This window comes from Capsicum annuum, chromosome 7 (genome assembly GCF_002878395.1).
Source record: "Capsicum annuum cultivar UCD-10X-F1 chromosome 7, UCD10Xv1.1, whole genome shotgun sequence".
In the NCBI taxonomy this organism is placed as follows: Eukaryota; Viridiplantae; Streptophyta; class Magnoliopsida; order Solanales; family Solanaceae; genus Capsicum; species Capsicum annuum.
In genome coordinates, this window is record NC_061117.1 from 126,890,574 (window position 1) to 126,962,662 (window position 72,089).

The window sequence follows — 72,089 nt, forward strand, 5'->3', positions numbered from 1 at the left end:
GAAATACGAACAATACGGAATATGAAATAAGAACATAGATACCCATAGGGTAGTAACATGCCCTCACAATCCTAAAACACCCACCATACCCAAACTCCCCTATCACCTAGCGATTACCTACACACTCACCCTAGCCGTCTACCCTAATCCGTTACCTCCACACCTTTCTGTCTAGGGTCATCTCCTCAGTAATCTAAAGCAGTTCCATGTCATGCCTAATCATCTCCCTCCAGTATTTCTTAGGCCTACCTCTACTCCTCTTGAATCCATCCAAAGCTAGCCTCTCACACCTCCAAATAGGGGCATCCGTGCCCCTCCTCATCACATGATCAAACCATCTCAACCTTTCTTCTCGCATCTTTTCCTCCACCGAAGCAACTCCCACCTTCTCCCGGATAATCTCATTCCTAAATTTATCCTCTCTAGTTAGTCCACACATCCAACACAACATTCTTATTTTTGCCACCTTCTATCTTTGAATATGGGAGTTCTTGACTGGCTAACACTCTGCTCCATACAGCATGGCCGGATGGACTGCCACCCTGTAGAATTTGCCTTTAAGCTTAAGTCGCACCTTATTATCACAGAACACTTCTGAGGCGAGCCTCCACTCCATCCAAACTATTCCAATATGTTTAGTGACATCCTCATCAATCTCGCCATTCCCTTGAATCACAAACCCCAAATACTTAAAACTATCCTTCTTACTAACATCTTGAGAATCCAACAACACCACCACACCGTCCTCCTGACTCGAGTCACTAAACTTGCATTTCAAATACTCCATCCTGGACCTACTCAACTTGAACCCCTTAGATTCAAGAGTTTGCCTCCAAACCTCCAATTTCTCATTCACCCCCCCCCCCCATGTCTCATCAATCAGCACTATATCATCCGTAAATAACATACACCATGGTACCTCACCTTGAATACTCCACATCAACACATTCATCACCAATGCTAAAAGGAACGGGATAAGAGTCATGGTACCTCACCTTGAATAATCCACGTCAACGTGTTCATCACCAATGCTAAAAGGAACGGGATAAGAGTCGATCCCTGATGCAAACCTATCTCGACCAAAAAATGCCCTAAGTCCCCTCCCGCCGTCCTTACTCGAGTCTTTTCTCCATCGTATATGTGCTTAATTTCTCTGATGTACGCCACCAGAACTCCTCTCACCTCTAAGCATCTCCAAAAAACCTCTCTAGGGACTTTGTCATACACCTTCTCCAGATCGATGAACACCATATGAAAATCCCTCTTTCTTTCCTTAAACTGCTCCACCAATCTTCTCATCAAGTGGATTGCCTCTGTCATCGAGCGTCCAGGCATAAAACCAAATTTATTCTCCAAAATAGACACTACCCTCCTCAACCTCTGCTCAACCACCCTCTCCAAAATCTTTATAGTATGGTTCAACAGCTTAATACCCCTATAGTTATTGCAACTCTGAACATCACCCTTGTTTTTATATAATGAAATCAACATACTCCATCTCTAAGCCTCAGGCATTCTCCCTATCTTGAAAATGGCATTGAGCAAATCAGTCAACCACCTTAAGCCTACCCCACTAGCATACTTCCAAAATTCTACCAGAATCTCGTCAGCCCTCATCGCCCTACCTTTTCGCATCTTATGAATAGCCTCTCTGACCTCCTCTACCATAAAACGTCTACAGTAACTGAAATCATAGCTCTCCTCTGAGCTCTCCAATACCCCTAACATAATGCCTCTGTCCCCCTCCTTATTTAAAAGTCTATGAAAATACTCCTGCCATCTCTTCTTAATAAGCCCATGTTCCACCAAAACTCTACTGTCCTCCCCCATAATGCACTTTACTTGATCAAGGTCACGCCCCTTCCTCTCCCTAGCCTTAGCAAGCTTATACAACCTATTTCCCCCTTCTCCTCCAACCCCGTGTACAAGCTCTCAAACATCACTGCCTTCTAAAGCCTCCTAAAAACTCGCTTTCAACTCCTCTCCCAAGCCCACCTGCGGTGCATACACACTACATACATGCAGTTTAAACCCCCAATGATCAACTTAATTGTCATCATCCAATCAATAACCCTCTTAACCTCCACCACTTTCTCTCTTAGCTCCTCATCCACTAAGATACCCACTCCATTACAATGCTTCTTACTTCCTGAGTACCACAACTTGAAACCAACCACATCCCTAGCCTTAGTACCTACCCACTTAGTCTCCTGAACACATGCAATATTAATCTTTCTCTTCTTAATAATCTTCATCAACTCTACGGACTTACCCTGAAGGGTCCCTATATTCCAAGACCCTACCCTCAACCTATCTTCTCTCGCATGTCGCCTACCTCTACTACCACATACCACCCCAGCCCTAACACCCGCCCTGGACCCTACACCTGCACCAGCCCTTCTCTTTTTATCCCCACTCAAAGTCGCCCCCAACTCTAACCCTCTCGAACATAACCCCATTCCACCATCCTCCCCTACAGCCACAACTTAAGGACCAAAACCAATCCCCAAAAAAAGCCCAAATTGATACACAAGAATACACAAAAACAAAGAACCAAAATTAAAGCAGGAAAAGAGGAAAGCAGTAAAGAAAAAGTAGTCACTAAAAAAAACACGATCTGGCCTAGCAGACTAGAACAACATAACACATATCCACTAATTAGTTAAAGAAGACCATCATAATTATACTCACAGGAAATAAAACACTATAAAAAATAGTAAAATAATAACTAGTAAAAGTACGCAGACAACAACAAACTAAAACAAACTACTAGCAGGGAAATTAGAGCACACTAATGGCCTAGCACCAAGGAGAACAAAACCAATAGTAAAAAGCAGTGCAAACTACGACAACAAAAAGTCCGAACAGATTAAATGCAAGTCCAGATATGGGAAAGTAATAGTAGAATTAGTACCAAAAATGAAATAGCAAAAGGGTTGAAGTCACCGGGGTATGCTTGTAGCCAAGTCCTCTTTACTTGCGTGGTATGTTGGATCACAGTAAATTGATGCTGAAACTAGTCACCGAGATAGTCTCATCGGGGCTTAACTGGATATGCCTCCGGAGTCTGATCTGATACTAGCAGAATCAGATCCAGACAAAACTAGTCGAACCTTTAGATGGACCCATCAGAATCGATCACTTATGACTGGAGCAGTGCCTACCTATGTTGCTAGATTCTAGTGGCCGATGACCTTGACTACCGATGAAACACTGGTTGGTTTGAGCTACAGAGAGTGACAAGGAAAGAGAGAGATAAAAGGGTAGAGAGAACTGGGGAGAGAGAAAGAGGGAAGGAGAGAGAGTATGCTTGCCTATTACTGGTGCTCCAACGCTATTATTGGCGTCAGCCGATCAAGGGTGTCGTTGGGTTAGTGAACGTTAAAAAAGTGAGTGTTAGAGAAAATATTAGCTTTTCGTGTTTCAAATCTCCAAAGAGAAATTAACCTAAGTTCCAATCAGCTTAAACCAATTAGCCAAAAAATGGTGTGGTCGTACCCTCCTGCACTTATTTTTTAGCTTTTAAGATGATGATATTTTACATATTTCCCACCCGTAAAACCCTTTAGACCCACGTCCTATAACATTAATTGGTCATTTATTCTTCACTTTGACAGATCAAAACACTCCTAAAACTCTCTAAACTCTCTAAGGAATATTTGGCTAGGGTTTTCATTAATTATTCATCTAGAGGCTTAAAGACCAAATTTTATTCTTGAATCTTTATAAATAAGGGATGCTACTCCTCCCTCATTGTTAGTTCAACTAAATTTATGTTTTAATTAATGGTTTTCGTGATTTAATTGTGGGTATTGTTTGATTTTGAACTGTATGTTGGGGTTTTGATTGTTCATGAATAAATATTCTATTCCCATGTTTTACTAATGGTTTTTATTTTAAAATTATAGAATTGAACATGTGTTTTCATGTGAATGGTCCATTGATTCTTGGTTTTGGTTTTGGAAACTATATGCCCTCAACATGTTTGATAAAATTCCTATAAGAATGGTTTTGTCATATAGTCTGACTTTTATTTAAAATATTGCATTGCATAATATTGTTATGGAACATAATTTGGTTTAAATGGTTGAAGATCATGTGGGGTACATGGGAATTCCCTAAGTGTTGTCTAATGACATTGCTTACAAGCTATAGTCGGTATGACGATACCACTTTATAATGCCTTGGTAATTTACTCTAGAATTGGTGGTTTGGTTATGTGCTAAAGGTTTTAAATGGGTAATAATGGCAGGTTGTGATATCTAACTATGAAGGTGTAAGTCTAATGGATGAACACCAGAAACTGATGTTTTTTGACATGAGGGTTTGTCATGGTGACCATATACTTGTGGGCTACATGGGAGTACCCTAAGTTTATACTTGTATATACATATTATAGAGGGAAAAGAGTACATGGGAATGTCCTACCACTGTGATATCTTTGGTTCATGCGGCTACTCGTACAGAGGCCCATTCAGGGGGAAACACTGAACCCACGTAGCCTGTGGGTGGATTATGATGGTAATGATACATGGCACTGGTAATGGTTTCAAATGCATACTAAACCTAGTTCCCTTTCCTAGCATGATATATATTTATATGTATGAATGGGTAACACCCCAAGAGTACACCCTGGGCGTCATAAGGTGCTTACAGTCCTGAAGGACCACAAGCTAACCCATGAGATGGTACCTGTTATGACCACTAAATATCATAATCATAAATACGGAAGAATAAATGATATGCCATAACGTTTTCAATATTTGAGATCAAACTAAATCATAAAAAATGGAAAAAACAACTGCCTTAATCTGATAAGATACTGATAAATAGAATAAATAACTGACATGTTAACTGATGTCTAAATACTGAATAACTGATTGTAGTGTCTGAAATCCTCTAAACTGACTAACTAAGAGTTGATGAGACAGGCCACAACTAACTCCACTAGCTACTAGACTGAAAATATGAAATGAAATAATCTGTCCTCGAAATATGAGGACTTACCACTACCACTGCTCAGGATCTAAGAAGACTATTAGTAATTTGGTAACTGGTCGTCCGAACCTATGATATAATATAATATAGTGCAAAAGAAAGAGTATGTGATCAGTACTTTGAATGTACTGGTATGCTAAATAGGGTAGGCTAATATGCATGGTTTTATGAACAGGAATAATAACCATCTGAATGTACATATAAGACTGAAGTACTAACTATAGCGCATAAAATTTATAGATAGATGGGAATAAGTAAAATTTGTAAATACTGAGTATGCATGAAAGAACGTAAATATTGAAAATGCATGATCAAGCATATAACATATTCTGAATAAAGTTTGTAAATATTGAAATCTGATACTGAATCAGTGATATATGTATGCCATGGTCAAACAACTGAAACTAAATAACTGAACTAAGATTGTGACTGAGATTGTGGGAGGTATCATTTAACCGACATGCCTCAATTTGAGCTAATTGAGGTCCAACCTATAACCCCAGTTAGAAGTATGTTAGTATAGTGCTACGGGTACTAATACTGGCTGTGTGGATCCACTAAACTGGTATACTATCTTGTCCCGAAGGACTAAGCGTGCCAAGCCTAATCTGATTGGTGACCCCTGCAAAATAGTCAAGCCTATAATGATGGTTGACTTCTCATATCCTACGCAGTCTACGTAGTTCTAGAGTTTAGAGATTGCTACTAGCGACTCTGCATATCTGACAGGGAAGCCAACATCTCTACACTCACTCGGTGCTAAATCTTACTCCCAATTGAATGACACTGAGTTATTGATTATTCTGAGCTTAAATGACTATTATTGTAATTCTTATGATGTAATCTGAAGTTATTCTGATGATACTGTGACAAAACTAAGTAAAACAGCTATGGTTTTTGGGTATTCAATACCCCCAAGACTCAAAGAAAATATAGTAATACAATATTAAGCTTTGAGGACTTAGCCTCAAAACCTTTATCAACTAGTCATTCTTGTAGGCATTTTATCAAACACTTCTAGTTCATAGTTTAATCAAATCATGGGGATGTTATGAAACTTGTAGTAATAGCATGAATTTAACATGAATAGCACTAAATCATGATTTAATTCAAAGAATTATAACATCAAAACGTGGGGAGTCAAATCACAACAATAATTTCATTTATTCATGGTGTAGATCATAGTTCATAGAGATTCATGGTTAAAAACCAAATTTAAAGTCAAAATAAATTAAAAAGATTATAAATTTATAATTAAAATCAGATACTTGAACTCCATGGGTGAAAGGAATCCATGAATGAACATTTAACATATGCGAGTTAATGAATTTGAGAGGATTGATGGAGAGTTCTTGAGATTTGGCCTTGAATTTGGGAGCTAGGGTGTTTGTTCTTGAGAAAAGGATCTTATATTTTAAAGAGAAATTGAATAGTGATGATTATTTAGGTCACTAATGGGTTAAATATTGTGTTTTAGGCTGATTAAGAACGTAGAAAAAGACCCAAATTGTAATGCCCCAAAAAAGGATCCTGAGACGTCACACGGTGCTTAAGGCTACAAGTAGCCCCAAGCTAACCCTTTGAGCCATATTCACATCATTCAACACTTATCAATAGAATTACTATGATTAGTCATCAAAATATCCTCCATGATATCATAATTCAAAAAAAAATAAAAGAGATGCAGAAAGGTAACAAAATACGACACATCACGACAACTCCAACCATCTAGTCTAGTCTGACAAGCCTCTAAAAGTCAAAAACATCAGAGAGCCATTGGGACATACCCTAACTGACTCATTCTCAGTATCAAAAGTACTTCATTCAATGAAACAGAAATTTAGATGTCACGTCCTCAGATCATGAGAACTCACCACAACAGAGGATGTAGAATAGTGTGCTCAGAAAATCACTGTCGAGCCTGGGACTGAGCACCTGAACCTACATTTCAAGAAAATGTAGCCCACATCCAGAGACGTGGGTTAGTACCATAGAAATGGATCGAGCATATGGGGGTGTATGCAGTTTAAAATATCAACATCATAAGCATTTATAGGAAGTATGCATGATATAATGAAAGACTCACATAGCTTGAATAAGATCATTGTAATCATCAGAGAGTGAAATATATGTAATAAAACATGTGAGTCATCATATAAATTCTCAATCACTTTCTAATTCATTAAATGATCAAACCTCATAATAAAATCCCTCATTGATAATATAAAATTATTAAACTTTACAAAAATGATAGCTTTCACAACTCAACTTTCAGATCATTTCACTTTTCATCTAAGACATAAGAATACACACACACACACAGGAGTCTTTTACAACTGACATAAAACATGTGAGCTACATAGATTTCAACGTCCAACCCACATTGGGGAGAGATATCCTATCCTTGCCATCAGAGTAGGACCTTAATAATTCATCACTAGTGATCACTCTATCAAACAGCCTTAGGCTCATATCCTACGGGGGCACATAGTTCTATAGAAGTACCAATTATAGCTATACCTACCACTTGATGCTAAAATAATACTCCCGAACTTAGCTCGGATATTTTCAAAGACAATGCACAACAAAATTCAACAATTCATAACGGGAGCCATCATGCTACCCCTTTTTCATATTCAATCATAGTGTGGATTTCTTTTCTTGTTCGAGTTCAAAAATAACTCTTTCAAGACCAAAAGTTCAAATCAATTCCATTCTTAAAGTGTGTATAACACATAACTCATAACATAATAATCTCAATTCGGGTTCAAGACCCATAATTCAATACTTGGGCAAAACACTTCAAGATTCATACTTTATTTAGCAAACATGATAAAATTCATATAAAATCTTGAAATTCAACTTTTAAACATGATATCCATATCAAACTCATGAAATTCATTCTCAAAACATCTAAAATATCATAACTTCTTAATCAAGGATATAGAATGTAAGTTTTCATCTCGAATTCACAATAAGACATGTAAAATCATATATATTTGAAAATAATACAATTTGGGCACAAGACGAAAGAAGGCTCTTGTTGAAAAACCCCCCACATACCTCTATAGTAATGAAATTGTAGAAACATTGGACCTTCAAACCTTGATTGGGAAACCCTAGTTGTTTTTCTCCTTTAGTGCTCTTGGATGATGAACTTAAACTGATACTAGGGTTATGATGTGTTTAGGAGCAGTTAAATTCATAGGGTTATGCTTAGGGACGTGTAAGGAATGTTAAAAGGTTTATTTATCCTTGAAATAACGCAAAACGGAGTGTTTAAGTCACTTGAAACCAACACATAGGCGCCGCATATGCTATCGCCTATGCTTTCAAGTGACCATAGGCGATTGGTTAGGCGACGCCCTCTACTTCGCAAAGACATAACTCTTAGCTTAAGTGTCGGATTTTGATGAGATTAGTATTGTTGGAAAGCTAATTTGATTCTCTATGATTTTGTGGGTAGAAATATGCAGAAATACCACAAATTTATCAAGTTATGATCATTCAAAGATGACCCTTGCGAATTCAAATGCTAAAACTTGATGGATTTCGACACTCTTAGCTTGTATTACCTTAAGTGACTCATATAACCACACTTAACACATCATAAGCTCTCTTTTATCTAGGGTACTCTTGCTAATTTAGGTTCCCAAATATGGCTTAGAAAATTGGGATTTCACTTGTACGAACAACGGTTTGCTTTCTAGCCTAGGAAAGTGCGGGGTATTACACAAATATTCTTAAAGGAATTTAAAAACTCAGAATTGAAAGCTGGAAATCTCAATTTTTAGCTCCGGCGCGACGTGGTGCTATCGCGTCAGGCTACTGGAAATTGACAACTAGGACCTGGAAACTTGGATCTATGCGATGAAATTATGGTGCCTAACTCGATGGGAACTTCACCCTTGGCATGACGCGTCGTGATCGTAGAGTCACACTGGATAGTGACAATTAAAAAATTGACTGGTGGTACGACACAGTGGAATCGCGTTGGAACACTTGAAAATGACAATTATGAATATGAGTCTTGGCACAATGCGCCATTACCATGGAGGCTTACTATTTTTTCACAATTGCTATTTGGTCATGCTCCGCGATGTGCTGACAGCCAAATTAGTACACTATTACTCTAAAATGGCTCTAACTCTTTGCTCGGGCATCAGATTTGGGCGAATTTCATATCATTGGAAAGATGGCTGAATTTCCTACATAATGACAGACTCTAAAATGAAAAATACTTAGTATTTCAAAAAAAATTTGTATTGAATCATGAAAGGACTTATAGCTAAGTTAAGCTTAAGAAATACGGGGTAATACAATATATCCCCTTGAGAATATTCATCCTCGAATGAGAAAGATTAAGCTGAGAAACACTGATAGACTGAGCGTAGACACTGAACATGACTACCTAAATGAACTCCTGACAAGCTGAGTTCTAGTACTGCCCATACAAATCTGATGCATGGAATACACGACTGAAGCTATTGATAAGCTGAATTTTCATACTAAACATGCATATCTAATGCATGAGTACATGATTGAACTGATTCATGAATGCTTGACTGAATACACAACGGTAATGGATACCAAGTTTATAATTATATATAAAAATGGAACTAATTAAAGATAAGGAAGACTGTTACCTTACGCTGAGTTTGAGTTTATGGAGAAGAGGTGGGGATACTTGGATCGCATATCTACTTCTGCTTCCAAAGTATCTCCCTCAACGAATTGATTCTACCAAAGAACTTTGACTAAGGGAACTTCTTTGTTCCTCAGTATACGAATCTAATGATCGAGGATCTGGACTAGAACCTCTTTGAAAGAGAGATCATTCTGAATGTTTACATCCTCAAAAGAAACTATGACTGCTGGGTCTCTAATGTATTTCTTTAACAAGGAGATATGGAATACTGGGTGTACCGAAGATAGATCTTAATGCAACTTAAGCTCATACGCTACCTTTCTAAAATGACTAAGAATTCTATAGGGACCGGCATATTGGGGACTGCATTTCCTTTTTTTGCTGAGCCTCTTCACTCCCTTCATGGGAGAGATCCTTAGGTAAACAAAATCACCGACCTGAAACTCTAGATCTTTTCTCCTTACATCGGCGTACAATTTCTGTCAGTTCTGGGCTGCCTTAAGACTTTCTCTGATAAACTGAACCTTTTCTAATGCATTAAACACCAAGTCAGGCCCTACTACTGCGGCCTCACCTACTTCAAACCAACCAATCAGAAATCTATATCTCCTATAACAAAGATCCTCAAATGGAGCCATCTGAATACTGGAATTATAGCTATTATTATATACAAATTCAATCAAATAAAAGTGGTCATCCTAACTACTTTTAAAATCAACTACGCATGCTCTCAGCATATCTTTAAGAGTCTGAATGGTCCTTTCTACCTGACCATCTATCTGTGAGAGGAAGGTTGTACTGAGGTATACTTGGGTACCAAGACCCTTTCGAAATGCTTTCTAGAGATGAGAGGTAAACTATCTCTATCAGAGATGATAGATAAACACCATACAACCTAACCAACTCTCTGAGATAGAGTTGGGCATAGTCATCAGCTTAATAAGAGGTATGGACTGGCGAGAAATGATCTGATTTGGTCATCCTGTCTATAATAACCCAAAGAGAATTATGCTGATGATGGGTATGAGGCAAACCTGTCACAAAATCCATGTTCACTTCCTCTCACTTCCAAGTGGGAGTACTGAACTCCTGCATGAACCCATTTGGCTTCTGGTACTCAATCTTAACCTACTGTCATGTAGATCACTTAGCCACGAACTCTACAAGAATTCAGTAGCCCCTGGATGAATCGAGTAACATGGTAAGTCTTAGTAGCCCCTGGATGAATCGAGTAACATGCACCATGCACTTCTTCAAGAATTCATTGCCTCAAATTATCTACACCAGGCATACATAGCCAATCTTAACAACACAGCACACCATCTTCCACTTGGGAGAAAATCTCAACTTTCTTATCTCTGAGTGATTCTTTCAACTTAACTAGACTAGGATCTCTATCCTACTTTTCCTTTACTTCAAATCTAGGGATGATTCTGAACTACTCTATACACATACACTACCTTCTATTGAATTGACTAAGCAGACACCTAGCCGGGAAAGCTGATGAACTTCCTGAGCTAACTTCTTCTTACCATCCTTAATATGAGCAACACTACCCATAGATAGTCTATTGAAAGTATCAACCACTACATTGGACTTGCCCGAATGATACCAAGTACTCATGTCATAATCTTTCAATAACTCTAACCACCTTCTCTGATGAAAATTTTTAATCTTTTTGAGAGAACACATACAAAAAACTCTTGTGATCTGTGGATATATCAACATGCACCCCATATAACTAATGCCTCCAATTCTTTTAGGCAAATACTATAGCTGCTAGCTTGAGATCATACGTTGGATAATTCTTCTTATAGGGCTTAAACTGTCTAGAGGCATAGGCTATAACCTTACCAATATGTATAAGGACACAACTCAAACCTACTGTGGATACATCATAGTACACAACAAACCCATCTGAATGATCTAGCAAAGTAAGAACTGGGACTGAGGTGAGTCTAGTCTTCAACTCCTAAAAACTTTTTTGGCAGGTATCTGACCACAAAAACATGACTTTCTTCTGAGTCAATCTGGACATGAGGGATGCAATAGACAAAAACCCTTTAACAAGCTAACGGTAATAGCCATCCAAACCCAAGAAACTCCTGACGTGAGAGGGAGAAATAGTTTTGGGCTAGTTCCTCACCGCTTTGGTCTTTTGAGGATCAAATCTACTGCCATCACTAAAAATAATATGGACAAGGAAAGTTACTGATCTTATCTAGAATTCACACTTACTAAATTTAGCAAACAACTGATGGGCTCTAAAAGTCTGCAATACTATCCTAAGATGGTCTACATGAATATTTTTTCTACGGGAGTAAACAAGAATGTCATCAATGAAGACTATAGCGAACATGTCCAAGTACTGCTTGAACGCTCAGTTCATCAAGTCTATAAAGGTTGCTGGGGCATTTGTAAGACTAAAATACATGACTATAAATTCAAAGTGACCATACCGAATTCGGAAAGCTATTTTCAGAATGTCACATTTTCTGACTTTGACCTGATGATAGTCGGATCTAAGGTTTATCTTAGAAAAGTAGATGGCACCATGAAATTGGTCAAACAAGTCATCCATTCTTGGAAGTGGGTATTTATTCTTGATGGTAAATTTGTTTAACTGATGGTAGTCAATACACATCCTGAGAGAACCATCTTTCTTAAACACGAATAAAACTGCTGTGCACCATGGGGAGATGCTGGATCTGATAAATCCTTTATCTAGGAGATATTTCAACTATTTTTTTTAGTTCTTTGAGTTCAGCTGGAGCCATTTTATAGGGTAGAATAGATATGGGCTGAGTGTCTAGGAGAAGCTCTATTTCGAAGTCGATTTCCCTTTCGGGGGAACTCTGAGAAGATCATCGAGAACACCTGTGGAAATTTCCTGACTACTAAAACTGACTCAAGGGTTGGAGTTTCTGGTTTAAAGTCTTTGACTCGAACAAAATGGTAAATATACCCCATGGATATTATTTTTCTCTCTCTAAGGTACAAAACAAGTTGACCCCTGAGAACTGTAGTACTACCCCTCCATTCAAGGAACGATTTATTTAGGAACTGAAAATAAACTATTCTGTTTCTACAATCAACTGAGGCATAACATAATTAAAGCCAATCCATGCGGAGAATGACATCAAAATGCATCATCTGTAACTCCACAAGATCAACTGAAGTAACTTTCTAAGATATTATGACCGGACAGTTCCTGTATACCTGCATAGCTATAATGGAAATACATACTAGGGTGGACACTGAAAAAGGGTCTGTGAGAGTTTCGGGACTGACTCCAAAGTTGACGGCAATACATGAAGTTACAAAATAAAGAGAATCTCCAGGGTCTAGTAAAGAATAAACATGTAAATGAAAACCTGCAACGTACCAGTAACTATGTCAGGAGAATTTTCCTAATCTTAGCGGGATTGAAGAGCGTATAATCTATTCAAATGCTGACCACTGGTATCACTAGAAGAAGTACCCTGCTGAGCTGGCGACCGACTATAATTAACGACTGATTGGACTGGCCCTATTTGCACAACTCCCTACCTTTCTGAGAAACTACCCGACACTCCCGAATCTGATGGCTAAGATTTCCATATCCAAAGCACACATCACTACCAGCTTTACACTCACCCTGGTAGTTTCTTCCATATTTCTGACATAAAGGATTCATACATGCACTGTTAACACTTTCTTGGGACTTTGAGCCTGGTGCCCTGTCCCTATTATCCTTTCTAAATTTGGGCACTGGTTTACTGGCTAAAGAGGGTGCTGGGGATGAAAACCTCTGATGAAACTGAGGAAGATTACCACCTTTTGACCTTGGCTGACTAAAATTAAAACTACCCATTCTAGCCCTCTTACTCCCCCTCTCTCTTCTTAACCTTTTGCTCATCTATCTTGAGTATGGACCATCAGTCTAGATAAGTCCATCTCCCTAATCAGCATTGCAGTCCTACACTCCTTAACCATACTGTCAGATATACCATACACAAACTTACTTATCTTGGACCTCCTGTCAGCTACTACATGAGGAGCATATCTAGCTAACTGAGTAAATTTGAGGGAATAATCCTTCTCACTCATGCTGCCCTACCTTAAGTTAATGAATTCTAACACCTTGGCCTCCCTCAACTCCAATGGGAAAAATCTATCAAAGAAATTTGTAGCAAACTCTTCCCATTCTACAGGCCCTGCATCAACACCCCTATTACCTTTCATTTTTTAAACCATGTATGGGCTACAACCTACAAATGATATGCATTACAATCAGCACTCTCTCTAGATATCACCCCCATAATGCCTGTTATCTTCTGCACCATATCTAAGAATTCTTGTGGATCCTCTTCAGACTTGGATCCCATAAAGGAAGGAGGATTCATCTAGGTGGTCTCAAATTTTAGATGCAATAGTATTGGCTACTGATTTGGCATGAAGAATGGCTGGTCATTTATTCTGAGCTGCTATGGAGTTTTCTAGAGTGGTGAACGCAACTCTGAATTCTGCATGAGAGACATGCTCATCCAGAAAATCCGCCTTGATGGGCGAAGGTGTTCGCTGATTTCCTACTCCTCTTCTATTATTCTTTTTGGGATGCAGGTTTTGTAAACAGAAAGAAAAAATATATTAGACAAAGATTTTAACATAAGCTCATGCTCATTCGTATGGAATGAATACTAAAAGAAGGGAAAATTTTTCCTTAACGACTTGCAGCCTCATGCCCATAAGTGTGGCCGCTATACACCCATGCACAAGACTTTACTTGACGTGGCTTTCAGACTTCTTATGACACTTTAAAACCTTAGGCTCTGATACCAAGTTTGTAATGCCCCGAGAGTACACCTAGGCATCACACGGTGCTTACAGTACCGAAGGACCATAATCTAACCCATGAGCTGGTACTTGTTGTGATCACTGAATATCATAATCATAAATATGGAAGAAAAACTGATATGCCACAAGATTTTTAATATCTGAGATCAAACTAAATTGTAAAAACTGGAAAAAACAACTGTCTAAATCAGATAAGATACTGATAAACTGAATAACTAACTGATATGTCAACTAAAGTATGAATGCTGAATAACTGACTATAGTGTCTAAAAGCCTCTAAACTAACTAACTATGAGTTGATGGGACATGCCCCAACTAATTCCACTAGCTACTAGACTGAAAACATAAAATAAAATATTATGTCCTCAAAATATGAGGACTCACCACTGCCACTACTGAGGATATGATAAGACTATTAGCGATATGGGAACTAGACATCCAAACCTATGATATAATGCATCATAGCACAAAAGAAAGAGTATGTGATCAGTACTTTGAATGTATTAGTATGCTAAATGAGGTAGGCTAATATGCATGGTTTCATGAATAGTAATAATAACTATCTAAAGGTACATATAAGACATGAAGTACTAATTAGAGCACATGAAATCCATAGATATATGGGAATAAGTGAAATCTGTAAATACTGAGTATGCAGGAAAGATTGTAAATACTGAAAATACATGACCAAGCATTTAACATATTCTGAATATAGTCTGTAAATACAGAAATCTGATACTGAATCACTGATATTTATATGCTATGGTCAAACAACTAAAATTGAATAACTGAACTGAGACTGTGACTAAGACTATGGGAGGTATCATCTAACCGACATGCCCCAATCTGAGCTAATTGGGGTCTAACCTGTAACCCCAGTTGGAAGGGTATTAGTACCATGCCACGGGTACTAACACTGGCTGTGTAGATCTTTTAAATTAGTATAATGTGTTGTTCCAAAGGACTAAGGGTGCCAAGCCTAATCTGATAGGTGAACCCTTCAAGATAGTCAAGCCTATACTGACGGGTGACTTCTTATATCCTACGCTAGCTACATAGTTCTGGAGTTTAGGGATTACTACTAGTGACTCTTCCTATCTAATGGGGAAGCCATCATCCCTACACTCACTTAGTGCTAAATCCTACTCCCAACTAAATGACACTGAGTTATTGATTATTTCGAGCATAACTGACTGTTATTGTAATTCTCATGTGTAATTTAAAGTTATTATGATGATACTGAGACACTGATAACACTTAAACTACACCTCTTTAATTAGAATGTAAGAGATCATCTTCGATATGTATTTACCCAACTTTTGGGGTCGGGGTTGAATTCACAGGGAACAATATGAGTGGCGATAAAACTAATTTGAAACTATAGCTTCAAGTTAAAGTCAAACAAGTGATACAAAAATATAAAATAGGGTTTTTTGATGATCAAACAAATAATTGTTGGTCACTTTAGTTTCAGTGTTTGTAACCAAGAGTTTATGGAAAACCAGAAAGATGTTTACTAAGGATTTTGGTACTTGACAGATACTACTAGTGGTTCAAGATTCTCACGGTAGGTAGGACAATAAGTTATCTTTATCAAAGTTATGCTTAAATGTCTCTCGACCTACTTAAGCATTTAATTACCTAATCCTCTCGGTCTTAGGGAAGTTATATTCGCTGCCCAAATTTTACCTCAGGTTAACCAACCTTGTTACAACGCCGATTATTAAATAGAAGTTTAGTGTTTCCAAGTCCCTGTTGATAATTCACTTCCCACTTATTTGATTTCTTTCTTAAGAAAATCAAAGCAGGTGTTATCTAGAATTTGCAATTTCGAATCCTGAACACTCAGGACCTTATCAAGACCTAACCCTAGATCCCATAATTTAGGATAAAGGAATTTAGCCGCTCATGATGTAATAATCGAAGAAACTAGATGAATTCATGCTTTGAAAGATAAACTTACCATAAGATGAATAAAAACTAGAGATTCTCAGATTAAATCACAAAGGAAATCCCAAAATAATGATTAAATTCTCTTCAAAGTAATTGTTTTTTTAAGCCAAAAAGCTACAGAGAGAAATATCAAAGTATCTTGTCTCAAAACTCAAGGTTCGGTTCCTTAAGAAAATCCTAAACAAGGCTTTAAATAGTTCACCCTAATTTTGGAAACAAAATAATAAAAGTCAGAAAATCCTCGAATTAGGTGTCACCATTTGTCATAGCCTATCAGGAGGCTGACGACTTATCACAAATGTCATCAGCTTCCTTTATACTTTTGGTACTCGCTGCCTAACGCTGACGACAAAGGGTGATGCCCTATTAGCTCCTTGATGACCTATCACAAATATCGTCAAGGCTTTTCCTCAACTCTTATGTTCTGCCTTAGGCTGACGGTAATCTTGATGACTTATCAGCTCCTTGATGGCCTATCACAAAATGTCATCACAGTTTTCAAATTATGCCGATTCTCTATCTGTGACTGACGATAAAGCAAATAGCTTATCACAGGGCTGACGACTTATCACAAATGTCGTCAGCCACACTTTGCCTCTATTTACTTCAGGTTTTAGCCTGTTTTCTTCCATTCTTGTTAGTTCTCTAATATGTTAGCTTCTTATGCAAAATCAAACATAAAACAATCAAAAATGACAAAATTTTGCTTAAGACTTCACAATTATTCTTAGTTAAAAGCCTCAAATATGTTAGCATTAGCTCACACATCAACACCCTCAACTTAAAACAATTGTTTGTCCTCAAGCAACTTAGCAAAACTAAGAGAATACAAAGCACATTTGGCAGTCAATCATCCATATCATCTCAAAATACTTTCACCATCTCCAAGGTCAGTCAATTTAAGAACAACTATGTATATTATTGAAGAACACCAATGCAACACACAAAAATCAAGATACAACATTAATTCTGCTATAACAACCATGCATAGACCAGTATTACACTCTCCAAAAAAGTTAGCAACTAGTAACATATATGGTGTGCCCTCACAGCAAAGAAATCCCCCTCATCTCATATCAATAATCATATATGTAACCATAGGGACAATCAAAACACTCACTCTCAGAATGAAGTTCCAACCAATGTATGCCAAGTACCATAGGCTTGCCCTTATTTTCATTACCCAGATCTTCAGATAGGTCAGCTAGGATCACTATAGGTCTTCTCTTAGGCTTGTATTGTAGGCTAGGGGCTGGTATGATACTCGATGGTATTTAAAGTGACTAAGCCTTCTTGACATTATACTAGCTTTTTGGGATTTCACTCATTAGCCTTTTCCGCTCTTCTCTTTTCTTGATCACAATTATTTAGGATGGGTATAGTCTTTTCCATAATTTTTTATTCTTTTTTACAATTTTTCTTTTTCTTGCTCTGTTCCTTCACACCTAGCTTTTTATTCTTTTCTTTTATGCTACCTTTCTTCATACTTATTCTGTATTACGTACCCTTATGATAGCCACCTCAACTTAGGTTATTTGCCAAAGTCAAGGTGCACAGTATCCAAGGAGGACCAGGGCCAAAAAATATTCATGTTATCTAAATAGGAAGGTGACAGGTTTCATAAAAAAATAGGCTAATCAGGCTCAAAACAGGGATCAAGGGATATTATGCACATAGAGAAGGTCATTTAGGCTAAAGTGAGCTAATATCAAAACAGCCTATGATCCTTTCCTAACCCTTATCCTTTAACCTAGGTAAGACTAACTGGGCAAGTTCTGGCTTTAGCATATATAGAGAACCAAGTAACATTTCACACACACTTGGCACACAGGTATATCGCAATTTACTACACATTCAGTTCATGCAGCTATTTAGTAATGATCATTGTGTTACTATAACTAATGTCATACAAAGATGCACAGTGGTCACACTTAAATACAAATCACACTGTTAAAGAAGTAGACCACTTGAAGAGGTGTACCAAAATCACAAAACAATTTAACTGCCTCAAGTACAAGTATTTCTCCTAGTCAGCTACAAAATTTTACAAAAAATCCTAATACGTCTAAATATGCCGGCTCTAGTAGGAACAAGACTTTGGGGAAAAGAAGCACGGCAACAAAAACCCCAAGAGGACATCAACACCCACAAGTAGTCCCACCTTTAACTTAAAATCATGCAATGTCCCCAATGCATCAAACCAAAACAAGAGAGTTAAAAACATACATGTGGCACCATGGGTGCAAAGATCTAATGTCAATCACATAATATGAATACAAATAACAAAATACCTTGTGTTGTCTCCCAAGCAGCGCCTGATTTAATGTCGCAGCACAACTAGGTTATCTTGAATACTCAGAATTCATCAAGATACCTTGAAAGTGCTTCATCCTTTATCCCTTCACTTAAACGATTTAAATTGTCAGCCCATCTTTTGATCTTTACTTTTTTAAGGTTCGTTGGGCAAAGGTGAGGGCATGATAATGAATGTTCTATCACACCACTTTGAAAACTTGAACCACTTGCCTAATTTTGCATCAAACTTTCATATGGGCTCATTGGGAAGCAGTGAGGATCTTAAAAAGACACTAAATGGACATCGATCTTTAGGCTTCTGGGCTTTTATGATTGGGGTTGTGGTATACCCTTTTGGAAAGATAAACTCCAAAATATAAGAATTTTCCTCCTCATTTTCAAAATTCATCATTTTCTTGGGTGATTCAACTTTCAGCACATCCACCAGGCATAATGTTGAAAAATGGTTCGAATGAAGACTAAATCTTACTTCCAGAGTATAATCCCTATTAGTATCCTTACCCCAAAATGGACTAGAGTCTTCACAAGGTTTGTGCTTAATTTCTTCTTTTACCTCTAGCACCATTTCCCCAATCTTGGCATCATCCCTCATGGTTGGTTGGGTTGGTTGGGAAATCTCTAAGGGTTTATCAACATCAAGCTCATCATCAGAGTAGGATTCTTGCTCCTGATATTTACACTATCAATTAGTATAAATGATTCCACAGACAAGATATCATCTAAATATAATATAGAAGAGTGCTTTGGATGATTGACCTCGATATCCATCTCTCCTATCATTTCTCTTTCCTTGTTAAATGCCCTAATGTCTTGACGTATATCATATATGATATCATTCATTGTGTCTATACAATCCAACATTAGTTGAAGTATAGCTTTAATGCCACTCTTTCTGGTTCTTCGTCCTTCTTTTTCTTGACCATAAGATCTATCAAACTCATAAAAAGAACTAGAATTTAGGTTAGCACAATAGGGGGGCATTTGGGTAACAAATCTAATGTTCATATTGACCACCACATAAAGAACAATCATACTCCCAGTAGGATAGAGATGGTGCACACATATCTCTTCGGGGAGCATATCTACAATCTTGCCAAAAGTAAGGTCCATCACAATATAGATATAGATCATCAAGATAAGATTTTCAACCACTAAGATAATGTTCATACCATGATACCATAGTAATAAGTAAACTAAAATAAAAATCTACCTAACACAAGAAATAAATAAAACTAAAAACAAACATTTACAAGTTTGAATTCAAGCAAGTAGGCTAAAATTCCAAACCAACTCAATATGCTAAATTGTTCGCCGACAACGGTGCCATTTTTTGATAACGCTCAAACTAAACCTCTCTAATGAGAATATAAGCAATCGTTGTCAATATATTTACCCAACTTTTGGAGTCGGGGTTGAATCCATAGGGAACAATATGAGTGGCGATAAAACTAATTTGAAACTATAGCTACAAGTTAAATTCAAAAAAATGATACAAAAAGATAAAATAGGGTTTTTGATGATCAAACAAATAATTGTTGGTCACTTTAGTTTTAATGTTTATAACCAAGAGTTTATGAAAAACCAGAATTATGTTAACTAGGGATTTTCGTACTTCACATATGCTACTAGTGGTTCAAGATTCTCATGGTAAGTAGGACAACAAGTTATCTTTATCGAAGTTATGCGTAAATGTCTTTCAACCAACTTAAGCATTTAATTACCTAATCCTCTCGAACATAGGGAAGTTATATTCACTGCCCAGATTTTACCTCTGGTTAACCAACCTTGTTTCAACGCTGATTATTAAATAGAAGTTTAGTGTTTCCAAGTCCCTGTTGATAATTCACTTCCCACTATATTTAATTTATTTCTCAAGCAAATCAAAGTAGATGTTATCTAGCATTTTCAAGCAACAGATACTAATTAAAACATCAGAATTATCAAGAAGTCCTACCACCTTTTGACTCCTGAACACTCAATACCTTATCAAGACCTAACCCTAGATCGCATAATTTAGGTTATAGGAATTTTGCCTCTCAGGACGTAATAATCAAAGAAAATAGAGGAATTCATGCTTTGAAAGAGAAACTTTCCACAAGATGAATAGAAATGAGAGATTGTTCGATTAAATCACAAAGGAAATCCTAAAATAATGATTAAATTCTCTTCTAAGTAATTGCTTTTTCAAGCCAAGAAATTAGAGAGAGAAAATGTCAAAGTATCATGTCTCAAAATTCAAGGTTTGGTACCTTAAGAAAGCCCTAAACAAGGCTTTAAATAGTTTACCCTAATTATGGAAACAAAATAATAAAATTCAAAAATTCCTCGATTAGGTGAGGCCATTTGTGATAGCCTATCAGGAGGCTGACGACTTACTTCCTTTATGCTTTTGGTACTCACTACTTAACACTGACGACAAATGGTGATGCCCTATCAGCTCCTTGATTACCTATCACAAATGTCATCAAATATTTTCCTCAGCTCTCATGTTCTGCCTTATGCTGACGGCAATCTTGATGACTTATTATCTCCTTGATGACCTATCACAAAATGTTATCACAACTTCCAACTTAGGCCAATTCTCTATCTATGGCTAATGATGAAGCTGATAGCTTATCACAGGACTGATGACTTATCATAAATATCGTTAGCCACACTTTGCCTCTATTTACTTCAGATTTCAGCTCATTTGCTTCCATTCTTATTGGTTCTCTAACATATTAGCTTCTTTAGCAAAATCAAACATAAAACAATCAAAAACGACAAAAGTTGCTTAAGACTTCATAATTATTCTTAGTTAAAAGTTTCAAATATGTTAGCATTAGCTCACACATCAGACAAGACTAAGTAAAACAACTATGGTTTTTGGGTATTCAATACCCTCAGGACTCAAAGCAAAAATAGTAACACAATATTAAGCTTAGAGGACTTAGCCTGAAAACCTTTATCAACTACTCATTCTTGTAGGCATTTTATCAAACACTTGTAGTTCATAGTTTAATCAAATCATGGGAATATTATGGAACTTGTAGTAATAGCATGAATTTAACATGAATAGCACTAAATCGTTATATAATTTAAGGAATGGTAACATTAAAATGTGGGGAATTAAATCAGAATAACAATTTCATTTATTCATGGTGTAGGATCATAGTTCATGGAGATACATGGTTGAAAACCAAAGTTAAAATCAAAATAACTTAAAAAAATTATAAATTTGTAATTAAAATCAGATACTTGGAGTTCATGGGTGAAAGGAACCCATGAATAAATATTTAATATACCTGAGTTAATGAATTTGAGAGGATTGATATAGAGTTCCTGAGATTTGGTCTTGAATTTGAGAGCTAGGATTTTTGTTCTTGAGAAAAAGATCCTCAATTTTGAAAAGAAATTGAATAGTGATGATTATTTAAGTTGCTAATGGGTTAAATCTTATGTTTTAGGATGATTAGGTTCATGGTAAAAGACCCAAATACCCTTAAAGAAATTTAAAAACTAGGAACTGAAAGCTGGAAATCTCAATTTTTGGCTCCAGCACGATGCGGTGCTATCGCATCGGGCCACTAAAAATTGACAACTGGGTCCTGGAAGCTTGGAGCGATGCAGTAAAATTGTAGTGCCTCACTGGATGGGAATTTAACCCTTGGCATAACTCACCATGATCGTGGAGTCATACTAGATAGGACAATTGGGAAATTGACTGGTTTCGCGGTGTAGTCGAATTACATTGGAATACTGGAAAGGGACAATTGTGAATTTGATCCTTGGAGCGATGCACCATGATCATTAAGGCTTACTAGTTTTTGACAATTGCCATTTTGTCATGCTCTGCGACACGCTGATAGCCAAATTGGTACACTGTTACTCTAAAATGGCTCTAACTCTTCACTCGGGTATCGAATTTGGGAAAATTTTATATCATTAGAAAGATGGATGAATTTTATACATAATGGAAGGCTCTAAATTGAAAAATGCTTAGTATTTCAAAAAAAAATAATTAGATCACTCAAGGACTTGAGCTAAGTTATGGTTGAGAAATACAGGGTATTATAGAATATGATTGCATATAGTTATTAAATTTGGTTTTGAAAAATAGAATTATGTTTTCCTTACTCCTGAGTACATGCTAACGTTTTTCTACTAACCTCTCTTTAGGCGATGTATCCCAAGCGATGCAAGGATTAGCCATACTATTGTACCTTTTGCTTAGTGACTTAGTGATTTGATGGTATCTTGAGTTAGATAGAAGTAGTAAGCTTTCAATGTTTAGAAGGTCCATTTTATGTTATGGTTTCCCTTATTCTTTTACTACACTCTTGATATTTATGTTTGGCTATGGTCAGGGGCATGTCCCAACTAAATATTGTTTTAATTATTTAGAGGCTTTGTTTGGACAATTGTGGATTTGGGTATAAAATGGATATGGTTTTTGTTATTGTTGTGTTTGGGCTAATATGGGTTGATTTGACTTGGTTGGGTTGGTCTCAGTTATAGATCAATCTCAAAGTCATTAAATTTTGAAATATTCTATCTCATTATATGTTTGGAATTCATTTGATTTAGGATATATTTTGGTTGGTTGGTTTGGTATCGAGGGTTTTCTCTGGTCCTTATTGGAGTTGAGATTCCCATTACAACAAGGCCCTAGTTTGGGTCATGTCATATTGGTACAAAGCCTAGGTTTTGGTGTCATGGGGTATCCATAAAGCCATGTCGAGTAGTATCTCTTTTATGGGTACGTAGTGCACCACACTTATAAGGGAGAGGCTATGAGACATCTAGGAATGTTTAAATTTCTTGTTATCCTATTTTTGGGCTACAGAGTCTAGGGTTTTAAACTCTCCCCTAAATCTTCTTTTGTTTGCCTTTCAGATTATGCCTTCCCGATGATCTAAAGCTCGTGCAAACTCATCTGTCCCAATTAAGGATGACATAGAAGGATCTCATTCAACTCATGGGGTACATACCCAGTCAAGGGTCACTGCTTCTAATTTTTCCTGTGAAGTTCTACCAGTTTCCACTGACCCTTCTCTGAAAGGTGACACTCATGCTCAGTCACCTTAAGAAAATATTACTAGTTCCAAGTATTAATGTTTTATTCAATCGTTGACCCATATAATGGTATCTCTTTTATGCTAGTTTAGTTCTATTAGTGTGAGAAAGAATAAGGTAAGTTTGAGAAATAAGTAGAGCAAGAAGTCCCAATATTTTGCTCAGGGGAGGGGTTAGAGAAATAGTGGTTGAGATGGTGGACAGTGGTCTAATAAAGGGAATTTAGGGAGTTCCTATGTGGTTGTCAGTTTCCCCTTTCCTCAGTCTTTTGGTGAATATTATTTTGGGGCTAGTGGAGTTCGATCAGCCCCATCCCATCCTCCCTTCTGGTTTTATGGTATGTTGCACCACGGTTATTGCTATAAAGGGAGTAATTGGTGTTTTAGTTATGGTCAGTTAGGTCACATGCAGCAGGAGTTTCCCACAAGGATTTCCACTCGAGCAAATAGGATATCGGTTGTCACTTGTCTAACTTCTACCCCCTGGGGTGCGACTTTGAACCTCAACACTGGCCAGGATCATCCTAATGATCTCACTATCCTTAAAGAGTCTGAGAAATATCCTAATGTCATTACTAGCATTGCAACTCTTTTCTCGTGATATGTACTATTTACTTAATCTAGGGTCCACTCTCTCTTATGTGATCCCCTTTGAGCTTGTGCATTTTGGATTTGGTTCTGAGTGTATTTTGGACCCTTTTTCTATTTCTACCCTAGTAGGTGATTTTGTGACTACTAGAATAGTCTATAGGGGGTATGTGGTATCTATCGGTGGTAAAGAAACTATGGTGGATCTACTTGAATTAGATATGGTTGATTTTAATATCAGATTACAAATGGATTGGTTGTACTCGTTCTATGTATCTCTAAACTGTTAAACCCATAAGGTCATTTTTAAATTCCTTAGCAAGCCGGTTATTGAGTGGGAGGTGGTTCCCTATTTCCTAAGGGGGGTTCCTATTATATCTTAGAGCTCAGAGATTGATCTCCAAAGGGTGCCTCTATTATGTAGTCCAGGTTAAAGGGTATAACTCAGAGGGTCCTTCCTTACATTCTATTCCAGTGGTGAGTAGATTTCTTGAAGTCTTCCTTGATGACCTATCTAGTATCCCACCTAATAAGGAACTTGATTTTTGGATTGATCTCCCTTCGAACACTCATTCTGTCCCTTTCCTTCTTTATAGAATAACTCTAGCTGAGTTATAAGAACTTACAGAATATCCTAAGTATCCTTTAAAAAGGGTTTTTCCGCCCTAGTATTTCTCGATGGGGTGATTTTATTCTTTTATGCATAAAAGGGGGATGGTTCCTTCCAGGTATGTATAGGTTATGAATAGGTGAATAAGGAAATTAGGGTGACCTCCTTCTATTGTATGTTGTACTATATACCTACATTTTTCATGGGGTACTCGGTACGTAGTGCATGATGGTTGACAGACACTAAGTTTAAACTTTAGATGTTGATTTTGGTGAAGGAAGTATGTTAGTTTAAGGATTCTAGGTGAGAATTATGGGGGTAGATTGGTAGGCTTAGTGGGGTCTATGAAGGAGATAAGTTTGATGACTTAGGGGATATAGGAGTGGGAAAATTATGACATAAACATCGAAGGTCTAGGAAAAACTGATGTATTGGGGCTAAGTGATTAAATGGTTTAGAGCATGGGGTTTATGAGGCTATGCTGGATCTCAGGTAGAATCTGGATATATAAGGTTTTAGGTATAAAAGATCCAAGTGTCCCTAGTACATGACCATAGTAATACCCTTTAGGGCGGAGTATTGTTCTTGTAGGTATAATAAGATGGAGATCAAAGATCTAACCTTAAATTTTCTGCTAGCGATGTATTTCAAGAGAAAGTCGGGGTGAATTTACTCCTATTCTAGAGATTCCACCCTATTTCAATTAAGAGGTCACTTTTATAATATTGCACGCATTCTAATAGTGCTTATGCCTAAGGTCCATATTCTATGTACTGTGTATATCTATACACCAGCCCTTGAATCACAGGCAATAATGGTCCTTGGAAATCCGAGCTTCCAGGTGTTGAATCTCTATGCCATGATACTAATGATTCATCTATTCATGTGTTACGTTATTCCTGATTTCATGAAGCAATAGTTTTAAGAAGAAATCCTCGCTTTGTTCCCTGGACATTAATCTTGGCTTTATGTTACAGTACCTATGATATATGCAAGTATGTTTCTTCTGGTTCCTAGTCCTAAGGACTCGTATTATGGTGTATTTATGTTAGAGTAATCCTTCATCTATAACCTGGTTGACTTCTTTGGGGTACCTCATGCCTATTGTACCATATCTTGTTTTTGCAAGTCTCACCATGGGTAGTAAGATAGATAGAGTCATAATTAAGAAGAACCCCCCTCTACTTCTTAATTATTATACTCTAGATCCTTAGTGACCAATCTTATGTTAGGATAGTGTAACCTTGGGATCGTAGTGATGTTTTGGATGAGAGATTAAATTTCCTTTATTGTGAAATCTTAGGGTGACTACTAGAGCTAAGCTTATGAGTGTAGAAGGAAGAATGAGATGAATGTTGTTAAACAAAATAGTTACGGAGGGGTGGAATGGTGAAAACCCTTATGATAGTGATTAATGGAGTTAGTTTTGGTGAGAAAATCCATACATTAGGTATAGTAAAGATAGGCTGGAGCGTGGTGATTGGTAGGTACCCAACACTTGTGTTATCAAGCCAAAGCTCCATGATTATGACCTAATAATTCTAGATTTTAGTGATAGATGGGGTGGTATTATTGGAATGGTGTAAAGTCTAGGGTCCCATGGCTTCGACTAGCACCTTTAACTCCCAATTAGTCTTCAACATAGGATGGATATATAGTTATACTCAAGCCCTCTAGTTGTGTATTTTTGGGGGAGTTAGGAGGTTGAAAATGGAGGAGTGTTGTCTTCAAGTTAAAAATTTAGTAGAGGGTGTGGCAATATTAGGGGATATTAGATTAGATGCATGCGTTGTGCAGGAAGAGGCTACTTAGGAAGTGGAAAAGGAAATGAAGTCCAAGTATCCACATTTGCTCTCCATTTTAGAAATCAAGCTTCAAGTGTCTCTGTATTCTTAACATCTCTATTGTCTATATCGGTTTAAGAAAATAGGGATTCCTCAATGTCTTTGTTTTTATAACTTCGTTAAAGGGGATTTTGATGGGTAGTATTGTGTTGAAACCTTGCTTGTTCTTACCTTTACCCATTATTTGAGGATGAATAATCCTAGTTGGGGAGACTAAAACACCCTAGATTTTGACCCTTAGAAAATTTCTTGAGTTTGAGCTTTAGTATATCATATGACTTTAGGGTACTTATCGTGTGATGTGGGTATAATTTAGGGTCCTCAACAGGTACGATAATTAGTGTGGTTTGGTTGGTTTCTTTCCTAGGTATGAATGGACATTATATTAGTCGCATATTAGGTTACGAGAAGTATAGTGCCAAATTGTATGATATCCTATGTCTAACCTAGATGATTCTACCTAGGGCATGGTTTAAGGGTACCAATCATATGCTATGGATATAATTTGTCCCTTTTGGTCGTATGTTGGAAAGTATTGAAGTCCAACTTGCTGCCTCGGGTATGTGTGGTGGGTACCACTCGTGTGTTTTGGTATGGTTTGGGTGGTCTGGTCGTACCCACCTGTACTCATTTTTCACCTTTTAAGATGAGGTCGGTTTAGGCATTTCCAACCCCTAAAATCCTTAAGACCCACGTCCTATAACATTAATTGGTCCCTCATTCTTCACTTTGAAAGATCAAAAAACTCCTAAAACTCTCTCTAAACTCTCTCAAGAAGATTGGGCTAGGGTTTTCTTCAAGTGTTATCAAAAGGCTTAAAGACCAAATTCTCTTTGTGAATCTTCATAAATAAGGCATGTTACTCTTCCCTCATGGTTAGTTCAACTAAATTCATGTTTTAATAAACGTTTTTAAGGATTTAATTGTGGGTAATATTTGGTTATGAATTGTATATTGGGGCTTTTGGTTTTTAATGGATAAATATTGCTTTCCCATATTTTTCTTGTGGTTTTCATAGTAAAATTGTGGAATTTAACATGTGGTTTCATGGAAATGGTCAATTGATTCTAGGTTTTGGTTTTGGAAACTATAAGCCCTCAATATGTTTGTTAAATTGCCTATAAGAATGGTTTTGTCACATAGTCTGACTTTTATTGAAACTATTGCATAATATGGTTATGGAACCTAAGTAGGTTTAAATGGTTTTAAATAATGTGGTAAGGCTTTGGTTGCCATGCTTATGGTAAATTGAAAATAATATTGTGTACATAAGAATTCCCTAAGTGTGGGCTAATGATATTGCTTGCATGTTATAGTCGGTATGACGATACCAATTCATAATGACATAGAAATTAACTCTGGAATTAGTGGTTTGGTTGTGTGATAAAGGTTTTATATGGGAAATATTGGCGGGTTGTAATATCTAACCGTGAATATGTGAGTCCAATGGATGGGCACTGGAAACTCATGTTTGTTGATAGGAGGGTTGGTCATGGAGATCACTAACTTATGGGGTAAATGGTAATCCCCTAAATTTATAATTGTAGGTATGTATCATAGAGGGCGAAGGGTACACAGGAATCCCCTATCCCTGTGATATCTCTAGTTCATGTGGCTACACATATTGGGGACCATTCAGGGTGTAATAGTGGACCCATATAGCCCATAGGTAGATTATGATGGGAAAGCTATATGACCCAGGTAATGGTTTCAAATACATACTAAACCCGGTTGCCTTTTCCATCATAATATATATATATATATATATGTATGTGATTTCATATGGTTATTTACTTTGATTTTGAATAATGGCATTATTTTATCCTTACTCCTGAGTACATGCTAGCGTTCACGCGCTAATTCATCTTCGTCCATTGTATCCCCATGCGATGCAGGAACCAACCATACTATCAAACCTTCTGTACAATGACTTGGTGATTCGGGGACATCTTGAGCCAAACTGAAGTGGTGAGTAGGCCCATTTCATGTTATAGTTTACCTTAGGCTTTTACTATACTCTTGATATTTATTTTAAGCTATGGTCGGGGGCATGTCCCGACTAGATATTCTTGGTCATTGTTAAGAGACTTTGTATAGACAATAGTGGACTTGAGTATGGAATGGATATGGTTTTGGTTATTGATGGGTTTGGGTTGCTATTGGTTGATTTGATTTGGTTGGGTTGGTCTCGGTTATAGATCTATCCCAAAGTTATTACATTTTTAATTATTCTATCTTATTATATGTTCAGAATTCATTTGATATAGGGTATATGTTAGGTTGTTGGTTTGGATATCAGGGGTGGTCTTCTGTCCTTGTTGAACTTGAGATGCCCATTACGACAAGGCCATGGTTTGGGTCGTGTCAATTTCAACACCATTTTTATAAGTGAAATCTGGCGGCCTAAGTTATGGAGTGATTTTCTTTGTATTTGAATTCTTTTGGTGCTCATGAATTGGATCCACACATCTATGATGCAATCACAAAAAGATGCATGTCAAATATGTACATCTGCTCCATGATTTAAGACTCAGAAATTCAAAGCAAGTTCGAAAGCAGTACCTCCCAATCAAGGTAGTTAGTTGTAATCTCATAATTAGTGAGAACTAAAACTGTACATTATAAAGTATGTAACTCTTTAGCCTATATTGGGTGAAAATAATGGTCCCTGAGCGCAATAATGTAACTCTTTAGCCTATATTGGGTGAAAATAATGGTCCCTGAGCGCACTATAGATGAATCCAAATATGTATATACGTAGATACAGTGTCATAAGCTATAATAATTTTTATGTAGGTGGAAAAAAATTTAAGAAAACAAAAGCAGAAAGAACCTAAGAGAGTAACAAACTTAGGGTTTTAAAGCCAATCATCACAAGAAAAAAAGAAGCGTAAAATGTCATTTATACTCAAACAGTGAAATTTTAAGAGATTAAAGTGAAAAAATCTCATGCTTTAACCGTACAGAAATTATATATCTGCAAACTAACGTACTGAATCATGAATGAAGTATAATACCAATCTACTAAAGATTATCCCTCTTGAACCATGCCTGTCTTCCTCAACCTCCAATTGTAGATATCTTGATGCTTAGAGTTGCACAGACACACAGAGTTACAATCTATATGTATTCATAGTTATAGCACTATTGATCACATAAAAAAAAAAACATACATTATGTCAAGTTGTCCTTCTAAAGAAGGAAAAATAAGAAAAAAATGACAGTACTATTTTCATCAGCATTTTGGTCAATCTCTACTTTAAAGTAGTCTTTGACTTATTTTCTTGCACAAATCTGTTGATTTTCAATCCGATGTTCTACAAGAAAGTGAAGAAAACCAATTTATGTTGTACGATATTATAGATTATTTCAGAAGATGAAAGTGTGTTATTCAACCATTGTTGAGTTACTCATGTCTATGTTACATAAGAAGTATCAGGGAATTGTTTGTCTATATCATTTATGATATACTGTAAATTTGAATTCTTTTGGTTCTCTAGTTGTAATGTGGTCTCAGATGTTTACATAACTATTGTTTCTCTCTTGTTATATGAGTTTATTACATAAAGATTAGTTTGTATCTCTCGAATGTTTAGTTATTTTTCTTGTATCTGTCGAATGTTTAGTTAGTTTTCTTTTATCTCTCTTTACCTTGAGACTGTTACATAAGAATAATTTTGTAGCTCTTGTTATTTTTAGTTAGTTACAAGTGCATAATTATGTATTTGTTGGTATTTTTAGTCAAGTTAATATGCATAACTTTGTATCACTCGTTAATTTTACTTTATTAAATATACAAAATTATGTATATCTTGTTAATTTTAGTTTTGTTACGCATACTAAATGATGTATGGTACCTTTCAAGTCATTTTGGGCTGCAAGGGTTTTCTTAAGATTTTGACTTGAAATTTTAGTTACAACATAAATGGACAAGTCCTAGATCTAAACTTAACAATGTCCGGTTCTTGTGACACAACCTCAACTAGTATAACAAAGGACTGACTCTATATTTTTCAATTTGTAAAATGAGTAAACTAAAAGAATTACAAAGATTTATGAAGATTTAAATGATGAGACAAAATTGTAGTTCTAGTGAAGTTGCGTACTAATTTTTTGGACTTCAATGCATTTATATAATCTTCATCTTTTGCTACTGCCTTTCTCTAAAAGAAAAACCAAAGGGAGTTTCTTCAGTCAAGTATTTGTACTGATGTCTTGATTAAGGGTTTGCCACAACCCCAAATAGGGTCTGGACATGATGGGTAATCTCAAACCTACCATAGGCAGGAGACAACCCCCTTATCCTATCTCAAGAGCACACCAATGTAAACAGCGGAAGCCAACGAGACTATAAATTATAAATTAATCCAAAGAAGGATAAGATCCAAGAAAAGACATCCTTATTATCTCAAAACTGTCCTAAAAAACCTCTAAAACAAAAATACCAACTAAGTCGAGACATTCCCCCAACTTTGACAAAAGGAATACAAAAAGTACTAAGATAAGTGAGAAAGAACAATGAAAAGATCGTGCCTTTCGAAGGATGGAGGTTCACTACTTTACAAAAGATTAACAGACGTACCACACCACCTAACACTGCACAAAAGTAATAGAAAATCCCTCAGACCCTACATCATGAAATGATACAGCATCCAGGGATGGTCAGTGGGGCGAGCACTGGCATGCAAATCAAGGAAAATGGATAAAATAATGTCATTGATAAAAACCTATCAAAAACACTATACACAACATTTATATATACTTATATAGGATGTCGGGATAGGGACAAGGGTTATGAACTTTAGATTTTAAACAATTAGCCTGAACTATGTAGCTCGCTCCATCCTACATGCTCTATAGGCCTAGCTCCCCCTGCTGGAAGGGCCCTAGTGCATGTTAGCCACACGAACCGAGGAAAGTCTAAAAACACCACGGAGATAGCCATCCAACATAAAATGTGTATCTAGATACATAGTCATATAAATGCCCACATTGGTAAATGTGGTTTCCAATGTTGGTCCCCCTAGGACTACACCTTCACGGTGAGCTACTCAACTCTCTTTATGCCCAAATTAAAGCAGTTTGCATAAAAACGAAAACATTAACCAAGGAACCTTTGTTAAGTCATTTTCCATTATGGTATCTCTATACCAATATGATTGCAAGCTAATTCAATTTTTCCAAACCATTCTATATACCAATTAGACTCCTAAGTTCTATTTAAAATCCAAAACCATGGCCACCAAGGGCATTCCAAAACCATTATTATCTATTTATCCTCTAGTGTAACGCAATGTTTTCAGAGGACAAGTTAAACTATCTAAATAATCATATTTAAAACCAATATGGTAAAGTGGGTTGAGGTTAATACCATTATCAAGCTAAAATTTCATCAATTTGGGGAAACCCATGTCCCCCATTCCAATCAATATCATAATGAACCAATTCAGTCCTAAAAACCACTAATTAAAGCATGAATAATCAATTTAAATCATAAAAAAATAATTCGAGTAATAACAATCAAAACTCCTCAACCTAATTTCAAACCCATCAACTAAAACACATGAATGTTGATTAAATAAATGCCACAATGTAAAATTCAAAATAAGGAATGAGAAACATGCCTAAAATATAGAAGAAATTGAAGATAAATAGAATCTTGGAGCATGTATGATGAATTCTCTATAAAAACCTAGAGATTTCTTGGGTTAGGAGTTAAAGAAGAAAAGAATGAAGTTTGATCTTTTAAAACTAAAAAAAAGGGCAATTTAATGTTTATAAGTTGTTCAAGGGGTAAAAGGACCAAAATCCGCTCACCCAAGTGAAAAAAGACAAAAACTAAAGGAAACATGCTTAGCGCTGTGGCATGCCACTATCATAGAAGTTAGTCTCCATGCCACTCCCTTATCGCGGATATTAAGTGGTGTGGCACGCCATTATCATGGAGGCTTACTACCTTTGGGTCCAAAAATGGCCCCAAAATCCTTCTGAAAGTTCCAAGACTTTTTCAAAAAACACTTGTAACATCCCTAATAAAAATTCAAGTTAAAAATTGATATTACGCATGCACGAGGATCAAAAATAAATTTGTTGAAATATTATGGGGTCTTATATTATCCCCATTTTTTATCATTTGTCCCTGAATGAGGAGTCAGGGAATTTTTAGCATGATAATAGTAAGATTACATCAGAATCTAAGTACAATTTCAAAGTGCAATATGTGGAAGAAAAGTATGAAAATCGTACCTTAAGCACGATCTTCCAACGCGGGAAACAAGAATGGGTATTTTTTCTTCATATCTTTTTTATCTTTCCATGTAGCTTTTTCCACCTTTTCATGTCTCTGAAAAACCTTCATCGAAGCTAAATCTTTTGGCCTAAACCTAAGAATTCACCTATCCAATATCCAAACCAAAAATTCCTCATAACAAAAAGAATTTGTAATAGCAATATCCTTAACTAGCACTATCAAAGAATGATCATCCACATACTTTGTCAACATAAACAAATGGAAAATGGGATAAATCAAAGCCAAACTCGCTGGTAAATCTATCTCGTAAGTGACATTCCTAATTTTCCTTAAAATTTTATATGCACCAATGTAATAAGGACTGATCTTTCCCTTCTTTCAAAATCTCATGACTATTTTCATAGGAGAAACATTCAAAAATATCCAATCACTAACCTCAAACTCCAACTCTTTTTGCCTTACATCCATATAAGACCTTTGGCGACTTTGAGCATCCTTAAGCCTTTCTCTAATCACCTTTACCTTCTATGGCTTAGTGAACCATGTAAGGGCCAAATAACCTAGGCTCACCTACCTCAAACTACCCAATAGGAGACCAACATCTTCTTTCATTAAAATCCTTGGAAAGATCCCTTTGAATGCTAGAATGATAACTATTGTTATAAGTAAACTCAATAAAATTCAAATGGTCAAACAAACCACCTCTAAAATCAATCACACAATCCCTTAGCATGTTCTCCAAAATCCAAATAGTATGCTCTGCTTGTCCATCTATTTGAGGGTGGAAAGTAATATTATGGTTCACCTGAGTATCCAAACCTTTCTAAAATAAATGCCAGAAGTAAGAAGAGAACTGTGTACCTCGATCCAAAATGATGGACACCCTCATTTCATGGAACTTAACTATCTCCTGAATGGTTAATATAGCATAATCCTATCTTCAGTAGGTAGTCCTCACAGGCAAAAGTGAGCAAACTTTGTAATTCTATCCATAATAACCCAAACAGAATCATATTGATTGAGAGACCGAGCAAGACCCATAATGAAATCCATATTACTCATCTCTCACTTTCACATGGGCAATTCTATCAGTTAGGACATACCACCAGGCCTAAAATGTTCAACCTTGAGTAGCTGACAAATTTTACACTTAGCTATAAATTTTGTAGCATCTCTCTTCATATTATTCCATCAATAAATTTCCTTCAAGTCATGATACATTTTAGACAAATGCTAAACTATATATCTAGAATCATGATCCTTGTCCAAGATTCTTTCCCATAGCCCATCAACGTCAAGAATACACCACCTTCATTAATACCTCAAGATATCATCTCACCCAATATTGAAAGTTATAACCTTTTTGCTGACCAATATTAAACTTAATATACATATGTATGGGATCCAAATCCTACTTCTCTTTTACCTCAGTACCAACATATGATTTAAACATTTACTAAGCAATCACTTTTTCCTTCTTAGAGTATAAAAGATGAACTCCCATGATAGCCATCCTATGAATATCCTTTACCAACCTTCTTTTCTCCTTATAAATATGAGATAAGCTCCCCATAGACAATTTGTTAAAGGTATCAGCAATGGTATTAACATTAACTGGATGATAGTACAAAATCATGTCATAATCCTTAAGTAGCTCGAGCCACCGTCTCTACCTAAGGTTTAATTTCTTTAACATAACTACATATTATAAGGTCTTTTAATCTGAATAAATATCCACATACACCCCATACAGATAATGGCGCCAGATCTTCAAGGCAAATACCATAGCTTCCAACTCTAGATCATGAGTTGTGTAATTCCTCTCGTGAACCTTAAACTGCCTGGAAGGATAGCTATGACCATACCATGCTACATCAAGACACAACCCATTCCCATAAGTGACATATCACAGTATATAACAAATCCATTAGTGCCCTCAGGTAGAGTCAAAATAGGCACAAAATTTAACTTATCCTTCAACTTCTCAAAACTATCCTCACAAGCATCGGACTACAAAACTTATGCTTTTTCTGTGTCAATCTTGTCAACAGAGCATCAATGGATGAGAAACTCTCTACAAACCTCCTATAATACCTAGCCAAGCCCATGAAGCTCCTAATGTCGATTAGATTCATGGGTCTAGGCTATTTCTTAATTTCCTCAACTTTCTGTCGATCTAACTTGATCCCCTCACTAGAAACAACATGTCCAAGAAAGGTCACAACACTTAGACAAACTCCACACTTAGAAAATTTTGCATACAATTTCTGGTTCGTAAGAGTTTGCAACATAATTTTAAGGTGATTGGCATGATTCTCCTTACTTTATTGTACACCAAGATTCCATCAATGAATATTATAATGAAAAAATCTAGAAACTGCCTAAACAACCAATTCATAGGATCCATAAAAGCAGTTAGAGCATTGATCAACCCTAATAACATAACCAAAAACTCATAATGGCAATACAAATTTTGGAAAGTATTCTTGTGAACATAAACCTCCCTAATTTTTAATTAGTGATAGCTCGAATAGAGATCAATCTTAGCTCGAATAGAGGTCAATCTTAGATAAATACTTAGCACCCTAAAGTTGATAGAATATGTCATCAATCCTAGGGTGAGGATACTTATTTTTCACTATAACCTTGTTCAGCTAACAATAATCTATACACATATGATGAGACCCATCTTTCTTTTACACGAAAAGAACAGGAGCACCACACAGAGAAATGCTAGGAAAGATGAAATCCTTATTAAGAAGATCATTTAATTTCTCCTTTGATTCAGCCAAATCCATCCTGTAATAAGGAATGGAAATAGGATGGATATATGAAAGAAGATCAATCCCAAGATCTATTTCACAATTGGGCGAAATTCTAGGATGATCATCGGAAAAAACATCAAAAAAATCATTAACCAAGGGGACTAATTGCAAAAAGGGAACCTCGGAGTTAAATCCTTGACCCAAACTATAAGATACAAACACCCTTTAGATATCATGTTCTGAGCTCTCAGATAGGACATAAACTTCCTTTGGGTGCTAAGGAACTCTCGCCCCATTCAATCAAAGGTTCATTAGGAAAATAGCACCTACAATCTAGAGAATCAAGGCATGAATTTGGCCAATCCATCCCAAAGATTACATCAAAATCCACCATATCATGTTTTATCAAATCTACCAATGTCTCTTAATGAAAGATAAACACCACACAACCCCAATAGATTTTTCTAGAAAAAATAGAATCACCCACCAGAATAGATAATGAAAAGGGGTTGGAAATATTTTTAAGACCAAAACCAAAGTGTACAGCCATATAAGGGTCACATAAGATAAGGTAGAATCGGATCAAGCAAACAATAAACATCATGAGTGAAGAGTTGTAACATACTAGTGATAATATCTTGTGATGCCTTAGATTCCTGGTGAGTATCAAGTGCATAGAGATAATTTTGGCCACTACCAGTACCTGAAGTTGCACCCTTAGGTGTAAGATCCTAAGAAGTGGCGACCAAAACTGTAATACCCCGAGAACTCTAACTAATAGTGCCAATATGACTCAAGATCATGGGAAATAAATTATAGTAATTTGGTTTTTTTAATCAATGATGATGTGTATTAAGGCCTCTAATATGGCCTAGTGATTAGGTGAATTAAAACATCCCTTACCGATTGAATTCTTAAGAAAGATTTTGGCATAGTCAACTTCAAACGAGCATATATCTTGTTACACTAATAAATTTTGAGCACATGAACAACCAAAATATATATAATTCAATTATCTTTCCAACGGTACTAATTTCACCCAAATACGGTTTCGAAGCGAAAAGTTATGCCTATTTTACTTCAGCGTGTCATCCTGAAAACTGTGTGACGACTTGTCACAAGTCTGACGGCTTGTCACAAAATGTCATCACCTTTAAGAATAAAGTCATAAATTCCACCCTTTTGTGATGACATTTCATGACGACTTATCACAAATGTCATCAGCTATTTTTTTCAGCAATTAAAGGACATTTTTGCAAGGGTATTTTGGTCTTTTCTCATCTTTTGGAGGCCCCTTTATATATGAGAATCCCCATTCAAACTCTAATTTCTTGATTTTCTCTTCCAATTCTCTTAATAAAATATATCTAGGGTTTCATTCAAGAACATTAATCTTCCAAAAATTATCCATAAATCTTCAAGATTTCTTCAAGAACTAAGTTTCTCATAGTGTGGGCTTCGAGAATCATTTATTACAAGTGCGGATAGAGTCTCAAGCACTAGAATTAATCCAATTTCATAGATTAAGGTATATGGGATTTTGAACAAGAGCAATTCTTTCGTTCTTGTGCCCAAAGCTTTGATTTCTATTATGGATTTATATGATTTTGCAAGTAGGATTGTACTCAAATTAATTCATCATGAGACTATGAGAATATAAATTGTTCAATCTTTGTTATACATGATTATTTTACTATTCCCAAGTTATGACTTGATATTTAATATTGTGAATTTCATATTTCTACCATGAGTTGATATTTCAAGTGCTTTCAAGATATGTGTCAATCTTTAAGCTTCCTTATGACAAATTAGATTATTGAGTATATTGATTCATGAGATTGAGTTGTTACAATGAGTCTTGATATTTCCTCAAAGTTATTGATATTGTCATGATTTAATGAATTGATACATTTTGATATTGAGAAAGATTGATTTGATTAGAGTTGAGTTAGGAATCCACAAATTTATTATAATTTGATAAATAAGAAAGAGATTTTATTTGATCTTCATGATAGACCCTTGTGATATTTGTGGTGGATTTCCTAACGCGTTCTGAGCTTGTGTCTGGAAGTAGTATTTAGCACCGAGCAGAAAATGTGGTATTTCTCCCAAAACTACGTGCCACTGTAGGATTGGTATTGATATTTGTGGGCCAGAGGCCGAGTATGATATTATGATATTTGTGGGTTCTTATGCATAGCCCTAAGCACCATGTGACATCTCGGGATGGAAATTTTGGTGCATTACAAAAACTCTATATCACAATCTAAACCATTGGCTGAGATGGGTATCTCAAGCCCACCATGGACCAGATACCACCCCTTAACCTAACCTCAAGAGATCAATAATAATAGTAAAAGTGGAGGCCAAATCAAATAGTAATAAGAAAATGAAAAGATAACTCAAAAGAAGACTAAGAGTCAAAACCAACAATCCAACTCACACATGTCCATGAAAGCCTCAAAAGTCAGAATAACATCTAAGTTGGGACATTCCCCCGATTATGAACAAAAATAACCTAAAGCACTATATTGTTACTGGTATGGTACAACTCGTTTTCATGATGTTTATTGTTTGCTTGATCTGGATTTTACCCTTTTTTATATGACCCCTTATCTGGCTGTGCATTTTAGTTTGGGCCTTGAAAATATTTTTGACCCATTTTTTGTGTCAACTTCAGTGAGTGAGTCTATTATAGCTAGAAAAAAATATAGGGGTTGTGTGGTTTCTATCTTTCATAGAGAGACATTAATGGATTTGATAAAGTTAGATATGGTAGATTTTGATATTATCTTGGGGATGGATTGACTTTATTTGTGCTATGCTTCTCTAGATTGTAGGACCCAAAAGTTCAGTTTCTAACTTCCTAATGAACATGTGATTAAGTGGGAAGGGAGTTCCTTATTGCCTAAAGAGAGGTTCATTTCCTATTGTAAAGCACGAAAATTGACTTCAAAGGGATGTCTATATTATTTAGTTCAGGTTAAGGATTCTAATTTTGAATGTCCTTTATAATTTGTCCCTATGGTTAATGAATTTCCTAAAGTGTTTCCTAGTGACCTTCTTGGGATTCCTCATGATAGGGAAATAGAATTTGGGATTGATCTTCTGCTAGATACTCATCCTATTTCCATTCCTCTTTTTAGAATGGTTTCAGCTTAATTGAAGGAGCTAAAGGAGTAATAAAAGTATCTTCTTGATAAGGTCGTTATTCATCCCAGTGTCTCTTCATTAAGTACCTTTTTACTTTTTGTGCAAAAAAGAGATGGGTCTCTAGTGATGAATAATACCCTTTTCCTAGGATTGATGACCTTTTTTATCAGCTTCAGGTTGCTAGATGTTTCCCTAAGATTGATCATCATTCAGGCTACCATTAGTTTAAAATTAGGGATGTTGATATGCTTAAGACTGCTTTTCAAACCCAGTATTGTCACTATGAGTTTTTGGTTTTTCATTTGGGTTGACCAATGCTCCAAATGTGTTTATGGATCTTATGAATCAAGTTTTTAGGAAATTTCTAGATTTATTTGTTATAGTTTTCATTGATGATATCTTGGTGTACTTTAAGAGTGAGGAGGATCAAGTAAATCACCTTCAAATTATGTTACAGACTCTTAAGGACCAAAAATTGTATCCAAAGTTTTCTAAGTGTGAATTTTGGCTAAGTTTTGTGACCTTTCTTGGGAATGTTATTTCTAGCGAGAGGATCAAGGTGGACCCATAGAAAATTAAGCCAGTTAAGAAATGGCCTAGGCCTATGACTCCAACCAACATTAGAAGCTTCTTGGGATTGGTTGGGTATTATAGGAGATTCATGGAGAGTTTTTCATCTATTTATACTCCATTGATAAAGTTAACTCAAAAAAGGTTATGTTTTTCTGGCCCGATCTTGTGAGGTTAGTCTTGAGAAGTTGAAGGATAAGTTGACTTCTATGCTAGTTTTAACCCTACCTAAGGGTACTGATGGTTTTGTTGTGTTTTGTGATGCGTCCTAGATTGGAATGGGTTGCATTTTGATATATCATAGTAAGGTCATAGACTATGCTTCCAAGAAGCTTAAGGTTCATAAAATATCTAAACCGACATATGATTTAGAGTTGGCGGTTGTGGTCTTTGCATTGAAAATTTGGCACCATTATCTATGTAGGTTGCATGAGGATATCTATTAAGACTATAAGATCTTACAGTTTATGTTTACTCAGAAGGAATTGAATCTCAGGCATAGGCGGTAACTCAAATTACTTAGGGATTATGACATGAGTTTGCACTACTATCTAGGTAAAGCTAATATTATTGTTGATGCTCTTAATAGGTTTTCTATGGGGAGCTTATCCTATGTTGATGAGGAGAAAGGAGTATCGGTGAAGTACATGCATGGGTTGGTTTACTTAGGAGTTCACCTTTTAAACTTTTAGGATGGGGGGCTGATTATTCTCGAAGTGGCTAAATAATCTCTTATTGTGGAGGTGAAGGAGAAAGTCTTTGGATCGCATACTGATGCATATTAAGGATGATGAGGGTCAGCAAAAGGTTATGGATTTTTATATTAGGGGAGATGGCATCTTAAGGTATCAAGATTGGTTATGTGTTCCTGATGTTGATTGGCTATGAGAAAGAATCTTGGTTGAGGCTCATAAATCTAGATATGCAGTTCATCTGAGTACGACAAAGATATATCATGACTTGAAGAAAATCTATTGGCGGAATAATAAGAAGTGAGATATGGCAAATTATTTTACGAAGTGTATAGGTTTTTAGCACTTTAAGTTTGAACACTTGAGGCCTGGTGGCATGTCTCAAGAGATAAATTTGTCCATTTGGAAGAAGGAGATGATAAATATGGATTTAATTACTCGTCTTTCTTAATCTCGGAGTCAATATAATACCATTTGTGTCATTATGGATAGAATGACTAAGTCTGTTCACTTCTTGCCTATGAAGATGAATTACTCAAGAGAGGATTATGCTAAGTTTTTCATTTAGGAGATAGTCAAATTTCATTAGAGTGCCTATGTCGATTATTTCAGACCGAGGTACATGGTTCTCTTCTCATTTTTGGAATTTTTTTCTAAAAGGTTTGGGTACTCCGATGAACATTAGCACCATTTTCCATCCTCAAATGGATGGACAAGCAAAACAAACTATTCAGACTTTGAAGGATATGCTAAGGGCTTATGTGGTTTATTTTACAGGTAGTTGGGTTGATTATTTCCCTCTTATTGAGGTCGCTTACAATATTAGTTACCACTCTAGCCTTTAGATGGCTCCTTTTGAGGCTCTTTATGATAGGAGGTGTAGGTCTCCTATTGGATGGTTTAAGGTTGGTGGGACTAGGTTGTATAGTCTTGAATTGATTCACCAAGCCATGAAGAAGGTGAAGGTTATTACGAAAAGACTTAGGACTTCTCAAAGTTGCCAAAAAACTTATGTGGATATGAGGCAAAGAAAATTGGAGTTTGAAGTAAGTGATTGGGTTTCTTGAAGGTGTTTCTTATGAAAGAAGTCACGAGGTTTTGAAATAAGGGAAAACTCAGTCCCTATTATATTGGTCCATATCAGATTTTGAGGAGAATTGGGAATGTTTATTATGAATTGGATTTTCCTGTAAGTTTGGGCTCTATTAATCCTATTTTTCACGTGTCTATGCTAAAAAAGTATGTGGGTGACCCCTTTTTGATAGTAATTGTTGAAGATATTGGTGTTACATACTATTTGTCTTATGAGAAAGTCCCAATTGAAATATTAGATAAATAAGTTCGTAGATTAAGGACAAAGGACGCAGCTTTGGTGAAGGTTCTTTGGAGAAATCAAAAGGTAGAGGTAGCTACATGGGAAACCGAGGAAGATGTGAAGGATAAATACCTATTATTGTTCCCTGGGTTGGATGAAAGAGCTTAAGGTATAAGTTTTGTTTTCCTCTTGTAACTTTCTAAGTTTGTCATTTGATTCTGGTGTATTCTTGCTATTCTCGTGCTAAAGGTGTCCTAACTCATCATTCAAGGATGAATGATCCTATGGGGGGGATAATGTGAGACCTCTTAAAATTTAGGTCATTTTATTTTTGTCTCTCCCACGTGCGTAATGTCTACTTTTGACTTGAATTTTCTTAGGGATGTTAAAAAGGTAATTTAGCAAAGTTTCAAATTTTTTGGAAAGGGTTTGGGGGTAATTTTGGGACCCCGAGGAGGTGAGGGTCTGCAATAAGTCCTAGTCATGGAGGTTAGCCTCCACGATATTTTGCTTGGAACGGAGGCTAACCTCAGTCATATTGGCATGCCAAGGTGATATTTTCATTTCATCCAATTTTTTGTTCTTTCACTTAGGCCGAGTGGTATATGGTCTTTTTACCCCTTGTACGACCTTGTAGCATAAAATAACCCCATCTCTTTCAGTTATCAAAGATCAAATCATTTTCTTTCTCTCTTTAACTCAAAACTTAAGAACATTCAAGGGTTTTACAAACAATTCATCATTCGGTCTCCAAACTTCAAATTATGTTAAATTCCTTATGTATTTCTGGAATGTTTCTCTTCCCTAAACTTGAATTTTACATTGTACCATTAATTGAATAGATTTTCATGTGATTTAAATTGTGGGTATTGAAATTGGGCTGAGGGGTTTTGGTTGTTACTGATTGAATTACTTGTCCCATGTTTTAAATTGATTATCCATGCTATAAATTGATATTTGTGGGAATGAATTGGTGCATTGTTTAAATGGTTGGAATTGGGGACATGGGTTTACCCAAATTAGATGAATTTTGACTTGGAATTGGCAATAACTTTAACCCATTTTATAATCTTGATTTTAAATATTGATAATTGCATTGTTTGAATTATTTTAAAACCATTGCTTTGCATTAAAGGATAAATGGATATGAATATGGTCTTGGATGGCCTTGGTTTTAAATTTTGATGGAACATGGAAGTTCACTACGGTTGTGTGAATTGGTTAGTCATAAATATATTATCTTGCAAGCATCTTCGTATAATGATACCAAGTTGTAAATGCCTTAATGAATGACTCCTAGGTGACTGGTTGGCTTTATGTATAAATTGTTTTAATTTGGGCTTAAAGGGAGTTGTGTAGATCACCGTGAAGGTATAAGTCCTCAAGAGCATAATAATAACCATAAATCAAAAGCTAAATCACACAGTAATAAGAAGATGAAAAGATAAATCTAAATAAAACTAAGAGTCTAAAGCAATAATCCAACCCACACTTGTCCATGAAATCCTCTAGAACCAGAATAATATCTAAGTCGGTACATGCCCCCAACTATGACCAATAAGAATCCAAAGTACTATAAGAATAAAGAGATAATAATGAGATGACAAAGCCTTCCAAAGCTTGGAGTCTCATAATATCACAACAACTCAACAGACATGCTCAACCACCTAACACTGCACAGGAGGAACAAAAAATTCTTCAAACAATACATCATGAAATGATGTAGCATCCTAGGATGATTAGTTGGATATGCACTGATATGTAACTCAGGGAAAGTGATAACATAATATTATGTCCAAAATTAGTCAAAACCACATGCACATTTTCATATATCCATATATAGGATGTTGGAAGAGGGTAAAGGGTCATGGACATAAAAGTTTAAAGATTTAATCTAAACTCTATAGCTCGATCCATCCTAAAAAAAACCTGTGGTCTATATGGGTCTAGTTTGCCCTGCTGAAAGGGACAGTGTATGTTAGTCGCACTAACTTAGGAAAACCCATGGGAAAACTAAAGCCACCAGGCAATATCCATCCCTAAAAATATATATATCAAGTGTGCACCAAGCACACAGTCATATAGACCCCCAATGCCAGCAAACATTGTTTCAAGTGTTCACCCCCCTTGGACTTACACCTTTATGATAAGATACACAACTCTCTTTAAGTCCAAATTAAAATAATTTGCACATAAAGCCAACCAGTAACCTAGGAGTCATTTATTAAGGTATTTACCACTCGGTATCGCCATACCTATTTATTAAGGTTTAAAATATTTATACCAAACCAACTCACACAACCATATTGGATTCCCAGTTCCATTAAAATCCAAAACTAAGGCCACCAAAGTCATTCAAAACCATATTCAAATCCATTTATACTTTAATAGAATGGAATGGCTTCAAAACAAGTTATATTGTCCAATTATCCATATTTAAAATCAAGATTATAAAGTGGATTGAAGTTGATACCAATTCCAAGCCAAAATTCATCCAATATGGGAAAATCTATGTCCCTCATTCCAACCATTTAAATAATGCACAAATTCAATCCTAAAATCATCAATTTAAAGCATCAATGATCAATTAAAACATGGAATAAGTAATTCAATTAGTAACAACCAAAACCCCTCAAAACAATTTCTAAACCCACAATTTAAATCATATGAAAATCCATCCAATTAATGGAACAATGTAAAATTCAAGTTTAGGGAAGAGAAAACATGCCTGAAATACAGAAGGACTGAATACAATTTGATATTTGAGACTTGGATGATGAATTCTATGTAAAACCCTTGAATGTTCTTGGTTTTTTGGTTTAAGAGAGAAATAAAATCATTTGATCTTTGAAACTGGAGGGACTAGGGTTGTTTTATGTTATAAGGTTGTACAAGTTAAGAAAATCAAAAGCCCCTCACCCAAAGTGAAAAATCAAAAAATAATTAAAATTAACACATCACTTTAGCACGCCAATATTATGGAGGTTAACCTCTATGCCACGCCAATATTAAGGAGGTTAACCTCTATGACACAGCCTTATCATGAACCCTTACTACCTCAGGGTCCCAAACTGACCTCGAACCCCTTTTGAAAAATTTGAAACTTTCCCAAATTATCTTTTTAACATCCCTAAACATAATTTAAATCAAAAATTGACATTGCGCACATGGGAGGGTAAAAAATGAAATGATCAAAATTTTAAGGGGTCTCGCACTTTAATACCTCTAATGGCACTTTAGATATTGGACAATTTCTCCTTAGATGAACATGTCGAGCATAATTAAAACACAAAAAGGGGAAATATTCCCAAAGGCCTTGTAGACTCCCTCTTATAAGTGTGGTAGACTACACACCCATAAAAGGGAATCTACTCGACATGGATTTTTGGACACCCAGTGACCCTGAACCATTCTTTGATACCAACCTTGTCATGACCTGAACTTGGTCCTGGACGTGATGGGCAATCTTAATACAACCCCTTTATCCTACCTTGAGAGGACATCAATATAAAAAGTAGAAGACAATAAGTCAATAAAAGATAAATGAATCCAAATAAAGATAAGAACCTAGATAAGACATCCATGTCATCCCAAAGCTATCCACAATAGCCTCTAAAATAGAAATATCAACTAATTTTGTATATGCCCCAACAATGACAACAAGAATCCAAAAAGTACTAAGACAAATAAGAAAGAACAATGAAATGACTGGACCGTCCATAAGATGTAGGCTCACCACTTCACAGCAGATCAACAGACATACCACACCACTTAACGCTGCACAAGAGTAATAAAAAAAACCTTAAACCCTATATCATGAAATTATGCAATGTCCAAGGATGGCCAGTAAGGAATATACTGGCATGTAAATCAGGAGATAGGGATAAAATAATGCCATTTCCAAAATCAAGTCAAAAACCACATGCACAGTATTTATATATACATATATAGGATTACATGATAGGATCAAGGGTCATTAACATAAGAGTTTAAACCATTTTCCTAAATTGTGTAGCTCGCTACATTTAAAATGAACCCACGGGATATAAGGGTCTAGCTCTCATTATTTGAAAGTCCCTAGTATGTGTTATCTGCACGAACCGAGGAAAGGATAAAGACACCAAGGTGATATCTATATAAAATATAATATGTATCCACACACATATTAATATAGACCCATACATCAAAAATGTGGTTTCAAGTGTTGGTTCCCCCGAGATTACACCTTCACGGTAAGCTACATAACTCTCTTTATGACCAAATTAAAATAGTTTGTGCATAAACCAAACCATAAACCAAGGACTCTTTATTAAGGTATTTTCCAACATGGTATCGTCATACCAATATGCTTGCAAGAAAATTCAATTATACCAAACTAGTTCATATAACCATTAGACTCAAGTTTTTCTTAAAATCCAAAACCATGGATACCAAGGGCATCCTAGAACTATTGTTATTCATTTATCCTTTAATGTAATGCAATGTTTTCATAATACAAGTTAAACTATATAAATATTCATATTTAAAACCAAAATTGTAAAGTAGGTTGAGTTTAATACCATTATTAAGAAAAAATTTCATCAATTTGGGGAAATTCATGTCACCCATTCCAATCAATATCGTAATTCACCAATTCAATCCCAAAACCCATAAATTAAAGTATGAATAATCCATTTAAGATATGGGAAAAGCAATTTATGTAATAATAATAAAAAATCCTCAACCTAATTCCAAACCCATCAATTAAAACATATGAATATTCATTAAATAAATACCACAATGTAAAATTCAAGTTAAGAAATGAGAAACATGCCTGAAATATAGAAGAAATTGAACAGAAATCAAAGTTTGGATTTGGAATGATGAATTCTCTGTAAAACCCAAGAGTTTTCTTGTGTTTGTAGTTAAAGAAGGAAAAAATAAAGTTTGATCTTTTAAAACTGAAGGAAAAGGGTTAATTTTATATTTATAAGTTGTTTAAGGTGGTAAAAGGACCAAAAGCCCCTCACTCAAAAAAAACTAAAATTTAATAACAAATGTATAGTGTCATAGCACACCTCTATCGTGGAGGTTAGCCTTAGTGCCACCCCCTTATCATGGAAATTAAATGGCGTGGTACGCTACTATCATGGTGGCTTACTGCCTCGAGGTCTAAAAATGGCCCCAAACCCTTTTTAAAAGTCTGAAATTTTCCGAAATTCCATTTTAACATTCCAAATCACTATTCAAGTCAAAAATTAATATTACGCATGTGGGTGGGCCAAAAAGAAATTTTTTAAAACTTCACAGGGTCTTACAAGGTTCACATTATTAGCACATCAATATCAGATATGTCCGTGTGTGATGATATTTCTTTTATGGATTGATTATTCATATCCATACACATCCATATCAAATATGTCACTGTAGAGAATATAATCTCCTTCCTTGCTTGATCTTCATGAGATCCTGCCTAGTATTGATTTGCTCCTTTTTATAGTTAGTGCTAAATTAGTATTGATTTGTTGATTATCAAAATCTTTGATTGCTCTTCTTGTAAAGATCTTCTGAGTTATTAATTGAGTTTTTTCTAAACTTTGTCCAAGATCTTCATTGATTGCTCATTTTGTGAATATTTTTTTATTCTTACTTTGATTTCCTCCAAGATAGGTCCTGCATGTTTATTTTTTTAGGTTGTTATTATTAAAATATATTAGGCAATAATAGAAAGCTAATAGATATGTCATACGTATCAAAAATGGTATTGATATTTAATTTAACATGATTTCAACTCAACTTTTTTTGAAAATTAATCTTGAATTCGCATGTTGTACATGTATAATTCAATGCTAATTAGTGCAAACTTCTAAAAAATTAGAAGTTATATTTTGTCAACTCCTAACCCCTAGAGGTCCAAATAGCGACACTATAATTATAGGAACATTTGTTTATCTCCTACTTTGTCTTCTTGTGAAGGTAAGCAAACAACTTTATGTGTTATTTAGGGTTTAGAAAAGTGGGCTTGTGATTTTTTTTAAAATTTCAATAATATTAGGCAGAACTTTAAGCTTATTAAAATATACTTAGGCCCTTTTCTCTACTCTTAAAATATACACGTCCTCATGCCCTCTTGGTCTTATAGGGTATCCTCCTTTGCTTCTTTACTTTCTTTCGTCTTCCTAATTCCTCAAGTAAGCTTCTTGTGAGTATGGCTAAGGTAATGGGGGAGACCTCCTTTTATCATTCATATCTACTTATATTAGTATTCTTTTAAAATACACAAGCTCTATTTTCTCCCTGACCCATTCCTATTCTCTTCCCTTTCAAGCAAGCTCTCAGATAATTTCCCCGTGTTTGAAGTGCTCCATCATCTTCCTCTGGTAGTTATACTCTATTTATATACATTTTGAGCTCCATATTAATCTTGTGTTATTTTGTACAAAAGTTCTTGTATTTTTATCTCTTGATAAACCTGATTGTTCATAATGTTTGGGTTTAAAAAAGAAAAACAAAATTGAAACTTTAGCCTTTTTTCTTATTAAAATTTGTGCTATTATAGTTTTTTTCTTACTTCAATAATGATTTTTTTGTTAATATATTTATCTATACACATAGGAGTTTACTAGTAGACTTGAGACTTTAACCTATTTTTGTTGAAAAATGTAGAATTTCTACTTATTTTGCATAATTCAATAGACTTCTATTTCTATTTTGAAAAATCATCATTGCCTATTACTAGACTTGAAATTGATTATTATTAATTTCATATCGTGGTTGATTAACTAACTATACAATAAATGTTAGTCATGTATGAATGGTTAAGTGGAAAGGGAAGAGATGGTGTAGATTTAATATTGGGAGCCACCAAACTTCCTATAATGACACTTATCTTGTTTGGCCAAACTTATTTTTCTTCAAATATGTTTATTCTAAAACGTGAGGTGTTTGGTCAAGTATTTGGGAGAAAATAGTATTTTCAGGGAGTAGGAGAAGTTATTTTTAATAAGCTAAAAAAGTAGTTTCTTCCTAGAAGTACTTATTTGAAAATCACATTTGAAAAAAATACACTTAAAAGTACTTTTAAAAAGTTTGACCAAATAGTAATTGTTGTTCAACAATGATTTTTAAATTTATTGGCCAAACACAAATTGATTCTCACCGAAGTACTTATTTTAAAAGCATTTTTGAAATAAGAACATTTCAAAATAAACTAATTTTAGAAGTTTGTTCAAATAGTCTAACATCTGTTAGAATTTTCCATGAATTTACATGACTTTCCTTTTCATGATTTTCTACCATAACTAAAATTAACTTTTCTAATGAAAAAGGTTTCTTTGTCAGAAAAGATATCTTCCATATTTATTTTATTCTTACTTGGTGGAAATGTTTTAGAATTCTACAAATTGAGGATCCAATTTTCTAATCAAAACACAACATATTCCAGCATGTAGTCATTAGAGAGTCAATAAATTTTTAAGCTTTTTGATTTAGTTTACAATATGTAGCTCTGCTTAATAATAATATCAAATAGTATATTTTTAGTATAGTTTTTCTTTTCGTCTTATTTATCATTGCCTTAGTTTACAACTATTAGCTTTTGCATAACACCTAGTCGATTTTGAATCCACCAGGTGGAATCAACACCAATGATATAATCGTTCAATGGTTAAATGATCCAATGATTCTTCCAAATTGAAGATATATCCTATATAGTTCAAATCAAGTTGTAACCAATGTAATTGGATGAGAAAAAGGAGTTTTTAGGTCAAAAAGGTCCATATACTAAGATTAGGGAAGAAGTTACAAACAAATTTTTAATAATCTTGTTTCTCCATCTTTAGAACAAAATAATTTTTCAAAGCATTCTTACTTTTTAAATTTAGGCTCCAACTTTTCACTCGTGCTAACTTTTAATGATTGGGCTCCTTTCAACTCATGCATATATACTTTTAACACGTGAGCTCTACTTTTAACTTATGCTCACTTTTAATGTACAAGACTTTGATTTTCAACTATTGATTCCCAGGTACAAATATGTATTAATCTACAAGAACTTCAAACACAAGTTCAAACAACTTATAAAGTTTCAATAACTTCAAACAAAATTTGAAATAATTTATGAACTAGAAAAATCAAGTTCAAACTATTTTCTGAAGAAATAGTAAAATCAATGTTTTAAAAAAGATGAAGACAAAAACAATCAAGTCCACCAAATTTACAGTGTGTTATTACGAATTTATTCTCCTCAAGTACTAGAGTTTAATGGAATATAACCTCCCAGGATAAAATGATTACTTCAGCAAATAGTGATACCTCAAATTTGCTGAACATCAAACTTACTCAATGATTTGTTAATCACACTTGTGTTTTTAGGAAGAAGGAGATGTTTTTTAATAATACCCCGTACTTTTTCCTATCTAATTTTATCTCAAGAATGTCATGTATTAGCTTCTAAATTGAATGATGGTTATTTCAAGAGTAATTCTCAAGATTTTCTCTTTTTATTCATGTGGGAAATTCAATAAGTTTTCCATCAATATAATATTCGCCGAAATTCGATAACTGGGTCAGAAGTTATGACTATTTCAAGTTCTCGTCGTAAAACACCGCCATATTAGTCAGTGCTCCATGATTAGTTTTGACTTATTTTCTGGCACAAATCTGTTGATTTTCAATCCGATGTTCTACAAGAAAGTGAAGAAAACCAATTTATGTTGTACGATATTATAGATGATTTCAGAAGATGAAAGTGTGTTATTCAACCATTGTTGAGTTACTCATGTCTATGTTACATAAGAAGTATCAGGGAATTGTTTGTCTATATCATTTATGATATACTGTAAATTTGAATTCTTTTGGTTCTCTAGTTGTAATGTGGTCTCAGATGTTTACATAACTATTGTTTCTCTCTTGTTATATGAGTTTATTACATAAAGATTAGTTTGTATCTCTCGAATGTTTAGTTATTTTTCTTGTATCTGTCGAATGTTTAGTTAGTTTTCTTTTATCTCTCTTTACCTTGAGACTGTTACATAAGAATAATTTTGTAGCTCTTGTTATTTTTAGTTAGTTACAAGTGCATAATTATGTATTTGTTGGTATTTTTAGTCAAGTTAATATGCATAACTTTGTATCACTCGTTAATTTTACTTTATTAAATATACAAAATTATGTATATCTTGTTAATTTTAGTTTTGTTACGCATACTAAATGATGTATGGTACCTTTCAAGTCATTTTGGGCTGCAAGGGTTTTCTTAAGATTTTGACTTGAAATTTTAGTTACAACATAAATGGACAAGTCCTAGATCTAAACTTAACAATGTCCGGTTCTTGTGACACAACCTCAACTAGTATAACAAAGGACTGACTCTATATTTTTCAATTTGTAAAATGAGTAAACTAAAAGAATTACAAAGATTTATGAAGATTTAAATGATGAGACAAAATTGTAGTTCTAGTGAAGTTGCGTACTAATTTTTTGGACTTCAATGCATTTATATAATCTTCATCTTTTGCTACTGCCTTTCTCTAAAAGAAAAACCAAAGGGAGTTTCTTCAGTCAAGTATTTGTACTGATGTCTTGATTAAGGGTTTGCCACAACCCCAAATAGGGTCTGGACATGATGGGTAATCTCAAACCTACCATAGGCAGGAGACAACCCCCTTATCCTATCTCAAGAGCACACCAATGTAAACAGCGGAAGCCAACGAGACTATAAATTATAAATTAATCCAAAGAAGGATAAGATCCAAGAAAAGACATCCTTATTATCTCAAAACTGTCCTAAAAAACCTCTAAAACAAAAATACCAACTAAGTCGAGACATTCCCCCAACTTTGACAAAAGGAATACAAAATGTACTAAGATAAGTGAGAAAGAACAATGAAAAGATCGTGCCTTTCGAAGGATGGAGGTTCACTACTTTACAAAAGATCAACAGACGTACCACACCACCTAACACTGCACAAAAGTAATAGAAAATCCCTCAGACCCTACATCATGAAATGATACAGCATCCAGGGATGGTCAGTGGGGCGAGCACTGGCATGCAAATCAAAAACACTATACACAACATTTATATATACTTATATAGGATGTCGGGATAGGGACAAGGGTTATGAACATTAGATTTTAAACAATTAGCCTGAACTATGTAGCTCGCTCCATCCTACATGCTCTATAGGCCCAGCTCCCCCTGCTGGAAGGGGGTCAAATTCCTATAGGGGTCCGCGATTATGGTGCATCGCGCCAGGGCCCAAATTTAGAATTTTCCTTTTCCAGTGTCTTAGCATGATTTCCTCCGCGTCGCGCCAAAGTTGTAGGTCACAAAAGAAGGGGCAATATGATGGCTCCACATAGCGCCATCCCTCAGTTTCCCAATTGTCAAATTCCAGTGACACGGCTTGATAGCACCGTGTTGCACCAGGGGTTTAGTTTGGGAAAATTTTACTGAAATTAAATGATGCATTCAGGGTTAAAAGGGTCAACTTTCCACCCCTATTTAAGACCTTTAACACATGATTCAGCCACTTTTCACCCAAAACGTACTAGTTTCTCTCAAGTTTCTCTCAAGAACAAGCTAGGGTTTTCATAGAATATCTAATTTCAGGAAGGTTTCACCGTCAATCTTCACGAAATCATGAACTGAGGTATGCATAGTGCTCATTCATGGACTCCTTTCATCCATGAAGATGAAGAATCCCTTTTCTAAATTCAAGTTTATGGATTTTCTTTATGATTTCATGATTGGGCTGTTCTTGTTCATGTGGATAAATGAGAAATTGAATTCTGTTCCATGTTGGGTGATAATTTCTATGTGGGTTTAATTATTATAGATATAGATTCATGCAAACCTATGACTAAACCCCTGAATGATGAAATTAGAATGTGACCATGATGTTGAATTGTTGTACAGTGATGTTTACATGTACCATGCCTACAATATGTTTGATTTAATACCTAAATATAGGAAAAGTGCCTAACTAGCATGTTGTTATGAAATTCTCATGTATGTACAAGCTTATGACTATCACATATTTGATGAAATGCTTCAGTAAATGCATTATGGTGATTATTATGTATTCAAGCAAGTCATGCTTTGTCAGTTTCCTTCTATTGAGTCCTGGGAGTACTTGTACTTGAAATATTTGTTATGTGCCTAGAGTCATGTCATGTTTTTATGAAACTCTCAGTCAAGTTATGATCCTTATACTTCAGACAGTCTTATGACTTAAAAAAAACTCCATAATCTCATGAACTCAGTCAGTTGTCAGATATTAGTAGTATTCCATCAGTCAACAGAATTCAGTAACTAAGTCCATGTTCAGTTTAGTAAATCATGTTCATAGTCTAATCATATGGGAGTAGGAATTAGCACCGAGTGAACCTAAGGATAGGAACACACACAATCAGATGAGGGTGTGATTCTTAGAAGTCATCCTTGCATTTAAGAACTATGTAGCCAGCATAGATTGAGACAATAACACTGTCCGATGAGGGTTGATGAGGTGGATAAGCACAGTCAGATAAGGGCCCTACCATTTTCGTATAGGGGACACTATCAGATATCGGTTAGATAACTACTTCTCATAGTTTCTTGTTACAGAATTAGGACTGTCAGACACAGTCAATCAGTCTCAATAATAGAACTCAGATAGTTCTTCAGATTTTAGGACTATCAGATATAGTCAACTCAAATACAGTACGAGACTCGGCTAGTTCCACCAGATTCAAGACTGTCAGATACAGTCACTCGTGTTATCAGTTATATCAGCTATCAGTATGTCATGTTATTAGTATTCAGATTCAGTAATTATTTTATCATGGTATCAGTGTCAGTTATTATGTCTCATGCATGTATTCTCACAATCATGATAGTCAGTATACTATTGTTATTGTTCATGTATATGAAACCCATGCATTCATCCTATTTCACATGTATACCAGTACATTCAAAGTACTGACGTATTTGAGCTATGGTGTCTTATACCATAGGTTCAGAGACACGAGCTCCAAAGTAATAGTAGATTCCAGATATCCACAGACAGAGTTAGAAGTGAGTCCTCATCTTTTGAGGACATGATTATTTCCCTATTATCTCATTAATCAATTTATTAGTTGGAGTTAGTTAGGGACATATCCCATCAACTCCTTACTCAGACAGTTCAGTCAGTTAGCATCTTTCTAGACTATCATGTTTTAGACTTCAGTATGTTCAATTTTGTTTTGGGTATTCTATTACCCAACACAGATGTTATATCATTCAGATCATGTTCAGTATTGAACCTTATGGCCTTTTAGTTTATGTTTCCACATTATAAAGTATTATATACAGTATACAGGTACAGATATCAGTCATGGGTTAGCTTATGGTCTTTCGAGGTCATGAGCATTGTGTAGCATTCCGAGTACCCAATTTGGGGTTTTACAAACTTGGTATCAAAGACTAAGGTTCAATAGAGTCCTAGGAAGTCTGAAAGACGCATCTAGTAGAGTCTTGTACATGGATGTGTTGCGTGTCACATTTATGTACAGGAGGCTATAAGATGTTTTAGGAATAGTTTCCCCTCTTTCAGTATTCATGTTGTGCCAGTGGGCATAATCTTAAGCCAATCTCCTAGTCTAATTCATTTTTCCTTTTCTTCTACAGAACATGCCTCATAAAAGAAGAAACAGAAATCAGTCAGTCCCTCAGCCCAAAAATCCTCTGGGCATTCATGTTTATCATGCAGAGTTTAGGGCCACATTCACTACTCTTGCTCAATCAGTTACTGCTCAAAATGAATGGCTAGAAGTCATTCCATCCAACCTAGTGGCCAACTCAGCCGTAGCTAGGATTTGGGACTTTACCCAAATGAATCCTCTGTCCTTCCTCAGGTCTAAGGTAGATGAGGACCCTCAGGAATTCATTGATTAGGTTTAGAAAGAGAAAGAAAAATCATGGGGATGACTACTGTTGAGAGTGTTGAGCTAGCTACATATCAGTTGCAGGATGAAGTCAGAGAGGTCAGATGATGCAGGTCCCATATAGTTGGAGGAGTTTGTCACTGGATTCTTAGATGGATTATTTCCCTAAGAGCTTAGAGAGGCTAAGGTGCTATAATTTATCAACCTCAGGCAGGTCAATATGACGGTGAAACAATATTCTCTTAAGTTTAATCAATTAGCCAGATATGCCCCTCATGTGGTTGTAGACAGCAGAGCCAAGATGAGCAAGTTCGCTTCAGGGGTAAATAATAGTGTGGTAAATAATTGTAGACCTGCCATGCTAAAAATTAACATGAATTTAGCCAGGCTTATGACCTATGCTCAATAGATAGAGGAGCAGAAGATTAAGTAGAGAGAGAAGCAGAATAAAAGAGTGAAGACGGGTAGTTTTAACTTCGCTCAGCCTAGATTAGAAGGAGGAAACCGTTTCTAGTTTTATCCTAAGTCATTAGTTCCATCCCCTTCTTTAGCCAGTTATCCAGCTCCTAAGTTCAGGAAGGGTAACAGAGATACAGCGCCAGGCTCTAAGTCTCAGGGCAGTGTTAGCAATGCCCAAACTAATCCCCTTTGTTAGACTTGTGGTGAGAACCATAAGGGTGCTTGTAGAGCTAGTAGTAATGTATATTTTAGTTGTGGAAAGTCAGGCCATAGAGTTAGAGACTGCCCTCAGTCAGGTTATCAGAGATCTTCGCTCCTCAGCTCAGTCCGATCACCCAAATCAACAAGGTGCCACCACCAGTGCTACTAGTGGGTAATGCCCAAATTGTCTCTATGCTCTTCAGTCCCAAAAGGATCAAGAAAAATTCTCGTAATGTAGTTACTGGTATGTTACAGATCTTTCATATGCATGTTTACACTTTTCTAGATTTAGGAGCTTCTTTGTCTTTTATTACTCCCTATATAGCAGGCGATTTCAGAATCAGTTCCAAAATCCTAGCAGAGCCTTTTTCAGTCTCTTCCCTAGTGGGTAAAACTATCAAAGTCTGGCGGGTATACAGGAACTGCCCGGTTATGATATTTTAGAGAATTACTTCAGCAGACTTAGTTGAATTAGAGATGACTAATTTTAATATCATTCTCGACATAGATTGGCTTCATTCCTGCTATGCCATAATTGACTGCAGAAATAGAATAGTTCAGTTTTAATTTTTGAAAGAACCTGTCCTTGAGTGGAAGGGTAGTACTTCAGCGTTTATAGGTCAGCTTATTTCCTACCTTTGGGCACGGAAAATAATATCTAAAGGATGTGTCTATCATCTTGATCGAGTTAAGGACACTAGTTTTGAAACTCCCAGCATTGAATTAGTTCCCGTTGTAGGTGAATATTTAGATGTCTTTCCCGAAAATCTTCCAGGAATTCCTCCCAAAATGGAAATAGACTTTGGCATTGATCTTCTTCCAGATACTCAGCCTATATCTATTCCTCCATACAGAATGGCAACAGTAGAACTCAAAGAACTAAAAGAACAATTGAAGGATCACTTAGATAAGGGATTCATCAGGCCCAGCATTTCCCCGTGGGGTGCTCCAGTATTATTCGTGTGCAATAAAGACTGTTCTCTTAGGATGTGTGTAAACTACCCTCAACTCAATAAGGTCACAATCAAGAACAAGTATCCTCTTCCCAGAATCGATGACTTATTTGATCAACTTTAGGGTGTCAGTTATTTTTCTAAGATAAACCTCAGATCTGGCTATCATTAGCTCAGAGTTAGAGAATGTGACATTCCAAAAATAGTTTTGAATGTGACATTCCAAAAATAGTTTTCCGTACTCAGTATGGTCATTTTGAATTCTTTGTTATGTCCTTTAGACTTACCAATGCCCCAACCATTTTTATGGACTTAATGAACCATGTGTTCAAGCAGTACTTGGACATGTTCATCATAGTCTTCATACATGATATCCTATTCTATTGTCGCAGTGAGTGGGATTATGTAGACCATCTCAAAATAGTACTTCAGACTCTCAAAAATCATCAGTTGTTTGCCAAATTCAGTATGTGCGAGTTTTGGCTAAATTCAGTGGCATTGCTAGGTTACATTGCCTTCGATGATAGCATTAGAGTAGATCCTCAAAGACCAAAGAAGTAAGAAACTGGCCTCACCCTATCTCTTCATTAGATATTAGGAGTTTCTTGGGTTTGGTTGGCTATTACAAATGGTTTGTTGAGGGATTTTCTTCTATTGCATGCCCTATGTCTAGATTGACTTAGAAGAAAGTCAAGTTTCAGTGGTCAGATCCTTGCGAGAAGAGTTTTCAGGAGTTGAAGACTCGACTTACCTCAGCTTCAATCTTAGCTCTCCCAGATGGTTTAGATGGGTTTATAGTATATTGTGATGCATTCATAATGGGTCTAGGTTTTATCCTTATGCAGCATGGTAAGGTCATAGCCTATGCCTCCAGACAGCTTAATCCTCATGAGAGGAATTATCCTACTCATGATCTTGAGTTAGCCGCCGTAGTATTTGCCTTGAAGATTTGGAGGCATTATCTATACGGTGTTTATGTAGACGTCTTCATAGAACATAAGAGTCTTTAGTATATCTATTCTCAAAAAGATCTCAATCTTCATCAGAGAAGGTGGTTAGAGCTCTTGAAAGATTATGACATGAGTGTTCTTTATCATCTGGGCAAGGCCAACATAGTGGATGACGCTCTCAGTAAACTATCCATGGGTAGTATTTCTCATGTTGAGGAAAATAATAATAAGTTAGCTCAGGAAGTCCATCAGCTTTCTAGACTAGGCGTTCGCTTAGTCGATATAGATGAGGGTGATGTATGGGTTCAGAGTATTTCAAAATCATCTCTAGTTTCCGAGGTGAAAGAAAAGCAAGATAGAGCTCCCAGCATTGTCAAGTTGAAAGAGTCAGTTCAGGATCAAAAAATAGAGGTTTTCTCCTAAGGGGGAGATAGTGTTCTTCGTTGTCAGGGTCGTCTCTATGTTCTAAGTGTAGATGTCTTAAGGTAGCAAATTCTTGAAGAAATGCATGGTGCGTGCCATTCTATTCATCTAGGGGCCACAAAGATATACCGTGACTTACGAGAAATCTATTGGTAGACCAGGGTGAAGAGAGACATTGCAGAGTTTGTGGCTAAGCGCTCTACATGTTAGCAAGTTAAGATAGAGCATCAAAAACCTAGTGGGTCCATCCAGGAGTTTAGTATTCCTACTTGGAAGTGGGAAGTTGTGAACATGGACTTCGTGATGGGTTTTCCTCGAACTCATCATCAGCATGATTCAGTCTGGGTTATTGTAGATAGAATGACCAAAGTAGCTCATTTCTTTCCAGTTCATACCTCTTATTTAGCCAAGGATTATGCCAAACTCTACATCAGGGATTTGGTTAGATTGCACGGTATTCCACTATCTATTATCTCAGAAAAAGTACCCTATTCACCTCTTATTTCTGGAAAGCATTCCAAAAGGGTCTTGGTAACCAAGTTTATCTTAGTACATTCTTTCATCCTCAGATAGATAGTCAAGCATAAAGGACCATTCAAACGTTAGAAGATATGCTAAGGGTGTGTGCAATCGATTTCAAGGAAAGTTAGGATGACCACTTACCTTTGATTGAGTTTGCATACAACAACAAATATCATTACAATATTTAGATGGCTCCGTTCGAAGCTTTATATGATAGGAGATGTAGGTCTCTAATTTGTTGGTTTGGAGTTAGTAAGGCCTCAGTCATAGGTCCTGACTTAGTATTCGACACCTTAGAAAAAGTCTAGTTGGTTAGAGAAAGACTCCGGGCTTCTCAAAGCTGACAGAAGTCTTATGCAGATATTCATAGAAAAGATCTCAAATTTGATATTGGTGATTATGTATACCTAAAGATCTCTCCCATGAAGGGAGTGAAGTGGTTCAGAAAGAAAGAAAAACTCAGTCCCTGATATGTCGGTCCCTTCAATATTCTCAGTCAATTCGGCAAGGTAGCTTATGAGTTCGAATTGCCTTCAGATCTAGCCTTAGTTTATCCAGTCTTTCATGTTTCTTTGCTCACGAAGTGCATAGGTAACCCATCAGTTGTAGTCCCTACTCAGAGCATTGATGTTTGGAACACTCCCTCTTATGAAAAGATTCCATTTGAAATCTTAGACTATCAGACTCGTAGATTGAGGAACAAAGAAGTCCCTCTAGTTAAAGTCCTTTGGAAAAATTAGTTCATCGAGGGAGCTACTTGCGAAGCATAGGTAGACATACGTACCATGTATCCTCACATCTTCTTCGCCAACTCAGATCAAGCTCAAGGTAACAGTTCTTCTTAGGCTTACTCAGTTTCATGTTCAGTGTTCATCACAAACTTGGTATAAAGTTTCATGCTCATGTTCCCATTATAAACTTGGTATCAAGTACCATTGCATATTCATTCATGCACTCATGTATCAGTTCAGCTATGTAATTATATATCAGACATGCATTCTCATTGTGAGAAACTTAGTTCTTCAGAACACTCAGTCATGCATTCATGAATCAGTTACACATGCATCAAATATGCTTGTTCAGTATTATGTGTTTAGCTTTTCAGTCATGTCAGTCATGAGATCATGTTTCAGTTATTCATGTTCAGTATATACGTCAATTGTCTTTTCTCCCTTCTCAGTCAACTCATTTGAGGACGAATGTTCTTAAGGGAAAGATATTGTAATACCTCATACTTTTTCCTAGCTAATTTCATCTCAAGAATATGTAGTATTAGCTTCTAAATTGAATTATGGTTATTCCATGAGGAATTCTCAAGATTTTCCTTTTTTATGTGGGAAATTCAATAATCTTTCCATCAATACAAGATTCGCCCAAATCTGATAACCGGGTCAGAAGTTACGGCTATTTCATGTTTTCATGGTAAAACAGTGCCATATTAGTCAGCGGCGCACCGCGCCACAAGAGGAAATGGCATTTGGCAAATTCCAGTAGGGGTCTGCAATTATGGCGTGTCGTGCCAGGGCCCAAATTCAGAATTGTCCTTTTCCAGTGTCATAGTGGATTTCCTCTACATCGCACCAAAGTTCCAGGTCACAAAAGAAGGGGAAACGCGATGGATCCACGTCGCGCCATCCCTTGGTTTCCCAATTGTCAAATTCCAGTGACACGGCGCAATAGCACCGCATCACGCTAGGGGTTCAATTCGGGAAAGTTTTACTGAAATTAAATAATGCGTCCAGGGTTAAAAGGGTCAACTTCCCACCCCTATTTAATCCCTTTAACACATGATTCAGCCACTTTTCACCTAAAATATACTAGTTTTCTCAAGTTTCTCTCAAGAACAAGCTAGGATTTTCATAGAATATCTAATTTCAGGAAGGTTTCACCATCAATCTTCACGAAATCACGAACTGAGGTATGCATAGTGTTCATTTATGGACTCCTTTCATCCATGAAGATGAAGAATCCCTTTTCTAAATTCAAGTTTATGGATTTTCTTTATGATTTCGTGATTGGGTTGTTCTTATTCATGTGGATAAATGAGAAATTGAATTCTGTTCCATGTTGGGTGATAATTTCTATGTGGGTTTAATTATTATAGATATAGATTCATGCAAACCTATGACTAAACCCCTGAATAATGAAATTAGAATGTGACCATGATGTTGAATTGTTGTACAGTGATGTTTACATGTACCATGCCTACAATATGTTTGATTTAATGCCTAAATGTGGGAAAAGTGCCTAACTAGCATGTTGTCATGAAATACCCATATATGTACAAGCTATGCCTATCACATGTTTGATGAAATGCTTCAGTAAATGCATTATGGTGATTATTATATATTCAAGGAAGTCATGCTTTGTCAGTTTGCTTCTATCGAGTCTTGGGGGTACTTGTACCCAAAATATTAGTTGTGTTCTGAGAGCGATGTCATGTTTTCTCGATACTCTCAGTCAAGATATGATCCTTAGACTTCAGACAGTCTTATGACTTGGGAAATCTCTATGATCTCATAAACTCAGTCAGTTGTCAGTTATCAGTAGTATTCCATCAGTCAACGAAATCTAGTAACTCGGTCCATGTTCAGTTCAGTAAATCATATACAAAGTCTATTCAGATGGGAGTAGGAATTAGCACTGAGTGAACTCAAGGATGGGAATACACACTGTTAGATAAGGGTGTGATTCTTAGAAGTCATCCTTGCATTCCAAAACTATGTAGCCAACATAGGTTAAGACATCAACACTGTCTGATATGGGTTGATGAGATGGATAAGCACTGTCAGATAAGGGGCCCATCATTCTTGTATAAGGGATACTATTAGATGAGTGTCGTCCACAGCTTGTCCTTACCGGTGGTGCGGTATTGACACTCTTCTAATTGGGGTTACAAATTAGACCCCAACTCAGCCATAATGGTGTATCAGAGGCATGTCGGTTAGATAACTATTTTCTATAGTTTCATGTTATAGAATCAGGACTGTCAGACATAGTCAATCAGTCACAGTAATAGAACTCAGATAGTTCTTCAAATTTTAGGAATGTATGATACAGTCAACTCAGATACAGTATAGGACTTAGCTAGTTACATCAGATTCAGGACTGTCAGATACAGTCACTCATATTATCAGTTATATCAGTTATTAGTATGTCATGTTACCAGTATTTAGATTCAGTAATCATGTTATGATGGTATCAATGTCCATTATTATGTCTCATACATGTATTCTCACGATCATAATAGTCAGTCTGCTATTGTTATTGTTCATGCATATAAACCCCACGCATTCATCCTACCTCACATGCATACCATTACATTCAAACTACTGACACACTTGCTCTATGGTTTCTTATACCATAGGTTCAGAGACGAGCTCCAGAGCAACAGTAGATTCCAGATATCTACAGATAAAGTTAGAAGTAAGTCCTTATATTTCGAGGACCTGATTATTTCCCTATTATCTCATTAGTCAGTTTATTAGTTGGAGTTAATTGGGGACATGTCCCATCAACTTCTTACTCAGATAGTTCAGTCAGTTAGAGTCTTTCTAGACTATCAGGTTTCAGACTTCAGTATGTTCAGTTTTGTTTTGGGTATTCTATTACCCCACATAGATATTATATCATTCAGATCATGTTCAGTATTAAACCTTATGGACTTTCAGTTTATATTTCCACATTATAAAGTATTTTATGCAGTATACAGGTACAGATATCAGTCATGGGTTATCTTATGATCCTTTGGAGTCATGAGCACCGTGTATCATTTTGGGTACCAGATTCGAGGCGTTACATTTTCACTTCAAAATTTTAGGCCTTTATCTCTGGAAAAATTTATTTACTTATAGTCAAAAGATGGTTCTTCAAAGAAAAAGTAATGGTTCTTGAAAAGAAACATTATTTTCTACTGACATATCACCTACAAACCCACCTGTGTGGGCTAGTGGCCTATATTGTGGCGCATGTTGCTCTTTTGCACAAACCAGAATTTTATGGGCTTTACATAGGTTGGTATTTGTATCCGCAAGTCTTCGGGTGTGCATGCAGGTCTTCTTTTATTTTATGAAATAGTTCCTCAAAGGGTTGTGTTCCATCTAGGTACATTGGGACATGTGTCTGCACATGCTTGGGTGCGTCTGCAAATGGAGAAAAATTTTCTATCATATTTTGGATTAAAACATCACTAATTATAAAGCTTCAATTGAATTTTTCTTAAATTATAATCTCCTGATCATTTGACAAATGCAAATTAAAATTTAAATCCAAATCTAAAAGCGATGACAATGACAGCATGAGGCATGTCTTCTTCTTGCCTCACTACCCATTGGAAGTAGTTCTTCTACACCTAATCACGAGGATTTTACTTTCTCCCACCAATATGGGAGAAGATTTTCTTTATAAAGTGAATACACACTTCACTTTTCCCTTCGTTTTTTCATTCACTTTCACTTAGAACCCAACAATTCCCCACATAATAGGTATTGACTATTTTATCAAAAGTTATATGTAGAAGTGTGTGATATACAAGCAAAGACTAATTACATCTAGATAAGCAGTCTTTCCTTTGAACTCTTCAAAGTGAACTTGCATTAGATGCACTCGGTCAATAGGTAGATGTGATATCTTTGAACCATCAAAATTTAATGTATGCCAAGACAACCCAAATTACACAACCAACCTTTTATCATTTATGGCTCGCATGGTTTTGTTTCTTTCATCCAAACACAACCTAATTTTATGAGAGCATAGAGAATAGACCTTTACTATCACTATCCCTGAAGCTTCTTAAACTTCACTCTATCATAGGTGATTCCTAAATGTTTAATTTTATAGATCAACTATTGGCTAAATCTGTCAAATTTAGAAATCATTAGAAAGCTTCAAACCATAAGTCTTATCTTTGTTTCCTGGACATTTTCTTTATTATGAGAATAGCTTGACTATACTGATAATGTTTAACCATCAGTCATAACTATATTTGATCTACTTGAACCTAGATCTTAGGATCTCTATTCTTCTAGGTAAATTGACCACTTTAATGACTTGTCCTAGGTCGTAAACACATTTCCTTCAATGATCTCTCAACTATCTCTCTTGCTAGGATTTTTATAAGTGGATCTGACATATTATCCTTTGACTTTACATAGTCAATTGTGATAATTGAACTAGAGAGTAGTTCTCTAATAGTATTATATCTCCATCTTATATGATGAAATTTACCATTATACATCATACTCTCTTCCATACCTATTATTTTTTTACTATCACAGTGTATGCATATAGGTTCCAAAGGCTTAGGCTAATAAGAAATTTCCTCTAAGAAATTAGGAAATTTTAAAGCCACTTTACTTTTTCACCATTTTTATCTAATGTGATAAATTTAGGTTCTATTTTATAGCGAGCAATACATATTTGTTTAGATAATTTCTAAGAGATAGATACTCCACCTAGAATAAATACATATTCACTCATAAAGTTTACTTCATTTGATTTAGTGATCGAACTTGCATCACTTTTTCATTCAATTACCATAGAATTTTTGTTATAATGCAAAGTATAGTCTTGAGTATGATTTAGATACCCTGAAACTCTTTTTATTTTTATGTAATGAGTTTGATTGGGATTACTCATCTGCCAACTCAATTTACTAACAAAATATGCTATGTGTAGTTTCATACAATTCATAATATACATCAAACTTTTTAACACTCTTGCAAAGTCCAACTGTGATTCACTTTTATCTTTATTCTTTTAAAGTATAAAGATCACGTCTAATGGAGTTTTTGCAATATTGAAATCCAAATACTTGAACTTTTAAAGTACCTTTTCAATGTAATGGGACCATGACAATGCCAACCATTGTGGATTTACATGAATTCTTATCCCTAAATCACATCAGCAACCCCAAGGTCTTCCATATCAAACATGCTCCCAGGCATTCATTTCATAGCATTTATGTTAGAAATGTCTTTATTGATGATCAAAACATCATTCACATACAAATAAACAATGACTTTATTATTTGGAGTGTCTTTAATGTAAATACATTTATCATGTTCATTTATCTTGAATCTTTTTACCAACATAATTTGGTTAAACTTTACATGCCACTCTTTGGGTTCTTTTTTTAGTCCCATAAAGTGACTAAATAAGTTGGAACTCTTTCCTTTCCTTACTAGGAACAACATAACCCTCAGGTTGTTACATGAAAATTTATTTCTTCAATTATCCATTCAAAAAAATTATTTTCATATCCATTTGAGAGATTTCATGACCATATACCATCACTAATGCAACCAATATCTTAATGGACGTTCTCCTTGTTACATGCGAGTATGTGTCAAAAAAATCATGACCTTACTTTTGTTTAAAATCTTTCACAAAAAGTCTTACCTGTATTTGCCAATAGTACCATCAGTTTTCATTTATCTTTTGAAGTTTTATTTAGATCCTAAAGGTTTATTTTCTCGAGGAAGATTAACCAACACCCAAATATGGTTACTCAAAATTAATCAATCTCATTATTGATTGCCTCTTTCCAAAAGGACAAGTCCAAAGATGACATCACTTCTTCAAATGTTTGAGGCTCATTTTCAAGAAGAAATGTTAAAAAAATTGATCTAAAAGAATAGACGTTCATTAACGTGTACTATCCCTTGGATTCTAATTATTAAGTACATTCTTCTTTGGTTCATCTCGAGGTAATTTAGATTCTCCACTAGTCAGCTCTTGTTTAGTTTTATACGGTTAAATGTGTTCAAAGAACTCAGCCTTATCTGATATAATTATTGTATTATCATAAATATCTGAATGTTCAGATTTATGAACCAACAATTGACATATATTACTACTTGTAACATATCTGATGAAAACACAGTCCTCAATCTTTGGTCCTATTTTTACCCTTTTTGGTATAGAAACTTGGACTTTGGTTGGAAACCCCCATACTTTGAAATATTTCAAGTTAGGTTTTCTTTCTTTTTATTTTTTATATGAAATAGATTGTGTCTTCCGATGTACCACTCTATTGAGTATTTGATTTGTTGTAAGAAAAGATCCCCTACTCATGTTTTGTGATAAACTTTAAATTATAAGTAAAACATTCATCATTTCCTTTAATGTTTGATTTTTTCTTTCTACAGTCTAATTTGATTGAGGTGAATATGGGGAAAAAGTTTGATGGACAATTTCATTTTCCAAATATATCTCTTTAAAAGGAGATTCATACTCCTCAACCCTATCATTTCTTATTATTTTAATTTTTTTATCTAACTAATTTAAACTTCATTTTATATTGCCTAAATATGTATACTTCTTTGTCCTTACCATTTAGAAAATAAACATAAAAATATCTAGTGCAATCATTAATAAAAGTTATGAAATACTTTTTCCCATCACGAAATGGTGTTTACTTCATATCAGAAATGTATGTGTGAATTAAGTCTACGGGATTGGAATTCCTTTCAATAGACTTATATGGATGCTTAGCATATTTAGATTACACACATGATTGACACTTTGATTTATTACACTAAAAGTTAGGTAAAACTTCTAAACTAATCAGTTTTTGCAAGGTTTTAGATTGACATGTCCTAAACATTCATGGTATAATTCATTTGACTCAAGTAAGAAGAACCAAAAATTTTATCCATATAAATATTCATTACTTTGATCTTAAAAATGCCCTTGGGGAGGTAACCTTTATCTACACACACTTCACCCTTACTAATTACAACTTTGTCAGAAACAAATACATATTTAAATCCATTCTTAGTCAGAAGTCAAGAAATAATTAAGTTTTTTTTAAACTCTAGAACATAAAGGACATTATTTAGTGTCACCACCTTGCTCGATGTCATCTTCATCTTCAACCATTGTCGTAGCAGAGTTTATCATAAATATCTTCTCACCAACTTGAATAGTAGCATATGATGCAAATAGTTCTTTATTGGCACACAGATGTCGGGTGGCACCTAAATCGATCCACCACTCTATAGAATTTCTAACCAAATTACATCTAAAAGCATAGCACATAGATCGACCACGTCATCTTTAGATTCAACCATGTTTGCTAGATCCTTTTAATTACATTTCTTTGAAGTTCAATAATCTGTACACTTGTGACCAACTATGTCACAATTAAAGCAACTTTCTTTGAACTTTTTATTAGAAGAATTGCCTAGTTATCCTAATGTTTTCTTTCTCTTGTTTTTAAATTTAGTGGGTTCATCTTCCACCATGTTTGCTCTACTTATTCTAGAATTTCCATGAGACCTATTTTCGCTGACTTACTGTCTACTTCAATCCTTAAACTCACAATGAGGTATTCAACAAATATCTATTTGTGCTTATTCATTAAGTAGTTTTTGAAGTATTTCCACAAAGGCGGAAGCTTCTTGATTATTATAGTCACTTGAAAATTATCATTTATGATCAAACCTACATTAAAGGTTATGTGAGTATCAAGAACAAACTTAATGTATTCAATAAAGTTGTAATCCAAGTTTATACCTTCAGCAAGGAGATCATGGAATATGACTTGCAACTCTTGGACTTGAGAAGCTACAGCTTTACTGTCTACCATCTTAAAGTCCAAAAATTTGGGAACAATGAATTTCTTCATTACGGCACCCTCTATTTTGTAATTCTTTTCTAAAGCATCCCAGGGTTCCTTTGAGGTCTTCATATTACTGTAAACATTATACAAGTCGCCTTTAGGCCATGCAGTATATAATTCTTAAAGAAAAATTTTGAGTGCTTCCAACCTTCTATTACCATGAAGCATTGTATTCTGGAGTTTTCTTAGGTAATTTATAAATATTTTTTGTGATGAACCTTTGCAAACTCAAAGTAGTTAAATAAAAGAACATCTTTTTAGCCAATGCTTGAAATCACTATTAGAAAATTTTTTGAATACTTCTGTCGGTGTCATGGTAGGAGCACAGTGCCATGGTAAGAGCAACATTCGTAAGACTTGAAGTAGCAATGTTAGTTGTTGCAACATTCATCATTCCATCATTTACTTAATTATCAATAGTCATTTTTCAGTCACAAATAGACAAACACTTCATATTTCAGAATACTAATAATTAAAGTCGTAAACTTTAAACAACTTGTTTCTAGTTTAACGAAGAAGTTTTCGTATTCTTCAAATCTTCAAATGAATGAATATTTGACCTATAAAGAAGTTTTTATATCTTTAAATCACTATCAATTTCAAACAAAGTAGAAATCCAAATGATTTTAATCTCCAAAATTCAAAATAAATATTAAAATAAACTCCTTAAGATTGTTGTTTTTAGGTAAAAATTTGCATTAATCCACAAAATCTTCCAACACAAGTTCATACAACTTATGAACTATAAAAATAAAGTTTTAAGAACTTCAGAAATAAGTTCAAATAATTTATGAACTATCAAAATAAAGTTCAAATTATTTTCTGAAAAACAGTAAAACCAATATTTAGAAAAAGATGAAGACAGAAAGAATTCAGTCCACTGAATTCACAGTGTTTCATTAAGGAAATTATTTCCCTCAAGTACCCCGGGATAGTGGAATATATTCTTCCAAGATAAAATGATTCACCTTAACAAATAGTAGTGCATCAAATTTTCCAATCAACGAACTCACTCAATGATTTGTTAATCATATTTGTGTTTTTAATAAGAAGAGGATATTTTTCACTTCAGAACTTTGTGCCTTTACTTGAGAAAAAAAATTAGGTATTTATGCCCAAAAGGTGGTGCGGCAGAAAGGAAGCAATGATTCTTGAAAAGACATACTATTTTTTATCATAACCTATGAACCCACATGCACATAAAAGTGGCCCACATGCGGCCGCAGGTCATTTTTTGGAACAAATAAAAATGCTTTGGCGTTGACCTACATTGGCACCTACATCTACAGGTCTCTAAGTGCGCATGCAGGTCTATTTTTCATTATGAAACAAAGCCTCAAAGGGTCACTGAAACATCCTGGGTTTGGACCCTTAGAAAATTTCTTGGAATTCCATTCTCCATACCTAATACGGCTTGAATGGGTCAGTCCTATCCCTGTGATGATATTTTTAAGGGACTTAAGTGGGGGTATTCTGGATATTTTCCTACTTACCCTAATAAGGATCAACGACTTCTAATACCTTAGGAAGTTATTTACCCTATTATTCTATTCATTAACACTTAGAAACTATTCAAAATATCTCATAATTCTCTCAAGAGCAGAGGATTGCTTTGGGGCTTGCATTGGTGATTTATTTCCATCAATTCTTCAGTATAAGGCATAATTCTATTCCCTCATTGTAATTTTAACTAAAATGCATGGTATATATGATTGATTTCATGGTTTACTATTTCGTGATTATGTCTTTCAACTATTATTTGGGGGTTTTGATATTAATTGCTTTATTATGGTTTCCTATGGTTTTACATATGCTTTTATATGTATTAATAGTTCTTTTGTACAATTGGATTGCATGGTAATGGTTTAATGGTCTTTGAAATTGCTTTTGGTTATATTATGTCCCCAAGGTGTTTGATAAAATACTTATAAAGTTTTCTTCATTGCATTGACTTCTTTCAATGGAACTTTTGCATATTTTAAACTTGTTAAAGGAACTTTGCATAGTTTAAATGGTTTATAAAGGCTAAATATCTATGCTTGTATAGAACATAGAAGTGTCCCAAGTGGTTTAATACGGTATATGGAAGGGCACTTGAAAGTCTCCTTAACCTAAAATGGTTTGGCTATGAATATTACTTGCAAGTAAGGGGTGGTATGAAGATACCACTACTATTATCCTTGATTAATAAAATGGTAAATGAATTTGGTTGGTTATTTGGAAACAATTTTAATTAGGCATTAATGGTGGGGTATGTAGCAAAGCCGTGGAAGGTGGCGGTCCCGGTTGGACCAAAATTGGAAACTCATATTTACCAATAAGAGGATTTGTCTTAGTGGACCGTGTGAATGATATCACACTATTAGGGGATACACTAGTCATCCTATGGGATACTTTCCTGATCATATGGCTACACACACTGGGCCCTTTCAGCAGGGATGTTGAACCTATATCGCCCATGGGTGGTTTAGGACGGCCAAGCCACACAGCCCAAGTAATGATTTTTAATGCATTCTAAACCCGATTCCCTTTCTCGACACTTATATATATTTATGTTAGTATGAATTATGGATAGTTTTACTTGGTTTTATAATTGGAACTATTTTATCCTTATTTTGAGATTCATACTAGTTGCCACTCGCTAACCCCATCTACTGGTGGCTGTATACCCATGCTATGCAGTAACTGGCTATTCTACTTCTCTTGTTTAGCACGCAGATTTAGTATCAGCATTTGGACTGAAGTGGTAAGCTTCCATCCTTTCGGAAGACACCATTTAATGTTATGGATTCTTTTAGACACTTTTTTTACTATTGATATTGGATTTGTCCATAGTTGGGGGCATGTCCTAACCAAAAATGTTTACACTTTTGGATAGAGGCTTGTGGTACTTCTGGGGGCTGGTATAGGCTAGATCAGTATTGGTGTCAGCCTTGACATTGGAATAGGCTGGTGGGCTGACACAACAAAATAGGATTTCTCACTATTCCATCATATTACATTTTAGGATAGATTATTATATTATATTTTGGTATTCTCTTTGGTTATGGCCTGGTTTATGGCCTATAATTTGGTTTGGTGTGGTTAGTGTGATACGATTGGACTCAATTAGGTCGTTCATGGTTGTGACCCTATCGTAGAGTCTTTATGAGAACATTTACGTTATCTTGTTATATGTTCAAAATTTAGCCTAACAAAGGCTAGATAAAGGCGAATGGGTTGGGTAACTGAGGGTAGTCCCTGATCCTGGTTAAACTTGGAATGCCTATTACGACAAGGATTGGGGCCGAGTCGTGTCAAGTTGGTATCAGAGCCTAGGTTTATGGTAACTTGGGAGTCCATAAATATGTTTCAAGTAAACTTTATTTTAGGTGTTTTAAGCGCACCATACTCATAAGAGAGATGCTACAAAGCATTTAGGAATGTTTCACTTTCTTGGTATTCTATGTTTAAGCTTAAGTTCTCAATCCTGGAATCCTCTCTAATCCTTGCTTGTTTTTCTTTTATATCATGCCTTCTAGATCTACAACACAAGGAAATTCTTTCATCCCATTTGGGGATAATGCTGAAGGGGTACGTCCTATATCTAGAGTACATCTTTGATATTATGGTCCTATTCCTAATGGTGCTGGAGTTTCTCCTATTTTGGTTAGTCTCCTCAGGTCCCTCAGGGCAAGATGATGAACACATAATTTCGTCAGTCTATTTATATTATTGCCCAACTAGTTGTTGCTCAGGCTAAGCGGGGTGCGACTGGTGGTTTTTCTGTTGAGGTTATAAGGGTTGGTCAATTTATAAAGATGGGTCCTCCAACATTTACTGGATTAAATGTGGAGAAGGATCTATAAGTCTTCTTGGATGAGATGTGAAAGATCTTTTGAGTGATGTAGGCTACTAATGTAAAAAAGGTTAACTTTGTTGCTTATCAACTTAAAGATTTTTCTTATCAGTGATATGAGGAGTGGGATAGAGATTGATACGAGAATAATCATAAAAATAAACTTATGCGGGTGTGCATTGAAAGCAACCGAGTGTATGTGCAAGAGAAGTGTAATTAAAGGCCCAAATACACACCAAAACAGCCCACTCCATACACTAGAGGGGCAACCTATTCTTGAAGGGCCTTTTTGGTCATTTTAACTTCTATTTTTTTTGTAATATATAAGGAACACATAGGGTTTTATTTACTTAGTTTATGAATGAAATTGTAAGTCTTACAAGACAAAGAAAGACAAGTCATCTTTCCTTGAGGCATCCAAAACCAAAATTAGGGCTTAGACAAGTAGAATCACTTATGTTTACATTTGCTTAGAAACATTTATGCTTGGGACGTGGATTCCGATCTTGTGTATTTATAAGAGATAGGTTTGTTGTTGTGTGAAGTGTTAAGGGTCCAATAGTTACCATTATTGGGTTCTTAACATTATACCTTCATGTGGTCTATCAATCTATCCTTTTTCTTTTGTAATCTTGTATCCATTTTGTATCTTGTACTGTGAACCCATTTTTGTTGTTGTTGTTGTTCCTCTCATTGTTGTTTCATATTTTATTGTTAACTTAGTTTGTTATTGGCTGCAAAAGGTGTCAAACACCTAGTTATATTGTCCTTCTTATATTTCATTCTTGAATCCGAGAGTGGTCTTCAAAAGGGTCCTCGATTCTTTGAATTAGTGGACTGTTTTTGGAGTGTATTTGGATTATTTTGAGCCAATTCCGTGTGTTCCTTGGTTTTCTTGTATCATTTGGTATCAAATCCATCTTTGGTGTTGTTCTTACAATACCAATATTGGGATTTCTTTCTAAGAAAATTAAAGAAAAAACAAATTTGGTGTTCTTGTTGTTCTTGGCCTTGAAAGTGTTGTTCTTGTTGTTCATCTTGGCTGAGGTTTATTGTAGCATAAAGATCTAGTAGTCCTTTGGTGTGTATTGTTGTTTCTTGTGTTAGTTTCGTGATTTACTAACACTGAAAGGTGTCTTGATCTATACTTGAGCTTGAACTTATTAATGTTGTGTTGTGAACAAGGACCTAGTGTGAGAATTTGTGACTTGTTGGGTCTTGAATTCATGAATATTGTTATTGTTCTTGAAGGATTGTTGTGGTATTCATCTTATTATTCATCTCATCTTACAACTTAAGACAGCTAAAAGTGTAATATATATTCAAAAAGGTGAACCTACAAGTTGTAAAGTTGTTTGTGAGAAGACTTGAGCCATCACTTGACTTGACATCTACTTTTCAACCATTTTTCCTTATTTCAAGGGACCTTGTTTTGTGATAATTGTACAAATTCAAGTGTTGCCTTTTGAAGATTAGACTTAAAGGAGATCCAAGACATATACTTTCCCTCCAAAACCAATTGTTTCCATTAAATAGTAACTAAAGTTTGTAAACTTCAACTAGTGACTAATTGTAGGGCCGTGACCAATGGTGTGCTGCCACATCACCCAAGTTACTGTTCACATGAAAATTTTAAGCTC